This window comes from Anabas testudineus, chromosome 21 (assembly GCF_900324465.2).
Source record: "Anabas testudineus chromosome 21, fAnaTes1.2, whole genome shotgun sequence".
NCBI lineage: Eukaryota > Metazoa > Chordata > Actinopteri > Anabantiformes > Anabantidae > Anabas > Anabas testudineus.
Genome location: NC_046629.1, coordinates 5,729,828 through 5,799,229, shown reverse-complemented (window position 1 = coordinate 5,799,229; position 69,402 = coordinate 5,729,828). Strand labels below are relative to the sequence as shown.

The 69,402-nt window shown below is 40.5% G+C and overlaps 7 protein-coding genes across 11 annotated transcripts; 2 read left to right on the top strand and 5 right to left on the bottom strand.

Moving 5' to 3' along the window:
- Positions 1-11,176: 11,176 nt before the first annotated feature.
- LOC113173836 lies at positions 11,177-16,291 on the bottom strand. Its single transcript, XM_026377420.1, has 2 exons — positions 16,055-16,291; positions 11,177-15,098 (listed from the first exon to the last, which is right to left on the bottom strand). Exons 1-2 carry the CDS (start codon positions 16,230-16,232, stop codon positions 13,795-13,797), a joined length of 1,482 nt encoding a protein of 493 aa, XP_026233205.1. The 5' UTR covers positions 16,233-16,291; the 3' UTR covers positions 11,177-13,794.
- Positions 16,292-17,360: 1,069 nt separating this feature from the next.
- Positions 17,361-22,845, bottom strand: ska3 (spindle and kinetochore associated complex subunit 3). 2 transcript variants are annotated; one of them, XM_026375814.1, is made up of 11 exons: positions 22,615-22,845; positions 22,467-22,528; positions 21,892-22,054; positions 20,944-21,388; positions 20,748-20,809; positions 19,830-20,026; positions 19,502-19,708; positions 19,164-19,352; positions 18,826-18,902; positions 18,509-18,639; positions 17,361-17,795 (listed from the first exon to the last, which is right to left on the bottom strand). In XM_026375814.1, exons 1-11 carry the CDS (start codon positions 22,727-22,729, stop codon positions 17,638-17,640), a joined length of 1,806 nt encoding a protein of 601 aa, XP_026231599.1. In that variant the 5' UTR covers positions 22,730-22,845; the 3' UTR covers positions 17,361-17,637. The 2 variants fall into 2 exon arrangements, with proteins under 2 accessions (XP_026231599.1, XP_026231600.1); XM_026375815.1 differs by having other exon boundaries at positions 18,509-18,640; positions 18,827-18,902; positions 19,830-20,023.
- Positions 22,846-39,419: 16,574 nt separating this feature from the next.
- On the bottom strand, positions 39,420-40,500 carry hcn5 (hyperpolarization activated cyclic nucleotide-gated potassium channel 5). Its single transcript, XM_026377208.1, has 2 exons — positions 40,422-40,500; positions 39,420-39,784 (listed from the first exon to the last, which is right to left on the bottom strand). The coding sequence occupies exons 1-2, from the start codon at positions 40,471-40,473 to the stop codon at positions 39,612-39,614; spliced, it is 225 nt and encodes a 74-aa protein (XP_026232993.1). The 5' UTR covers positions 40,474-40,500; the 3' UTR covers positions 39,420-39,611.
- Positions 40,501-48,779: 8,279 nt separating this feature from the next.
- On the top strand, positions 48,780-50,788 carry LOC113172779 (cytochrome c oxidase copper chaperone). The gene is made up of 4 exons (XM_026375804.1): positions 48,780-48,863; positions 49,628-49,753; positions 49,842-49,959; positions 50,568-50,788. The coding sequence occupies exons 2-3, from the start codon at positions 49,635-49,637 to the stop codon at positions 49,924-49,926; spliced, it is 204 nt and encodes a 67-aa protein (XP_026231589.1). The 5' UTR covers positions 48,780-48,863; positions 49,628-49,634; the 3' UTR covers positions 49,927-49,959; positions 50,568-50,788.
- A 1,806-nt stretch (positions 50,789-52,594) lies between these two features.
- Positions 52,595-58,534, top strand: popdc2 (popeye domain containing 2). Of its 3 annotated transcripts, none has more exons than XM_026375772.1 (4): positions 52,595-53,499; positions 55,322-55,430; positions 55,731-56,313; positions 57,633-58,534. In XM_026375772.1, exons 1-3 carry the CDS (start codon positions 53,006-53,008, stop codon positions 56,262-56,264), a joined length of 1,137 nt encoding a protein of 378 aa, XP_026231557.1. In that variant the 5' UTR covers positions 52,595-53,005; the 3' UTR covers positions 56,265-56,313; positions 57,633-58,534. The 3 variants fall into 3 exon arrangements, with proteins under 3 accessions (XP_026231557.1, XP_026231558.1, XP_026231559.1); XM_026375773.1 differs by having other exon boundaries at positions 57,613-57,676; XM_026375774.1 differs by having other exon boundaries at positions 52,596-53,499; positions 55,731-56,172.
- Positions 58,535-58,785: 251 nt separating this feature from the next.
- pla1a (phospholipase A1 member A) lies at positions 58,786-65,755 on the bottom strand. 2 transcript variants are annotated; one of them, XM_026377348.1, is made up of 11 exons: positions 65,372-65,529; positions 64,802-65,018; positions 63,959-64,136; positions 63,725-63,833; positions 62,927-63,028; positions 62,160-62,252; positions 61,813-61,995; positions 61,453-61,542; positions 60,599-60,704; positions 59,974-60,129; positions 58,786-59,264 (listed from the first exon to the last, which is right to left on the bottom strand). In XM_026377348.1, exons 1-11 carry the CDS (start codon positions 65,436-65,438, stop codon positions 59,177-59,179), a joined length of 1,389 nt encoding a protein of 462 aa, XP_026233133.1. In that variant the 5' UTR covers positions 65,439-65,529; the 3' UTR covers positions 58,786-59,176. The 2 variants fall into 2 exon arrangements, with proteins under 2 accessions (XP_026233133.1, XP_026233132.1); XM_026377347.1 differs by having other exon boundaries at positions 58,787-59,264; positions 61,813-61,977; positions 65,372-65,755.
- Positions 65,756-66,353: 598 nt separating this feature from the next.
- hsd3b1 (hydroxy-delta-5-steroid dehydrogenase, 3 beta- and steroid delta-isomerase 1) lies at positions 66,354-68,734 on the bottom strand. Its single transcript, XM_026377349.1, has 3 exons — positions 68,297-68,734; positions 67,879-68,043; positions 66,354-67,642 (listed from the first exon to the last, which is right to left on the bottom strand). Exons 1-3 carry the CDS (start codon positions 68,445-68,447, stop codon positions 66,834-66,836), a joined length of 1,125 nt encoding a protein of 374 aa, XP_026233134.1. The 5' UTR covers positions 68,448-68,734; the 3' UTR covers positions 66,354-66,833.
- Between the last annotated feature and the right edge of the window lie 668 nt (positions 68,735-69,402).

Sequence of the window (69,402 nt, the reverse complement as noted above, 5' to 3'; positions counted from 1 at the left end):
GCTTTTAATTTCACTATAGTGCAGATGATGTGAATGATCATTCACCATTACACTACTGAAATAGATTATGTTAGGATGATTGAGAAATAATAATCAAAATAAAGACATAATCAGCAGATTAATCAATAATGAAAACATCTGGAGTTTTTTTTATTTTTTATTGTCTCTTTGACCCAATTCTGAAACACAGTCCCTGCAAATCAAAGCCACATGGAGGAGGACGCTGCAGATGCAGCGATTGAAGTTCATGCAGCTTTTCTACACAAACTGCTTCCTCACTCCTCTTATTCATTCATAGTAAACACTACCAAAGGTTACACCTTCACGATTGTAATGCAATTACAATTCATTACAGTGAGTTAAATAAGGAAAGGCAACATTTTAAGCACAAATACCAACATAAACACTGCGTCTAAGGCTTCATTACAGGCGAAGGCCTTAAATACTTAGTGCTAGTGCACCAAATTCCAGTTTGTCCTGCACATACAGTAGAAGGCTGAGAAGTTTAAGGAAGGAAAACGCTGAATGCACCCCCTTCCCTTCGTTCCTTTCTTTCCTTGTCATCTCAATGCGTGGCATGCAACTACCCCCACCCTCGCTCCCCCTCCAAAACATTTCCTCCTTTAAAAAAGAAAAGAAAAAGTGATTATGTAACGAGCCACATTGCTCTGTAATTTGCAGCTGGAGAAGACAGGAGAGACAAAGAAGTGCAAGATGAGGCTGACTGATAAGAATTTGACTGAGACAAATTGCGCTGCCTAAGAAAAGGCGAAGGTCAAATTAGGGGAGAGGTTGGCTATCAACAGCATTATCACAGCTCTGAAAAATGAAAAAGAAAAGCTCAGTGGCCCTAAATGACTAAATGGTTAGTCAAGAATCCATTGTGAATATATCCAGAGCACCAACATTAGCACAGCCAAGTGTGTGTACTGGTGGTAAAGGACACTGTAGTCCATATTAAACAACTATTTAGGGCATCTGAGAAAGAACGAGAAGAGAGAGCTCTCTGAGTGGCTGTTAGACGACACAATCTGTGATTTCAAGATTCACTCTTCTTAGTATTGCTCTGCCACCTTTCCCCTGCTTCTGCATAAACTAAATATCAGCAAAGTAAAGGAAAAGGCCTTAAGAGGCAGTTTTATCAGAAACACTTCAGAATTGGTCAGAAATCAGTATGTGCTAAACTGAACTCCCTAGAGTATATGCTTTGTGCTATATACAAGTACACTTTTAAAGATTCAGAGGGTGAAATCATTTCATTTAGTTGGCAAAAGAGCTAGAAGGAAGAGGTATTTCATTTCCTGACCCAGTCCAATAAAAGCTGATAAAAATCATAAACACTTGCTTCACTCACTGTATTTAAACAATGAATTTAAAATTCACTTCTCTTGTCAGAATGAAACACACACAGGTTTAGAGAGATTGTTCTTTCTCACAGATGAATTGGAGACAGAGGTGGAGGAGAGAGGCGACATGCTGGGTGGCGACTAGACAGCAGCAGAAGGAACTGTCCCACCCTGTCGCCATTGAATGTTCACTTCCTGTTTGTATCGACGCTGCTCTGGTCAATTCACAGTGGTGACAGCAACTAGCTGGTACTGAAGCCGAGGAAATGCTGCTGACGCATGTTTCATCGCGTTTGACAAATTGATACCACTGAAATTGACGTAAGTTTGTGTCTAAATGAATATTATGATGAACTGATTGGATAGATGATTCATCAACACATCATATTATGTCACAAGAATCCATAAGTTTCTGTGTAATAATCTGATGTTTTTCTTTGTTTTTATCATTTTAGACTGAACATCTGTGTTTAAGGCTGTTTGGTGGACACAGCCACACTGTCAGTAAATATCCCTTGTGTCCCAAGCAATAGTTTGCTTCTGTTAGATTAGGTTGAAAAGCAGGCCCCAAAGTAGACACCACATCACACAACAGCTGTGATTAACTGGTGAGTCTGATTGCATGAACCTGTGGCACACAGTTTACTCAGTTTTGGTCTAATTTGACTCTGCTGTCTTTGAACATTTCACCATTTTTGTAACCTTGTAGTGAAAGACAAAAGTGATTACGACAAAAGTGATTACGACAAAAGTGATTGCAAAACACAGTGGAGATTACTATAATAAATGACACTATGGATGCAAGTTTGTACCCAAATTGCAAAAGAATATTGGCGGAGAAGACATTTTCCCACATGACCACCATAAAAAACACACTGCAATTTGTAAGTTAGACAGGGAACTGGCAACACGTGTCTCTGAAAGAATTAATGAAATAATCAAGTGTAATTCACCAAACTGTATGTGAGTACTTACTTTAGTAAATATGCTTACGTCCAACTCCTGCAACCAAGATGTTACATTTAGGTTTCTAGATAAGATTTAGAAACATGGCATACATATTAAAATTAGATCATTTTAAAGAAAGAACAGGGCAGAATGTCCTGCTATCAGAAAACAACCAACAGCGTGCCTTTGGCCATGATAAGTAAAAATCGATTTGGCTTCTCCCTGCAGGGGCAGCCTCATAACTCCACTGTAGCGGGGAGGTTTTTTTTTTTTTGTGGAGCTGTGCATGGGCTTGAGCAGAGCATTCTTCACATGCCGAGCTCCATCACTTTAACCACTGATGTACCAAATCCAAACTGGACCAGTTTTATTTTGTGATGACAAGCAGTGATTTATTAGGATGAGTTGCTCCTACAAAACTGCCCCATGCTAGTTCACACAGAGAACATATTGAACACAAATAATTATGAAGAAAATGTTGTTTCGAGCTGCTGGTTAAACAAACATCAGTTACTGTCTCCATACACAAACATCCAAATGACGCTTTAACTCTGACTTAAAGCAGGACCTCACTTCCTATAGAGACCCTCTCCCTCCTTACTATTCTCTGGAGACATCTGATAGTGCACTTGCATTCCTCAAGCTGGACAGATGGCATAAACACCCCACAGCCCATTAGGAAACCCACCTGATATTTCAACATTTCCAAGCTCTGGCCCGTGTTACGTAACCACAGCACTGTTCTCCTGGCAGGCAACACTTGTATTGTATTGCATCTTAGAGCATATGGCACCCCTGACTGCTTTCATTAAGAATTCCTGACTGAAGGAGGCAGAGTGACTATAAACATGTGAGTGAAATGGCTCTTACAGCAACCCTCTTACTGTACTGTACTTCTCCCTCAGTACAACACATCCTCTGTTGCTCTGCTTCTTGTGAATGTGTCACAAATGACGCAATTTAAAAAAATCGATGACAACAGTAACCAAATCTGTCTTAGTTTCTAAATATTGCAAAATTTTTGTTGATTGATTTTCATTCATGATCACTAAAAGCTTTCTATAAATCTTTTGCACAACTTTGCAGCTGTGAAGAAAGTTTCAAATGGGATTCTGTGGCGAACTTGGGTGTTTGGGTCAAGAAAGCCCATTAAGTTTAGTGTTTTAGTTCTTTATCCTTTTGAGCCATAGGACAGCACCACGCACTCCTACAACAAACTGCCATGACACAAACCCATACATTGCCAGACGTGCACACTCAACACTGTCATCCTCTCTCTCTCACTGGCTCACCTGGTCACAGCCGGCATTGACCAAATCCTGCAGCATCTGTCGGTTCACCTCCCCAGTTCCTGCAGGGTGCCCTGACCCGGAGGATGGACCCCACTCAAAGGGCACGAGGGACTTGCGGATTTCCCGCAGAGCATTCTGGTAGTTGTTGAATTTCTGTGGGGGTCGGAGCTGCTGCTGTCGGCTGGCTGTGTCTTTCCCACTCTTGGAGTCAGCCCCTCGGACACATTCGTTGCGGGAGCTGCCTCCATGGAAAGCCTGGCTCACCAGCTTGGCTGGCTGCTTGAGGCCCTCCTTGATCTCCTGAAGCCTCTGGCGAGTGTTACCCACATACGGGGCAGCCGGAAAAGTCTTTGGCCTCATGGCCTCAGTGCCTTGGACAGGCACCTACTCTATAAGGGGAACCCCACACACACAGACAAACACAAACTGCTTACTCACTCCCCTGCACCCTCTAAAGATCCCTTTCAAGCTGTCTGACCAATATAGATAAAGATTCTCCAGCAGAAGATTAGAGGCACAGATTTAGGAGTCCTCCTCGGGTCTCCTATTTGTTTGTTTCTCTCTTTGTGTTTCTAATTCCTGCTGATTCTGGTGGGTTGGGTGAAGGTGATGTTGGGATACTACAGGCATTCCATGGTGTAGTTTTCAAGGCTCAGGTTCCAGCTTATTCAGGAAATGCAGCCAGTCACGAGGGCACAGCAGAGCCAAACCATAATGCTGCCAATCTGCGCCTGTGGAGAAAGAGATGGAGTTAGAGCATGGAGACTGGAGTCATACATGGTGCTCATATTTCTCCTATTTTATCTCAGACATTCTCCTGTAATAGAAGATCAATGCATCAGATTTTTAAAATACAGTATGTTGGAAATAATAACTTGACTCAGCTTACATGTGATGCTACCAGTGAATTACATTACCACGTTGCAACAGGTTTAAATTTACTTGAAAGAATAAAAAAAAACAGGCATTTTTAGGACAACTAATTATTATTTTGAAACGTGGCAAATATTTTCTCATTAATCAAAACATTTGGGACTATAAAATCTCATATAATAGAGAGTCAGCTTCAGTAGTACATAAACAGTAGTGGTGAATAGCTAATGTACAATTCAGGAATGGTCATAAAACACCACCTGCCCCCTCTGCACTTCATCAATGCATAGCTGCGGTTGCACGAGTCAGCCTTTTTGCTGCATACTTCTGCTACGTGGTCATCGGTAAACACCCCTGTGAGAGCGCTGAGCTCCAATGTAGGGTCAGGAGAAGTCAGCAGGCCTCCCCTGCGTCAGCCCCCCTCTGCCTGTGATGCACTCCTGCGATCAGACATTTAACACCATTTGACAGTCTTATCTGGAGAAACTACTCCACATTCTGCCACAGCAGCGCTACTCCTCCAGGGCAGATGGGATTGACGTGTGGAATTAACGCACATGTTCCTGTCAGGGGCTTCACGTGAGGGTCAGCAATCCATCGTGAAACACTTACAGCACATCTGGGGTGACACTACGAGCTGTGGGGTTTTTGGAAGGTTTTGCTGCATTGAATGGAAAGAATGAGAAGACGGGGAGCAACAAGATTGAGGATAATAAGCACAAAATGTGCAATGAACCCCAACAGGCACAAGTTTGTGTTTGGCTATAACTACGATTCCAAAGCTCGTGGTTGTTATTCTCCAAGGTTAACCATTTTAACACTTGGAAAATCACAGAATATTCTGCATTTTCCACAGAGGTTTACTCTTGTCTGGATAAAAAAAGTCACTGTGAAAGGCTCTCAATATTTTAACGGCAGCTGGATAAAAGCAAACTGATGATGTATTCACCTTATTGTGGAAAAACAGATTTTGCCTGGACCTTTGCAGGTAGAGCAAATCACAGTTTTCCACTGGCTGAACTGAAAGATCAACAAAAGAATAATTCATCTACATGTGCGTCTTAATTCTGAAGGATAGGCCTATTCACTTAGTGAAATATGGTATCAGCTGGCAGATGAAGCTACCAGATCAATAAAAAAAACACTCAAGGCTCTGAAACATCTGCTGCTAGTAGCACCATTAGTACTACAGCTAAAGTGGGACTGTTTAATGCCCTGCAGGGGTCTAACAGTTCAGAGCCAAAACCACAACACAAACATCCAAAGTCTCACCTCACATCCACCCCACCAAATGACCAACCCACTACCAAATGACAAAACGGTGATGATATTTGTATTACTAGCCAGGTAACCTCCTAAAAAGACCCTAAAATAGACTAAAAGTTCTTTTACAGCCCAACTGAGCTGCTCTAAATATCTTTAGTGCTTTATTTCTGTTTGGCTTGTAGGTGATATCTGGTCTCCAAACACTGATCTGGTCTTTTACCAACAAATACAAAATGCCAGAGACAATCCCAGTCTGGCAGGTTTCAACATGGTGGAGTTTAAAAGTCTTATCTGTTATTCCAACTATTTTGTTAAGCAATCAATCTTTAATTGATGTGGTTGTTTTTCTGGAGGTCTAACAGGTAGATTAGTAGAACACATTCACCTGATAATCTGAGTCATAATTATCCTGACACATGAACATAATTAATGAGCCGAAGGCATTCCCTCCACTTAAGTCTATTCTTTATTTTTTGATACCAGGACACCTTTTGTTGGTTACACCCACTCAACACAGGCACAGAGTGAGGATCTGTTCAGTCATTAAAAAACGGTTTGTGGTCACTTTAACTCTTGGCGACGGCTGTTTCACAAGCGTGCGTTAGCTAAACTGCAGCTTCAACTGCAGACTTGGACTGTGCAACATAGACAAAATAATCATACTGAGATTTTTTTAATGAATACTAAATTTGTGATTTTATTGGCAATTTTGGCTATTGTTCTTGTTTTTGTTTTTTCAAACATGCTGCATTCTAAATGTATTCAGTGCACAAGAACATGCGCACGCGAACATTGCAGAAATCAGTATCAAAATATTTTAAAATTAATAAATGAAATTGCAGCGTTATGCAGTTTAGGAATCCAATGTGCTTGAATCGCGATTCTTTCTTCAATTATCTCAGGATTCACACATTTGAGGAGCAGGTCAAACGGCCCCACAACAATAAACATGTATGTTTATGCAGAATATGGTATAAATACCAGTAAACAGAAACTTTACATTAACTTTCATTTACTGTGAGTAAAACAAAAATACTACACATTAGACACGAGCAGCACTTTACTACAAAGAACACTGATTTATCACACATCAACATGTGCTTATATTCTCCCAAACAATATGCTCTGAACTTCAGTCAAAAGTCACGTGGCTGTTTTTCAGCAAATGCAGCAAAACTCTGGGATTGTGACATTCACACCAAAGCACCCCCACCCGCCTCCTCCCTGGCAGTCTCCATCCCTCTGGGCCATTTCTAGGAAGGACACAGCACTCACTGTTTGCTCAGATAAAACTTTGTATAGCCAAAAACAAGTTTTTACATATTGGTGGGAGGCCGTGTAGGGCAGGGCCAAGCTGCATAAACGTTGCCCCATCTCTGGGATGTCTTGCCACCCTTTCTGTGATGCTTTAGGCGCCATGTCCGACCAACAAGCATGCCATTCCACAAGTAACTACAAGTAAACTCATACCACATGGGACAGTCTAAGCTGCCCAAAACAAACTGAAAAACCAGATCTGACCTCTGTCTGGAAATAGGCTTTAGGAGGCTGTCGAGGCAGGTCCACACTTACACATTTACTAGAAACGACAACAAAAAGAAAAACATGCAAAAGTATTTCTCTGCTGAAAACCGCAACTCGTAGACGCTGCATCCTTCACTCTACCACATACCTGAGTCTTATCTCATCTAAATGGACCACATTCAACCTGAAAATGGACATAGCATTAAGTTTTTTAACACTAATCACAACCACGGCTAAAAATTGAAGGTGAATCCGGTGTTCAAATCTTAATTCTGTACAAGGATTAAATAGATATTTCCTAAAACACTAAGCATATTGAAATCAACCTCTAAATTAAAGTATGCATAAGAATCCGGTAATATATCTCTTATGAGAAAACGGAGCCAAAGTGAATCACTCTACCCAGCAGTTTCTCTAACGTCCACTAGATGATGACACCAGCTGCACTGAAGTGAAGGAAAAAATGTATCTGGAATTTAAAAGCTTATTTTCCAAGATCTCTGGCTTTGAGTAGCAAAAAGAATCACACTGAGTTCTTATTGAGACAAGCTTAAAAGAGATGCATGCTGTATATTCGTGCACAGCTCTCTGAACTACGATTTGCCAACATGTACTGTAGTTCTGTTTTGTTTTGTTAGTTATTCCTCCTAGTCCCCATTTGTTCCTACAGCTTGGGAAGAAACGAGTTCTGAAATATTTTATTCAGCACAGGATAAGGTAAAATGAGAAGCTCGCAGATTAGAATCGGTGCCTTCCCAGCTGCTGCCACAGTTTTTAAACGCTGCCCAGATAATATCGAGCTGGACGGTAAAGTCTCTGCTCAAATCAGCAAATTATGGTTGAGGAGAAAAAGAACAGATCTTCTTCCCCATCTTCCAAGATGTACAGACAAAGTGGACAGCTGTGGGGAATTTACTGAAGCCGACAGTATAAATCTGTATAAGATGGTCTGGAGAGCATAATTTACACAGAAATGTAGAAACTGTTATCACAAAAGATGGAAATCCTAAATCTGCAGAGAGTGGCTGTCTTATCCCAAGCTTCAAAGCTCTTTCGCTACTCAGCCACCTAGTTTACTGCTTTATTTTCAGAGCAGTGTTCAGCACAAACACACAACACAGCTTAAATGACCACAGTCAGCATCTGTTTGTCGTCCAGTGGTGATTTCCCACTGCAGTCATCCCTATGGTTCGTCCTTGACAGATGCCTCTGCACAGAATTAGATCCAGCTGTGCTCCGATACCTGACAACACGGTTGCGCCACCATAACCTGCGCATAAAAGGCCTACTTGTTTAAAAAGTAATGTGACCTCCTGCCTCAGGACACAGGCTGCAGAAGAACATAAAAATATCAAAAATAAAACTCTTGTGTTATCTGGTTTGAGTAACTCAGAGCGGCTCTCAGCATGCGGAGGAGTCGGTTGGCACTGCAAGCAAAGTTCTTCACAAAGAAAACACCTGTATAATGTCAAAACTTGCAGCTGGTGATTAAATATAGGAAATGTGTGTCAGACAGAAAGAGAGGTTGTTTGAGTGTAGTAGTAGTAGCAGCAGCACACCTGAATGAAACACATGGTTGCATCAGTGCCAAACTATGCAGGCCTTTAGGCTTTAAAGAGTGAAAACAGCACATTGAAAACACATGATCTACAATTTTTTTTATACTCATAATATTTCTGTCAGTGTGATATCTGTGAAAAAACACACATGATCCTTAAATTTTAGGGTTAATTTTGTGAACGTTTAACCACGTGCCAAAGCTGTTGTTGGGTAGAGCGTGCAGAAACTCAAAGAAACAACTGAAAAAGTCTTAGCTGGTGAACTCCTGATTAATAATACAACATTAAATACAATCCTATAGTTTTTGGGTTTGTTCATTCACATTTAAACTACAATTTTAAGACTTCTGTGTGCAGAAAACACTGAAATATATGCCAGTTACTGTCATGCACCACATTTAGAATGAATATTGTACATATTTGTGAAAAATCAAATGTGATCCAAATCATTTTAGGGCTAGTTTTGATCACTTTAAAACAAAAAAACACTGAAAAGAGTGCAGGATGTCCTAACACACAACATTACAAAGCTGGGTAGCTCCTAATCCCCTTTACTGTAGCTGTTCTCCCAACATTAGGTAGGGGCCCCTTAGTTTGAGGGTCCCCAGCAAAGAAATGTCCAACATCTGCAATTACTTGAAAATTAAAAATACTGAGTGTGAATGAGGCACAATACAGACTATTTTACTCAGAAGCTGATTCTCCACATCTGTGCCAAAGCTTTAAAATCGCAACAAAATGGTGTCTGGTGCAGTCTTTGCGTTGGGGCCCCTGGACATGAAACTGTTTGGAAACCGTCCTGGGGACTTCTCCTCTGTAGCAAGCCTGAGGCTGGAAGGGGGGGTTGGTGCACAAAGACTCGCTTAATAAGCTCAAACTAAGAGGAAAAACATTTTTCTGTACACCAGTAACGGAGCGTTTTCGTTTTTCCTCGGCAACAAGTCGTGGAAATAAATTCCAGCACCACTCCCCTCCCCAGAAAAAGGAGCTCTCAACTTACCATGTGAGAGAAGCAGCAGGAATAACTCAGACTGGAGAGCGAATCCCGTTAAAGTGCGACTTTCCAAAGTCCGGTTCTCGGCTGCGGGGTGCGTGGATCGACCCGTGGGGCTCAGTGAAGACGGAGGAACAGGGAACATATGATGAAATGAGCCTCCATTTTCTCCCCAGACTCCAGCAGGATCAGAAATGCAGCACAAAGTTGGACACTCGCTGCATTGTTCACATTCCTCAGGTCACGTGACGCACCGACGCACGTCAGCACGGAGCCGAAGATCGTCTATGGCGCAGCGCTCACTCGTTTGGACTACAACTGCCCAACAGCTGCTTATTCCATTTAGATATTCTCTAACACAGTTTACTACAAGTAGAAGTACATTTTTTAATTATTTGCTCAGGTGAAGGCTTAAAAAAGAAGTTTAAGTAAAGGAGTGTTTTATAAACACTGTTGAACTTCTGAATGTGCCTTCAAATTAAGGTTTCTGCAGAAATCTAAAATATTCAAGCCTTAGTAAGTTTATTTTATGCACAAAGTCAGTGAGAAGACTACTTCAAAAGCCTTATTTCTACCAATTTAATTGGAAAACTTTTATTTAGTTTCTTCTATTGGGAAATGTTCAATTAATTTAAGTGTAAAAGCACAAATGCTGATTGACATGTTACCTGCTAACAAACTTTCAGTTCAACAAAAACCTTTTAAGTTCAAGATATACTACTAGATATAAATTCTGTATTCACGTATAAACATAATTAGTGCTGAGCTAATTCTCACCACTTTATGTACTTAGCACGTTTATTATTTGATTATATTTAACATTAATATTGTGTAATTTTTGTATCTACAAACTCAAATAGAAGGGCAAAGAGTATACATTTTTTATTTGCTATTTCCATTTATACTATAACACAGGTAAAACTAAATAAAATGGAGAACCGTATATGTATTGTAACTCAAAACAATACTTGAGTAAATGTACTACGATTCTAATTAAGTTAAATCTATAACAACATCCATGGGATATTTAAAACCACCAATTCCACAGTAACTGCAATAAGCAGCAGAGTGAGTGGTCTTGTCATTTCCTCCTCTCTGACCGCACATATTCTAGGCAGGGCTTCCTCCAAAGCATTTCTGTTTGATAAATAAAAATCAGTACATTACTCAGTCACTCCTCTCTGGCCTTGGTAGGAATCTTTACCAAATGAGCCAAAGGTCATGAATCAGTGTGGAAGCAAATAAAAAGACCTATTCTCCATTATCAGTTATCACAGATGTCAAACACTTGGACAAAAGCAGGGGCTGAGATGCACGGTGAAACTTAAATACCTGTAGACACACACATATAGACACGGTAGGAAATTCCTCAGTTGCATTTCCCAAACTTTAATGTTTCAGTCACAGAGGCAATAATGAAGGAAAACAGAGGAAATCGAACGTTTACACTTCATGGAAGCACATGCATCCATAACAGTGTGAGATAAACAGCTTGGGAAAAAAATATTACAAAAACAGAGACATAAACCAGTTTATCAGTTTAGCAGCCTGTAACTAATAAACACTGCAGCTCAGTGCTGGGAGTTAATAACTTTTTAAAGGAAGCATGTTTGTTCATAAAGTTTTTTAATCTAATTTTTGTATTACATATAGTTTTTGGTTACTTTGGAGTAAACACGACTGTTTGCAGTGATAACCATCACAATCTAAAAAAAAAAGAAAAGCCTGCAAAAGAAGACATCTCAGGTAGAGAGAAAATCAGTTTGATGTGCTTTAGGAACCTTAAGAACCAAAAGATGACCATAAGAAAAACTGTCCAGGAAAGACACAGCTAAACAATTAAAGAAGAGCACACCCAGGGGCCAGAAAACAGAAGGCACATTCCACTTTGAGCTACCATAGCATCCCTATCTGCACCCAGAGCTCCTTATGAACCTAAACCTTTAAAAGCTCTGCACTAGAACTGAGCCGGTTTAATCTGTTGTTGTAAAAACCTTTTCCCAGTTAATTTTGTACCCAAGCTGGAGCAAAAGAACAGATGCTGTAACGTTTCATCCATCAAAACCTCCTTCTTACAGCTAAATTATCTTCTATTTATGATTACTTGACATCATTAGTAGTTTATGCACATCAACATCAGGAGGGGGAATAATATAAAATACAAACTAACAGGAACGTTTCTGACTGTACACACAGAGCTAAGTGAGTAATGGAGAGCTTACACTTGACTGATGATAAGCTCAGTAACCAAAGAAACATCTGTAGAAACATCTGTAGGAAACTGAGTTGTAAAAGCAGTACCAGGTTTACAAACTAAGGCACCAGCAATGCAGAACGGAAGAAACATTTCAATTAGCAAGGACTTCATTTATGCAGCTAGTTCAGAAATCACAACGACATGTTTTCTTAAGATAAACTGTACATCAAAAGTGATTCATCACTATACGCACATCCATATTTTTACGTATTTTGAGGAATGTATGCATCAGTGCACTTCAACAGCTGGTAATCTTTCTTCTTCTCTGCTTCTGTACTCATGCTTCCAAACTATAACAATCAATTACAACTTTCAGGACTTTAACATAGCTGATGAAAATTAATCAGTCACAAATGAAACATGCTGAAGGGGACATGCTTTGCTGAACCAAGTTTTAATTAAACCTCAGAAACAACACTACAGTGTCAGAATGAACACCGGCTGCTCACATTAAAGCATCTCTTTCAAACAAAGATAATGTTACTGATGCAATACGACTGTAAAGCATGTCTGCTACTGACGTTCTGTCTCTGTAAACCTTAATGAGTTTTCGTTCCTCACAAACTCAAAAAAAACATCTTTAAGAAACCTCAAATTTTGTATTAAACATAAAGGTTTAACCGACTTTTAAAAAAAGTTTAAATATTACCAGCACAAATGTTGTTGAACAGTAGCACGTGTGGTAAATATTGACATCATGGTTAATTATTCGGTCCAACTTGGAACCACTGAGTGCTGTAATATAGTAAATCCTCACCTGTGATAAAAACCAAAAGTTTTTAGTTTTTGGTGCATTATTAGTTCTTTTATGAGCTAACTGCTTCTGCAGGGAGCTGCATTTTGTGTAAAATCATCTGCCATTCCAACATGTGCAGTTAACCACAAAGAGATTGTCAAAACCTCTGGAAATGAGCCATGTTTCAAAGCCAGAGAAAACATCATATACATAACAACAGGCTCTGGCCATTTGATAGTAAACTGGTGGTTATGTGTGTCTGTGCTAACAGGTAGCTTATCACCCCAAACTGATGAAAACACATGAAAACGCCAATTAAGTTACACCCAGTAATACATCAAAACCCTTGTTAATCATGTTTCTATTCCTGCATCGAAGCAGGAGAAACTCTCAAAATCCATGAGGTGCATTACTATGCATGTCTTATTTTGTTTTGTATCCATGTATTGTGTGTATGGATCTTGATTTAAAAGCGGGTATGCAACAAAAAAGCTGGTTCAACCAACAACAGAGGGAGGAAGTAATCCGTGCAGTCAACTGCTCTAGTGTTGTATATTAAAAAACGTGCAGACTCTTGCATGGCACATGGCTGGCATAGTGAGCTCACTGTCTGCACTGCCAAACCAGTTCATACACCTCAGTATGTACAAATGGCTAATGACAATTATTTTAAAGGTATACTTTACTCACACAGGTGTCCTTTTGCAGGTGTCTGCGATTCTTTGTCAGTTGAGTTGCATAACTTAATGACATCACCCTTTAGCAACGCGGCTTTTGGATTTGGGAGGAGTGGTTCTATTTCCAAATATAAATTAACCCAATGCAGATAGCAGGGAGTCACATACAGTCAAAAGTGAATATATAAATCAGTTTAATGTGGTAATCATGTAATGTTGACACACGACTACAGTGGGAGAACATGGAATAAGGTCCAAAGCGGTAAAGGGAATTTAAATGCCTGACTAGTATTAAGGAGCACTAGGTATGAAGCTATACGAGTCACTCTAGTGGAGCAGCAGAGATGCACAGGTTGTTTAAGGCACAGGCAACTTGCACAATCTTATCAAAGGTTGAGAGGTTTGACGTGCGCTCACAGGCTGCGGTGAAGGGGCTCTCGACAGGGCCTGTGAGCATGGCGTACCTCTGTTTTACCATGGAGATCACCCTCTCCACGTGCCTCTGCACACTCACTGTCTCTGAGGAAGTATCAGCCAGTGGTGAGCACTCTGAGTTCCCCACAAATTTAAACAGTGCGCCGCGCGCTGCCACGGAGCCGCCAATGTCGAGATCACGACTTGCCAGCACAATGTCGCCTGGGAGAAGCTTGCACAGAAATCCACATCCCTCAGCCAGGCTCTTATCACTAACGTTTCCCAGCACGCCCCTGGAAACAAATGTGACAACGCCTTGCGGAGCTACACCAATCAGATACTTTAACACATTATTACTTATCCCCATCTCATGCTGTTGCTGGTTGCCCTGGGAGACCGGCTCCTCAAAAGGCACAGTGAAACAGTCTATGATGACAGCGCAGTCGGGGTAGGAGGTGCGCAGAGCTGCAGGCAGATTTTTCCTGAGCTCCGCTCTAGAGGGCCAGAAGACGGCTGTCGGTACCAGAGTGGAGGACATGATGTTGACCATGCGGTGCACTGTTCTGATTACGGTGCTGACTTTCACACCGAAGCGGTAGGCCAGGTCTTGATTGCGTAGGTCCAAACGAAGTCGCATTAGTGTCAGCAGCAGTTGCTGGAACTTGGAAAGCTTCACGTTCTTCATCCCGTCCATGTGAGGTGCCAGCAGCCACATGACCGTCTCTAAGACAAAGTAGTTGGGTAAACCAGTGTAAAACTTTACTTTCTCTGCATCGTTCCTCAAGGAGTTCTCAGACAGGGACATTTTCTCCACAGACTCCCTGAGGGCCTGGTTTTCCTTCTTTAGGGCTTTCAGGATGTCCTCAAAGTTAACTGGTACATCAGATGTCTGCGCATACTTTCCTTTCTTGCTGTCACTCACTGATTCATCAGAATCTTCATCATCCTCATCTGAGCTGAGGGAAGAGGAAGCACTTTCATCCACAATGGCCTCCTGCTCCCTGTCTTCAGGATGCTCTTCCTGGCCTTGCTCCCCTGCCACAGACCTGCCCTGACCTTGCAGGAACAACAAGGCATTGGCTGCCTCCACACGTGCTTCCTGCTTGTCCAGGATCTCTAAGGCACCTGGCTCCTTCATCTCTGGGGATAAGGGAGCTGTTGTGAAGACAGAAGGAACATAATCTGGCGAACGTGGATTCTTCACCTGTTTACCTGATTGTGGAAAGAGGGGATGTAGTAAATAGGGATACAGTGAAAAACAAACAAAAACAATCTCTTTACAGCACTTCCTCTAATAATTCAAACTCTACTTTTGTCAGTAGAGTTTGAGGAAACAAATAGAAGTGGGCAAGTAGCCATGTTTCTCCCCCTGCCCGCCTAAGCTGATACACTGTCCCACCCAAAAAGAGCAAAGTGAGCAGTTTGATGACAGCTGAAAGAGCAGCATATTTCAGTGCTGGGTTTTGGAATAATCTAATGAGGTTTCTTGTGGATGATCTCAGAGCAAATTCTAGCTGCTGTTATGAGCATTAATATGAACAGTACATTAATCAAACAAGTAGTAGTGTGACTCTGAGCTGATCATAACTGAACCAAAACTTTCATTTTACAGTGAGTTTTCTCACTCTTATTATTTATGTTTAGGGCTAATAAACCATTATTGTCATTCACTTGGTTTATTTTTAAGTGATTTTTTTTTTAACATGTTAAATATCTTCGGGTTCCCAGCTTTAGACTATTCAATAAAAGGTCTGTTGTACAATTAGTCTAAATAAAGAAAAAAGGTACAGCACTAATGTTTTGTAATTGGTTTTGTAGGAATGCACCTTTTAAACCATTATGAACTGCTAATGCATTTGGTTTTCAAAAAGGAAATTTGAAACTAAGTGTTTAAACGCTTTTAATTAGCAGTTAAGATATTAAGAGGTTCTGAAAATCCACTAGGTTTTAATGACTTCTGTATATTTAACTATCGGCTAAACAAATGTTGATCTACCGTTCAATGTAATTAGCTTAGCCCAAATGTGGAACTGTCCCGCTAAATGTGATCATATCAGACATCTTTAGAAATAACAATACATGCATTTGGCCCTGTGTTGAAATAAAGCATTACTAATCTGACCTGAAACAAACCCACAGTGTGGTACTTTTCTGTTTCAGACTCACACCTGAGATGAAGTGAGTACTACACAGCCGACTGCCGTCGTTCGGCACCCATCCGTCTCTGTTCACAGCAGCTATCCAGCGCTGCTTCCTTTCGGGGTCCCGGGGGAAACGGTAGAAAGATAAGGTGGTGCCCGGTGTCCTTCTGTTCCTACAGCCTGCCACCACACATGTGTGAACCATAGTAAGACCACGGAGAAGCGTGGAGGTGAGCGCTGCTGTTTGTTGGGTGTTTTGACTCCCAAAATGGCGGCTGACGTGAGGGTGGGGACAAAATGCTGGCAACGTCACCGACGGTCGTTTGCATCCGCCGATCTGATTGGACCCCCCGAGGTCTACGTCACTGAAATGCGATCTTTACGTACGCCGTGTCGTAACGTCAAAATAACAACAACACACAGCTGGGTGCAAATATCGTGGAAATAATTAGATTTATTCAATTATAAATGTGATTTCAGCGGAATAAGACAAAATAAAGCTAGCTGTTAGCTAAATGGATAGATTGTATGCTTTGTGCATTCATATGGTTATCTCCACATTTAGATAAGCGTTAGCAAAAGTGTTAGCTTGTGTACAATGTAAGTGTATAGAATAAATAAATGATGATCCATCCTGGAGTATTATCATTAGCACATTATCTGGCTTCCATTCACGAGAGACAATTATTACTGAGCAAACTATGAATAAGTGTAATACTTAAATAAATAAGACCTAATAAGCAATCCAAACATTTTTAGATTTCTGCAGAAATGTTATGAGGCAAATTAGTCAATTTGTTGGATTGATGCTCAGGAATAGTTTGTTATTGGAACCTTTGTACCTAAAGTGAATCTTAACCATGTAATGTAGAGCCAGGTGGCATTATCCACAATAATGCATCATAATCTTTTTTTTATGAGAATCTTCATCTGCAAAGGTCTTAAAGCTGGAGTCAGGCAAAAAAGTGCAATATATTTATCTGAATTGTTGCAGCGTAGAAACATTATTGCTGTGTATATATACTGTGAAGCAGTATTTCAAACTGCAGGCTGACTTACCATTTAGTTTCACTTCATTGATCATGCTGAACAAACTGGACAGGTGAACTGGTGTAGTCTGAAATACTTACACGTTTATGTGACAGTGGGTCCCCGATGGTCTTTGTGAGTAGCCAGTACCACAGAAGGGGAACTGGGCTTTCTTTTTTTTTTTAATGAATTATTAATAATGCAGACTTGGGTCCTTCATCCACCTTTAGTCTAACTCTTAAAATGTTTCATATCTTAAAGTTTCTATTACAATACATCATTATTTCCCATATTATGTGCAGAAATGTGTTATTTTATTATTTACAAGTCATTTTTATCCAGAATAAAGTCACACAAGTTCAAAGTATCAACTAGCCATGCATAAGAACTCTTGAAAAAGATAAAGTATGCTGCTTTCTTTGACAACGTTAAATAGTTAGGATTCCTTTCATAATGTTATATGCATTGATAACAGGATAAGAGAAACCCTTCCCTATAACTAAAAGGTGAATGTACAAGCAGGTTTTTTTTAGGATGTGTCTAGATTTGTGCTTTCAGTCTTGTAGTGCATCCAGAAACCTTTAGCTTTTTGTGCATAGTTTATACAGAGATGTGTTACTCGTTCCTCCCACGTGCTTCAGCCTCTTGAGTTCAGTTAAACAAAGAATGTATACAGGAGTCTTGGTTCCAACGTTGGTAATCTTCCTCAGCTCCTCCATCTGAAGCTCTGTCCGTTCTCCTGCAGAGGGGATCACAGAGCAGCAATTAGCCGGATGGCGGCATAATCTCAGTGGGTGCCATTAATGTTTACCCCCAGCATTTATTCTCCATATGATGGATATGAAATGAACTGCTAGAATAAAACCAACAAATTCCAACTATAGTATATCTGTAAGATCTTGTCATCTGTTCTGTGCAAATGTTGAAGGCATTTTGGTTGTTTGTTCTGCAGCCAGAGCAATTCAGTTTTGAGCCTATGTAAGTAACAATTACGTTACAAAAATTCTAATTGTTTAAAGAAATCTATAGCACAATAATGAATAAACAAGATATAAAAAAAGTTTACAACTGTTCATTGTTAGTTCTAACCAGAGTTCCCATATAAATAAACATAGAATAATCATTAATCTGCAATAGGAACATGTTAATTAATCAAAAAGCAAGTTCAAACTGTTGTCAGTTTCTGTAGTCATCCTTATTTAATCAAGTCATGAAAAACTACAGCCATGAAAGTGGATAAATATGAGTAATGTATTTTTGAAAAAGAGGTAACTCTAGCTCATCATTTTAATTCAACAAGCTATATATGACTTTCTGCCCACATAATTATAAACTTGTAATAACAAGTTTATAATTTCAACATCAGACTCTTTCTATGACACATTAATACATCATCAAACTTGTCAAACATTTTATACATAACTAGGATCATAAGTGTACTGTAGCACTGACCATGATGTTCTTCTGTGAATTTATTAATGTTGTGAACTGCCTGGTTGAGGCTGTGCAGAGTCATCTGCTTTAGGTAGCTGGGTAAACTCTGGAACTCAGGCTCTGATACTACAGACAAACACAGAGTTCTGGAGAGAGATTGTTACAAGTAAAATCATAGAAATAGACAACACAACATTTCACACATATTAAAAATATTCAAATACCATAACTTTAATAATGTTACAGAACAATAAAACGTGTTAGTGAAGGCATTTCCAGCCTCATTTAAAGCATTCCTAATAGTAAACCAAATCCCAGTTTCTGAGTTACTTTACCTTTTCTCTTTTTCTGGCCTCATATGTGGGTGCACAACTGCCATGGAAGTCTTTTTTGACTGAGCCTGAGACACCAGCTACAAAATATTAAGAAGAAGTTTGAATTTTGGATACTTATACTGTTGATTTTGTGGATAATATGTCAAAATCAATCAAATTTAAAGTTTGTTCAAGTTGTTTTTTCCTCCCCCTTCAGATCACATTGGAATGAAAATACAAAAATAAAAGTTCCTTGGAAGGTAGGAAAATCACAAATCAGCACAATGTCTGCAGCTTAACACTAAATTTCTGCCCTTTTCAGTTGCAACATGTCATATTAATGGGAGTAAACAACCTACTTTACAGATATCCTGTGTAACGGAGCTGAGGTCAGGCATCTCTGGTGTGCTTGGTTCCTGGTAGTCCATCCTAATGCGAGGTGTCCCCAGGCTAAACTCCTGGGTGGGTCCATCCAGCTCCAGGCTGACAGTGGGCTCCTTGGACGTCTTTTCAAACTCACTAGCCTTCTTTAGGATTTTCGCATTTTTCTGGAGGTAAACATGGATGGTTAAAAAGCAGACGAATATAAAGAAGAGGATCAACTTGCTTTTCTAAGATGCTGTTGCATGTGTCAGACCATGTTACTGTTTTAACCAAGTGGTTTACAAACTTTTTATAAAAGATAAATTGGTCTTACACTTTGTAAGGAATTCCCCAAAACAGACTCCAGGCTGGGCATCTCTGGTATCTGCCTGTCCTCCACACCCATGAGTGACAGCTCTGGCACATTGTACTCCCAGGTGCGTTTGGAGGCAGTTGTTCCCTTTTGAGGTGGTGTTGAAAGTTCGAAGGTGTCGCTGTCATCATCAGCTTTTACGTTGATAGGCCCAGTCTGCCGTGCACTCTGTAAACATGAAAAAACACTCAAACACTGAATTAGAAAAAAAAGACATTTTAATTACATTGCTATTAGCTGTAAATGATTATAAGTTATAAGGGTAAAAGAGATTAAAATACACACACACCTTTTTGGAGCTGACCAGTCGATTCACATACGGGGTTTGAAATGCTGGTACCTCAGGGGTGGTAGGCAGGATTGCAGGAAAACCAGGGGATTCTGGCTCACCAGTGCCTCGTGGAGGTGAGCAATGACCATTTGTCTTTTTGATTTTGAACCCGGGAGTGCAAAACACAGGCGGCTCCGGGGACTCAAAGTCATCTGCTTAACACAAAAGAAAACAATGTTACATGCAGGAACTGTAAAATGTGTTTTCAGTGCTTCAAGTTATTTTTGCTAGCAAGGTTGAGTTAATTGTTAAACAGCATTATGTAGTTTAATTCCCTAAATGTGTTTTCTGAAAACATCTTTACCTAGAATTCAATAATTCTCTGGAAGTCTCTCTTAGTATTGTAATGTTTTAGATACTAAATACACAGTTCCTGTTTACATATTTCTAACTGCTTTAATTTACTACAATGACTTATGATGGGGTAGGAAGGGTATTTATAAAAACAAACAGTAAAACTCAAACTCTTAGTTAAGCAGAATTCCAAGCACAGAAATATGGAGCCATGGGGGATTGGAATGTGTCAGTTTTTAATTTAGAGAAAGTTGTTGCAGCAATTTTAAATTTAGTTTTTGTTTTTTAATCAAACACACTATTTAGCTAAAAACAGGAATATGTCTTACTGTGATGTTCAAAAAGAAAACACTCATCATGCATTATTGGCACTAATACGAAACAATTACAAACAACTTCCAACCATTTAGAGAAATAAAAGAGTTATTGAACAGAAAATGCTTGATCACAAATCAGATTTCAATAAAACTGAATATAAGAAACCAAAATAGGAAAGAAAGAAATTCTGTGAATACGTCCTGACTTAAGTCAGCCTGAGTTAGGCTGATACAGGAGAGGAGGAAGCTCTAAACAGATTCATACCTTTTCTCTGTAAACCTTCTGTCACAGAGTTCACAGGTGGTTCAGGTATGTCCTGAGACGGCCTGTTAAAGAAGAAAACACTCATAAGCAGTGAATATGGACTCCTGTACGACCTCCAATAGTCCTACTGGGAATCCAGTCAGTGAGAATAAGTGTCATTTACTCTGTGCATTCATTAATGCTAATTATGCTCTACCTTTGGGGCTTTTCAATGTTTTTCTGGAACAGATTCATAGTGAAATCGTTGTTCAGGCACATTGTGTGCTCTGTGATGCCAAAGTCGTGCATCTGAGGTGTCTGTAACTCATCATCATCCATCCGCAGGGCACATTTGGGGGTTATGGGCATGGGTGGCGGTGCAGGAGTATTAAGTGCTGGGTGTGGAAGGTTCATTTCAGGCATAGGAGGCACTTCAGAGCACCACTCCGTCCCAGCCAGAGTTCTCTTCAGCTGCATCTCAGACAGACCAAAGTCGGAGAGCTGCGGGGTTCGAAGCATATCAGTGAAGGGCGGTGGTCCTAACTGAGGAGGAGTTGAGGAGCAATTACCACCGGCCTCCTCTTGGCTCCCCTCTCCTTCTCCTGTTGACTTAGTTTCATCCTCATCTGCTACTTCAACTTCTGGATCCTGACTTTTGGTTTCTGTGTAGGAGAAAGTTACAATAAAAGAACATTTCTATGTATCTTGTTTAATATCTGCAGACATGACATTGCATTGGAGCACATTTTTACATTCTAAATTTTGGACCCCTTCGCAGTTTGCCTATAGAACCAATAGGGGAGTGCAGGATGACACCATAACACTCCTTAACTACACCTATAAACACCTGAAGAGGAGAGGATATCATGCAAAACTGTTGTTTGTGGATTTCTTTTCAGCAATTAACACCATCCAGCCCCACATGATGGTGGGTGGGACTCAGACTCAGAGAGTGAGAGTGAACGGACACTTCTCAGACCAGACCACGGTATCAACTGGTTTACAACAGGACTGTGTTCTCCCTACTCTTTCATTCAGTTTATACACAAATGACTGTATCAGCAGGTTTGAAAATCATCATATGTTGAAATTTACAATTTTACTAAAAATAATTGTTATATGCAGTCCTACTCTGTAAGTAAATCTATGTAAAGTCTTCACTTACGGTTTGGTCTCTGAGGAGCTTGGTATCCATATTTTTGCCAGTGTGTCCTCAGCACCTGGATGTCCTCAGTGATTCTCTTCTCCATCAGTCTGCCGGCATTAATGATGCTGCTGACCTCATTCACCTGAGCTTTCTGCTGAGCCAGATGCCCCTGGACCTGCCCCTGTACGAGCACAGGCCAGAGTTGAAAAAGTAACAGATTCATAGAACTACTACAAACTTTAATGCTATATTACATACAACTATAAGGGACCTAAACTTACTTTGAGTTTCTGCTATTCTGGAGAATTACTCTAGTGTTTATTTCCACATTTCAGAGGGAAACATTTCTCCATGTTATTTATCTGATAGATATGGCTAATAATACAATTTAAATTTTCAACATAAAAAACAGACATGAGTGTGGAGAAGAATAGACATTGTTAAATATAAAATGATTAACTTCCAATCACTTTCACAGCCTAGCATCTCAAGTTCACTTGGCTCTACAACGCTCCTCTTAAAACACCAGATTTCTGAATGGAGTTTGGTGTACAGCTCCCATCCATCCAGTGACATCACCTAGCTAACGTTACCTTTAGGTCCCCGACTTCGCAGTTCAGTTCGTGGTATGCTCGCATCGCTCTCGCAGTGGTGTCTGAAATAAGGAGGAATTCGTATTGATCAATAATAAGCGAGCTTTTAATGGATTAAACACAGTTTTGCTCCTCGGTCGTCGCTCACCGCTGTCATCGTCGTTGTTACGATTCTCAAAAGCTTGTTGGAGTTTAGCCGTTTCTGACTCTAGAGTCATCGCCAGCCTTCTCAGCTTTGTAAAGAACTGTCTCGTCGGGTCCATTTTTCAAATAAGATTCAAAATCATGCAGAAGATGCACAACACGATAGAACTAGTTGTTTGTTTACCTTATTTACTGTGACAGGAAAAAAAACTTTTGGATTTTGGCGCCTCGGCCTTTTCCGGAGTTAATCGGAAGCTTCTCTTCTTCTTCTTCTTCGGTTTTAATCGCTCAATGACTAATGGCGCCCCCTATCGTACGTGTTGTTAAACAACAACAAACACATTTCATGTTCTTTAACTTCTTTTAATTTGAGATATTTTAATATTTTATTTAACCCGTTATAATCTAACCACACTGACGGTGTCTTTTCTAATTACACAGTGTTGTTGACTTACTGTGTTTACTGTCATGTGAAGCACTTTGCAGTGGTTTTTTGTTGAGTGCTGTAGTGAAACGTGACCAGAAAATGAATATAATCAAATAGGCCTATTCTATTTAAGTACAAAGTTCAGTTATTATACTTGTTATTATACAGTTGATTGTTAGCCAAACTTTGGTTGTAACTATTCAAGAAACTATTTCCTGCTTTTCCTTAAAATTGATTTAATGCAGGCTATTTTACTTTATTTTGTTGTTTTAGAAGCAGGTCTCATTGATCTAACTTTTTATGAAGTTTTGCAAACTAAATAATTATTTGTTTGCTTTTTTTATAACAGGCCTAGTTTAAAAATTAGCTCTAGAATTTGAGTCGTCAATGGATTTTTTTTTTACTGCTACTTTATAATTGAGTAATTTTACAGTTTAAAAGCCTGTGGTATAGGAGGGAGCTCAGTAATTGGCTAATCTAAATTGCAATTACCATTTTGTGTTCAGTTGAAATTAAAGGAAGCATCTAAGAATATTGTGATAGATAAAAAAATGAGGTCTGGCTGCCAGAAGATGGAGCTGTGTCATAACAACTGAGCCACAGATTTTCTGCACTGTCCCTAGACTCACTGAGAAACAGCACCATGACCATGAAGTGTGACAAAGTGAAACAAATGGGAAACAGATTGGGATCTTCAATTCAGATTTTTCCAAAGACACAGTTTTATGTGCAATAGTCTCATGGATGTGCAGCCAACGAAGCTCCCTTACAGGTTCATAATGCAAATATACTTCATGTCACCAAACATCTGGAGGAGTTACTTCACTCCATTCTACGTCAATCATCCTGCTAAGTTCAGAGAGAACTGTGATGTAGGTGGGGAAACGTTATCAGATATCGTGATAGTTAAGGAGAGTGTATAAATATTGGACAAACTGTGAAGGTCAGTGTGAACCTGCACACAGAACGACTGAGGTGAGAAGTTTTTCAGCACTGGTACCTGTTTGGTAAATGGGATCAGAACCATGAACAGATTTTCACTTTCACTTTCTCAACACTTTGTCAGAACAGAGCTCTGGAGATGGCGATGTTTGGAAGGGTTTTGGAGCCAGTGGGGTACATGCAGACAGTGAGGTGAGCCCCCACACCCCACACCTCCCCAAACAGCAGCTTGAAGAGCAGGATGAAATCTCCATCATCGTGTTTAAAGTGAATCAGGAGTGTGTGTGTGTGTGTGTGTGTGTGTGTGTGTGTGTGTGTTGCTCAGGGTCCTGGTCCAAGGCGTCTGCTCGTATTTGGGTGGTGATGCCACAGCAGAGGAGACTGAGCTGGCCAAGAAGAACCTGGACCACATTGATCAGGAGCTTGGAAGATCCGGTCACGGCCTGCTGGAGGATCAGGAGGTTCACCGGCTGGAGGACGACCTGGCAGTGGTCTACTACCAGCTGGGCACAGCGGTGAGAAACCTGGATCTCACTGATGCAGCTAATACTAGTACTCTTACTAGTTAGCTTATTAAGTGTGAGGATTGGAAGTTGTCTACTTGGGTCTAGAAGTACGAAGGAACCTTAAGAGAAGAAAGGCACAACTGGAAAAAAGAATAAAAAGATTATCTTGCATGTTGAAACCTTGGTTTTAAGATAAGATATAACAGGTAATTAACTGCATATTATTGACAATGAACAAATAACAGGGAACACTATTATTTGTAATTATGGGGTACTGAGTGCAGGTTGATGAGAACAAAAATGAATCTGAATGTTTTCTGAATGCTCTGTAAACACCATAAAGAGCTCCTAAGGTGCAACTGACATTGAAGAGTAACAAGCACTCTGTTTTCCTAAAATTATGTGCGGCTGAACTCATCACGCTGAGTGGCTTATGTAAACGTATGATTGAAGCATCTGTTTTATTCTACCAGGAACAGCATTAACAGGCTTATGTTTTTTTTTTAATTATCTGTAAAGATCTCTAAAAAGGATGAAGTACAGCAGCCATTAACCTTTCATATATATATATATATATATATATATATATATATATATATATATATATATATATATATATATATATATATATATATACATATAGGTATTTAAAGTCAGTTTAGCTGAATTAAGTGAACTAAGGTCACTTCTGATGAGTACAAAGACAAACTTTAACTCAGATTTCATCCACCAGTGAAACAGTCAGTGCATCAGCTACTAAGTGTTAGTATGAGTATAATAATAAAGTAAAGTTACTGCATTGTGGTAGTATTTTACATTCATGACCATGGGACAGAGAAGAGGTCACAGTGACACCAAGCTTGACCATGAACCACTCACTCTTGAGTTCAAATTCAAAATTGAAATCACTCTTTCCTGAGATGTTTGATCTTTAAAATGTAATCAATCATTTTCTTCAAGTGGACACTTGAGCAAAGTTTGATTGAATTCCCTCGAGACGTTTTAGATCTCTTGTGTTTATATGAATAAGCTGGACTAATGGACAAACTGAAAAGATATAAAACATGCAAAACAGCTAGAAAGAGACTCTAAAATACATCAGAGGGATAAAAAATAGTGCAAAATAATCAGTGTTGTAAAACAAGACATGGTTGGTTTCTCCTTGTGTCTCAGTGTAGGAGGGGTGGGGGGTCTTTACATGCCTGCCCATGTGTATTTGGATTCACAAATATCCTTTTAATTTATTTGTATATGAATTTATTATATAGTTTTATTATCATTTTAATGTTTCTGCTTCTACCCGTTACCATTTTCTGCTAAAGGGATTTTCATCCCTCCTTGTTTCAGGTGAGGGCCCAGTCAGACTTCACCAAGAAGGAGACGGAGGTGTTCCTGCAGTATGTGCAGGACTACCGGCTGGAGAGGCAGCTGACGGCGCTTTATAACCGTATGATGGGAGTGTCGGCTCTGACCGACCAGCCCACGCTGCTGGAGGAGCTCATACTGTCCCGCAAGCCTAAACGCTGGGAGCTGAAGGAGTTCTGCGTCAAGGTTGGTGAAAGTGCACAGCACAATGTGGAGGGGTTGGAGGGGAGTCTGTGTGTCAGTTCATCTTCCTAGAGGGGTCATTAAAGTTTAATTTAGTCTTATTTTACAAGTCATTATACAGAAGCACGCACTCCTGCTTAACTACAGCAGTTGGACGCCTCAGGTGACACAGCAGTCTGTCATCCTCCAAAGGCAAGAAGACAAATGACGGGAGATAAAGGACACAAACAACCTTTCAAACCAGACCTCATCTGCGTTCATTCATTCATTCATTCATTCATTCATTCATTCATTCAGCATGTGTTCTTCATTACATCACATTCACATCAGCTCATTCAGGCATTTCTTTAAACTGATGGAAACATCTCGATCCCTCTGTGCACGAATTTACACGGAAAAAAAGGCACAGCGAAGCGCAGCTGTACAGGATTAAATATTCAGTTTCCAGACCAAAAAGATAAATGTGACAGACAAATATAGAGGTCTCGTGGGGAATAAAGCATGCTGCATTTATCTTCTTGGTATGAAAATAAACTGAATATTTAATTCAGCTGAGCTGTGACCTGCTGTTGTCTTTCTTGTGAGCTGAGCTGGCAAATTCCCTTTTGCAGGAACAGACAATTTTCCTTTTTCCACAAAAAATAAGTAAAAAGTGCTGCATTGTGATGGAGTCGAGCATTTCTGGCGTTGAAATTAAAACATTAATTAAGTTTGGATGCAGGTTTGAGCAGTAAAAACAGTTTGTGCGTTGAGTTGTCTCTCCCATTTCATACATATGACTTAATAGTACATGTGCTTTATTAAACAGAAAGTCACCGTCTGTCCTTTAGTCCATCTGTCATGTTGTTGCCCCTGAGCTGGACACACAGAACCAGCCCGCTACATAATGAATGTCCACTTTGAGAGGAAACTGACCTTAGACGTTAGAGCAGTGACGCACTTATTTGTTATATAAAAGTTCCTGTGTCATTAGCTTGGACCTGTGGGCTGTGTTTGACCAGCATTTAACCTTTTCTTAAGTTCATTTCGAGGGCAGCTTCAGAACTATACGAATTTTATTTATCCATTCAAAACAGTTGCTGTAAAGTCAGAGCTTTCATCCTAGAAACTCAAATCAGAGTCCAGAGTCCCCTTATCTGGGGGCTTAAGGGTATAAAGGAGGCAGCCTCGGTGGATTAGCCTTAATGCTGAAGCAATTTCTACTTGACATTGGTGGTGAACGACTGGTTTGCTCATGCACTGCTCTTTTCAAGGACTTGTTTGCTCTACGACCTGATTTACATAAAAGCTTCTATAAGCCTATAGCTTTTACTGATGCACAAAGAATTGCTAAATATGCCGTCAAGCTGCAGTCTAACAAGTTCACTATCAAACAATAAACTGCAAACCTAACTTTAGACTTTATTTAAAGGAAAGTGAAGCAAGAGTTGAACGGTAGAAATCAAAGTTAGTGCTGCAAATCCTGTGACCAGAGTGGAGAACCTGACCTTGTAAAACAAAGGAACCACAGTAGAGTTTCTGTAACCTTGAAGAACTTATCGTATGTAAACATGTTGTAAGTGATAACTTTATATGTCATGCTTGGTTTCCTCTTTTGTTGGCATAAGAACAAAGAACATTTTCATGCAAAGTCAACACAAAACCAGCATCAATTAAGATGAAAAACACAAAACTAAAATAGCTGCATTCTATTTAATGGTCTGTAACGTCCCCAATAAACCTGCAGACACTGTCACGCTTCCTGTGTACTGTGTCTTTCTCAGTTTATGACACTGGCAAGGTTTATTTTGAGGGAAGAGCAGGGCCAAGCGTTCACTTCAGTTTAAGGGAATGAGCCAAAAACAGTCATAACCACCCTCTGTTCTGTAATAATGATGAGATTTGGAAACACTTTTAAGGTCAGTGTAGATGACAAAAAAACCCAGATGGACTTTGGTGTCCTGTTAAATACAATGCAGACGAATAAACAAACCCACAAATCTCATGGTTTTATTATAAATTACAGTGGCCAGAATTAGATAGTGGAGAATGAAACATTCTCACTGACTCAGACGATAGAAATTATCAAATGAATGTTCTGGTGTCAGACACAGCCACGGTCCACAGGAAGTGAAATTAAACTCTCTGGTTTTCTCTTTCTTCAACAGATCAACTTTGTCCTGGGCACTGGTCTGCTGTGTCTCTTCACGCAGGCCTCTCTGACGGGCAGAGATCAGGCTCTGCTGATGAAGACCTGGTCCGACCGCATGGGTGCCCTCTACAGGAAGATGAAGAACACAGGCGGCCGCTGCTTGGGCTACTTTCTGGAGCAGGCAGAAGAGGACATTCGGCAACAGATCAACGAGGCCGTGCAGAACCGTGCAGCTCCTGATGAGGCGGCAGACAGCATCCTGAAGACCCTGGAGAAGAACTACGATTGGCTGCGCTGGGCAGTGATGCTCCATCCTGCTGTGGGACCCATGGAGGACGTGGAGGAGGAGACGCAGGAAGAGAATGAAGATGTGTCAGCAGAACAGCAACTCAACAATTTTCTGTCTGTGGCATCTGAACCTCCAATCCCCCATGTGGTGGCGTGCTACCGTGACACACCCACCTCCCTGGACAAGAGCCGTATCCACCAGCTCATCGTCGACCTGGAGTGGAAGATCCCCAACCCTCCACCTGAGGTGTATTCCTCCATCGAGGAGGATCCAGGCAGAGCTCGGCGCTACCTGGCCTCACGCATGCTGAAGAAGCTGCAGGAGGGGTTAGGGTCCGGGGTGGCCGTCCACGTGGTGCCAGGCAGGATGGAGATGAAGTGCAACTTCCCTCCAGCCTCCTACTACCTCTACGAATACAAACACCGTCTGGCCTCAGGCACCGTGTGCGTGTTTGGATGAAAGAGAAACAACCTGCTGTTCTCATAATCATATCACAGTATCTGATTTATTTTCGTTGATTCCACAGTGGTATTAACATGTCCGGTGTAATATTGCTGCCAAATAAATGTCCTTTTAGAGAAAAAGACAAAAATGACATACAGAGTTTTTTTTTCTTTCCTTTAAAGCTAAATTCCAGTTTTTTAGTGTTCATGTTGGTCTCCTGCTTCAGTCCACAACTAATGTGGGATCTATTGACATTTTATACAGACATTCATTTTCTACAGATGATTAATTGTAATGACTTTGGTGATTACATTCCTTTTTAATCAGGCGCAATTATGAACTAAGTTTTACATTGCATTTCTTTGCTAAGATGAAAATGAGAATCGTTATAGTTGCTAAACATCAACTTATTAACACTGACCCTGTCAATGTGTTAGCGCCTAGCTAGATTAAAGCACTTCAGAGTAATTGCTGAGATTTGGGACACGAATCAACCACATCTAATTTACCATTCATGGTTAAATTAAGGTGAGAGCAGTTGATCTGCTGCAAAGGAAAACTATGTAGTACTACGTTATTAAATCACTACACTGCCTGGACAGATAAAGTCGACTCAATAAACGTATGATTGAAGCATCTGTTTTATTTCTACCAGGAACAGCATAACAGGCTTATGTTTTTTTTTTAATTATCTGTAAAGATCTCTAAAAAGGATGAAGTACAGCAGCCATTAACCTTCATATTTCATATATATAATATATATATATAGATATATATATATATATATATATATATAGATATATATATATATATATAGTATATATATATATATATAACAGGTATTTAAAGTCAGTTTAGCTGAATTAAGTGAACAAGGTCACTTCTGATGAGTACAAAGACAAACTTTAACTCAGATTTCATCCACCAGTGAAACAGTCAGTGCATCGCTACAAGTGTAGTATGAGTATATAATAGTAAAGTTACTGCATTGTGGTAGAATTCCATTCAGGACCTGGGCCGGAAGAGGTCACAGTGACACCAAGCTGACCATGAATCAAACCACTCACCTTGAGTTCAAATTCAAAATTGAAATCACCTTTCCTGAGATGTTTGATCTTTAAATTGTAATCATCTTTTCTTCAAGTGGACATTGAGCAAAGTTTGATTGAATTCCCTCGAGCGTTTTGATCTCTTGTGTTTATGAATAAGCTGGCTAATGGACACTAAAGATATCATGCAAACCTAAAAGAGACTCTAATTCGGGGATAAAAAATGTGCAAATAATCAGTGTTGTAAAACAAGACGGGTGGGTTCTCCTTTGTTTCAGTGTGGAGGGGTGGGGGGTCTTTACATGCCTGCCCATGTGTATTTGGATTCACAAATATCCTTTTAATTTTTGTATATGATTTTATATAGTTTTTTTCTTTTTATGTTTCGGCTTCACCCGTTCCTTTTCTGCTAAGGGTTTTCTCCCTCCTTGTTTCAGGTGGGGGCCCAGTCAGACTTCCCCAGAGGACGGAGGTGTTCCTGCGTGTGCGGACTACCGGCTGGAGAGCAGCTGACGGCGCTTTATAACCGTATGATGGGAGTGTCGGCTCTGACCGACCAGCCCACGCTGCTGGAGGAGCTCATACTGTCCCGCAAGCCTAAACGCGGGGAGCTGAAGGAGTTCCTGTCAAGGTTGGTGAAAGTGCACAGCACAATGTGGAGGGGTTGGAGGGGAGTCTGTGTGTCAGTTCACTTCCTAGAGGGGTCATTAAGTTTAATTTATCTTATTTTACAAGTCAATACAGAAGCACGCACTCCTGCTTAACTACAGCAGTTGGACGCCTCAGGTGACACAGCAGTCTGTCATCCCCAAGGCAAGAAGACAAGACGGGAGATAAAGGACACAAACAACCTTTTCAAACCAGACCTCATCTGCGTTCATTCATTCATTCATTCATTCATTCATTCATCATCAGCATGTTTCTTCATTACATCACATTCACATCAGCTCATTCAGGCATTTCTTTAAACTGATGGAAACATCTCGATCCTCTGTGCACGAATTTACACGGAAAAAAAGGCACAGCGAAGCGCAGCTGTACAGGATTAAATATCAGTTTCCAGACCAAAAAGATAAATGTGACAGACAAATATAGAGGTTCGTGGGGAATAAGATGCTGCTGCATTTATCTTCTGGTATGAAATAAACTGAATATTTAATTCAGCTGAGCTGTGACCTGCTTTGTCTTTCTTGTGGCGCTGAGTTGGCAAATTCCCTTTTGCAGGAACAGACAATTTTCCTTTTTCCACAAAAAATAAGTAAAAAGTGCTGCATTGTGATGGAGTCGAGCATTTCTGGGCGTTGAAATTAAAACATTAATTAAGTTTGGATGCAGGTTTGAGCAGTAAAAACAGTTTGTGCTTGAGTTGTTCTCCCATTTCATACATATGACTTAATAGTACATGTGCTTTATTAAACAGAAGTCACCGTCTGTCCTTAGTCCATCTGTCATGTTGTTGCCCCTGAGCTGGACACACAGAACCAGCCCGCTACATAATGAATGTCCACTTTGAGAGGAAACGGACTAGACGTTAGAGCAGTGACGCACTTATTTGTTTATAAAAGTTCCTGTGTCATTAGCTTGGACTGTGGGTCCAGTGACATCACCTAGCTAACGTTACCTTTAGTTCCCCGACTTCGGCAGTATTCAGTTCGTTGTATGCTCGCATCGCTCTCGCAGTGTGTCCTGAAATAAGGAGGAATTCGTATTGATCAATAATAAGCGAGCTTTTAATGGATTAAACACAGTTTTGCTCCTCGGTCGTCGCTCACCGCTGTCATCGTCGTTGTTACGATTCTCAAAAGCTTGTTGGAGTTTAGCCGTTTCTGACTCTAGAGTCATCGCCAGCCTTCTCAGCTTTGTAAAGAACTGTCTCGTCGGGTCCATTTTTCAAATAAGATTCAAAATCATGCAGAAGATGCACAACACGATAGAACTAGTTGTTTGTTTACCTTATTTACTGTGACAGGAAAAAAAACTTTTGGATTTTGGCGCCTCGGCCTTTTCCGGAGTTAATCGGAAGCTTCTCTTCTTCTTCTTCTTCGGTTTTAATCGCTCAATGACTAATGGCGCCCCCTATCGTACGTGTTGTTAAACAACAACAAACACATTTCATGTTCTTTAACTTCTTTTAATTTGAGATATTTTAATATTTTATTTAACCCGTTATAATCTAACCACACTGACGGTGTCTTTTCTAATTACACAGTGTTGTTGACTTACTGTGTTTACTGTCATGTGAAGCACTTTGCAGTGGTTTTTTGTTGAGTGCTGTAGTGAAACGTGACCAGAAAATGAATATAATCAAATAGGCCTATTCTATTTAAGTACAAAGTTCAGTTATTATACTTGTTATTATACAGTTGATTGTTAGCCAAACTTTGGTTGTAACTATTCAAGAAACTATTTCCTGCTTTTCCTTAAAATTGATTTAATGCAGGCTATTTTACTTTATTTTGTTGTTTTAGAAGCAGGTCTCATTGATCTAACTTTTTATGAAGTTTTGCAAACTAAATAATTATTTGTTTGCTTTTTTTATAACAGGCCTAGTTTAAAAATTAGCTCTAGAATTTGAGTCGTCAATGGATTTTTTTTTACTGCTACTTTATAATTGAGTAATTGTACAGTTTAAAAGCCTGTGGTATAGGAGGGAGCTCAGTAATTGGCTAATCTAAATTGCAATTACCATTTTGTGTTCAGTTGAAATTAAAGGAAGCATCTAAGAATATTGTGATAGATAAAAAAATGAGGTCTGGCTGCCAGAAGATGGAGCTGTGTCATAACAACTGAGCCACAGATTTTCTACACTGTCCCTAGACTCACTGAGAAACAGCACCATGACCATGAAGTGTGACAAAGTGAAACAAATGGGAAACAGATTGGGATCTTCAATTCAGATTTTTCCAAAGACACAGTTTTATGTGCAATAGCCTCATGGATTTGCAGCCAACGAAGCTCCCTTACAGGTTCATAATGCAAATATACTTCATGTCACCAAACATCTGGAGGAGTTACTTCACTCCATTCTACGTCAATCATCCTGCTAAGTTCAGAGAGAACTGTGATGTAGGTGGGGAAACGTTATCAGATATCGTGATAGTTAAGGAGAGTGTATAAATATTGGACAAACTGTGAAGGTCAGTGTGAACCTGCACACAGAACGACTGAGGTGAGAAGTTTTTCAGCACTGGTACCTGTTTGGCAAATGGGATCAGAACCATGAACAGATTTACACTTTCACTTTCTCAACACTTTGTCAGAACAGAGCTCTGGAGATGGCGATGTTTGGAAGGGTTTTAGAGCCAGTGGGGTACATGCAGACAGTGAGGTGAGCCCCCACACCCCACACCTCCCCAAACAGCAGCTTGAAGAGCAGGATGAAATCTCCATCATCGTGTTTAAAGTGAATCAGGAGTGTGTGTGTGTGTGTGTGTGTGTGTGTGTGTGTGTGTGTGTGTGTGTGTGTTGCTCAGGGTCCTGGTCCAAGGCGTCTGCTCGTATTTGGGTGGTGATGCCACAGCAGAGGAGACTGAGCTGGCCAAGAAGAACCTGGACCACATTGATCAGGAGCTTGGAAGATCCGGTCACGGCCTGCTGGAGGATCAGGAGGTTCACCGGCTGGAGGACGACCTGGCAGTGGTCTACTACCAGCTGGGCACAGCGGTGAGAAACCTGGATCTCACTGATGCAGCTAATACTAGTACTCTTACTAGTTAGCTTATTAAGTGTGAGGATTGGAAGTTGTCTACTTGGGTCTAGAAGTACGAAGGAACCTTAAGAGAAGAAAGGCACAACTGGAAAAAAGAATAAAAAGATTATCTTGCATGTTGAAACCTTGGTTTTAAGATAAGATATAACAGGTAATTAACTGCATATTATTGACAATGAACAAATAACAGGGAACACTATTATTTGTAATTATGGGGTACTGAGTGCAGGTTGATGAGAACAAAAATGAATCTGAATGTTTTCTGAATGCTCTGTAAACACCATAAAGAGCTCCTAAGGTGCAACTGACATTGAAGAGTAACAAGCACTCTGTTTTCCTAAAATTATGTGCGGCTGAACTCATCACGCTGAGTGGCTTATGTAAACGTATGATTGAAGCATCTGTTTTATTCTACCAGGAACAGCATTAACAGGCTTATGTTTTTTTTTAATTATCTGTAAAGATCTCTAAAAAGGATGAAGTACAGCAGCCATTAACCTTTCATATATATATATATATATATATATATATATATATATATATATATTATATATATATATATATATATATATATATATAGGTATTTAAAGTCAGTTTAGCTGAATTAAGTGAACTAAGGTCACTTCTGATGAGTACAAAGACAAACTTTAACTCAGATTTCATCCACCAGTGAAACAGTCAGTGCATCAGCTACTAAGTGTTAGTATGAGTATAATAATAAAGTAAAGTTACTGCATTGTGGTAGTATTTTACATTCATGACCATGGGACAGAGAAGAGGTCACAGTGACACCAAGCTTGACCATGAAAATCGAAACCACTCACTCTTGAGTTCAAATTCAAAATTGAAATCACTCTTTCCTGAGATGTTTGATCTTTAAAATTGTAATCAATCATTTTCTTCAAGTGGACACTTGAGCAAAGTTTGATTGAATTCCCTCGAGACGTTTTAGATCTCTTGTGTTTATATGAATAAGCTGGACTAATGGACAAACTCAAAAAGATATAAAACATGCAAAACAGCTAGAAAGAGACTCTAAAATACATCAGAGGGATAAAAAATAGTGCAAAATAATCAGTGTTGTAAAACAAGACATGGTTGGTTTCTCCTTGTGTTTCAGTGTAGGAGGGGTGGGGGGTCTTTACATGCCTGTCCATGTGTATTTGGATTCACAAATATCCTTTTAATTTATTTGTATATGAATTTATTATATAGTTTTATTATCATTTTAATGTTTCTGCTTCTACCCGTTACCATTTTCTGCTAAAGGGATTTTCATCCCTCCTTGTTTCAGGTGAGGGCCCAGTCAGACTTCACCAAGAAGGAGACGGAGGTGTTCCTGCAGTATGTGCAGGACTACCGGCTGGAGAGGCAGCTGACGGCGCTTTATAACCGTATGATGGGAGTGTCGGCTCTGACCGACCAGCCCACGCTGCTGGAGGAGCTCATACTGTCCCGCAAGCCTAAACGCTGGGAGCTGAAGGAGTTCTGCGTCAAGGTTGGTGAAAGTGCACAGCACAATGTGGAGGGGTTGGAGGGGAGTCTGTGTGTCAGTTCATCTTCCTAGAGGGGTCATTAAAGTTTAATTTAGTCTTATTTTACAAGTCATTATACAGAAGCACGCACTCCTGCTTAACTACAGCAGTTGGACGCCTCAGGTGACACAGCAGTCTGTCATCCTCCAAAGGCAAGAAGACAAATGACGGGAGATAAAGGACACAAACAACCTTTTAAACCAGACCTCATCTGCGTTCATTCATTCATTCATTCATTCATTCATTCATTCATTCAGCATGTGTTCTTCATTACATCACATTCACATCAGCTCATTCAGGCATTTCTTTAAACTGATGGAAACATCTCGATCCCTCTGTGCACGAATTTACACGGAAAAAAAGGCACAGCGAAGCGCAGCTGTACAGGATTAAATATTCAGTTTCCAGACCAAAAAGATAAATGTGACAGACAAATATAGAGGTCTCGTGGGGAATAAAGCATGCTGCATTTATCTTCTTGGTATGAAAATAAACTGAATATTTAATTCAGCTGAGCTGTGACCTGCTGTTGTCTTTCTTGTGAGCTGAGTTGGCAAATTCCCTTTTGCAGGAACAGACAATTTTCCTTTTTCCACAAAAAATAAGTAAAAAGTGCTGCATTGTGATGGAGTCGAGCATTTCTGGCGTTGAAATTAAAACATTAGTTAAGTTTGGATGCAGGTTTGAGCAGTAAAAACAGTTTGTGCATTGAGTTGTCTCTCCCATTTCATACATATGACTTAATAGTACATGTGCTTTATTAAACAGAAAGTCACCGTCTGTCCTTTAGTCCATCTGTCATGTTGTTGCCCCTGAGCTGGACACACAGAACCAGCCCGCTACATAATGAATGTCCACTTTGAGAGGAAACTGACCTTAGACGTTAGAGCAGTGACGCACTTATTTGTTATATAAAAGTTCCTGTGTCATTAGCTTGGACCTGTGGGCTGTGTTTGACCAGCATTTAACCTTTTCTTAAGTTCATTTCGAGGGCAGCTTCAGAACTATACGAATTTTATTTATCCATTCAAAACAGTTGCTGTAAAGTCAGAGCTTTCATCCTAGAAACTCAAATCAGAGTCCAGAGTCCCCTTATCTGGGGGCTTAAGGGTATAAAGGAGGCAGCCTCGGTGGATTAGCCTTAATGCTGAAGCAATTTCTACTTGACATTGGTGGTGAACGACTGGTTTGCTCATGCACTGCTCTTTTCAAGGACTTGTTTGCTCTACGACCTGATTTACATAAAAGCTTCTATAAGCCTATAGCTTTCACTGATGCGCAAAGAATTGCTAAATATGCCGTCAAGCTGCAGTCTAACAAGTTCACTATCAAACAATAAACTGCAAACCTAACTTTAGACTTTATTTAAAGGAAAGTGAAGCAAGAGTTGAACGGTAGAAATCAAAGTTAGTGCTGCAAATCCTGTGACCAGAGTGGAGAACCTGACCTTGTAAAACAAAGGAACCACAGTAGAGTTTCTGTAACCTTGAAGAACTTATCGTATGTAAACATGTTGTAAGTGATAACTTTATATGTCATGCTTGGTTTCCTCTTTTGTTGGCATAAGAACAAAGAACATTTTCATGCAAAGTCAACACAAAACCAGCATCAATTAAGATGAAAAACACAAAACTAAAATAGCTGCATTCTATTTAATGGTCTGTAACGTCCCCAATAAACCTGCAGACACTGTCACGCTTCCTGTGTACTGTGTCTTTCTCAGTTTATGACACTGGCAAGGTTTATTTTGAGGGAAGAGCAGGGCCAAGCGTTCACTTCAGTTTAAGGGAATGAGCCAAAAACAGTCATAACCACCCTCTGTTCTGTAATAATGATGAGATTTGGAAACACTTTTAAGGTCAGTGTAGATGACAAAAAAATCCCAGATGGACTTTGGTGTCCTGTTAAATACAATGCAGACGAATAAACAAACCCACAAATCTCATGGTTTTATTATAAATTACACTGGTCAGAATTAGATAGTGGAGAATGAAACAATCTCACTGACTCAGACGATAGAAATTATCAAATGAATGTTCTGGTGTCAGACACAGCCACGGTCCACAGGAAGTGAAATTAAACTCTCTGGTTTTCTCTTTCTTCAACAGATCAACTTTGTCCTGGGCACTGGTCTGCTGTGTCTCTTCACGCAGGCCTCTCTGACGGGCAGAGATCAGGCTCTGCTGATGAAGACCTGGTCCGACCGCATGGGTGCCCTCTACAGGAAGATGAAGAACACAGGCGGCCGCTGCTTGGGCTACTTTCTGGAGCAGGCAGAAGAGGACATTCGGCAACAGATCAACGAGGCCGTGCAGAACCGTGCAGCTCCTGATGAGGCGGCAGACAGCATCCTGAAGACCCTGGAGAAGAACTACGATTGGCTGCGCTGGGCAGTGATGCTCCATCCTGCTGTGGGACCCATGGAGGACGTGGAGGAGGAGACGCAGGAAGAGAATGAAGATGTGTCAGCAGAACAGCAACTCAACAATTTTCTGTCTGTGGCATCTGAACCTCCAATCCCCCATGTGGTGGCGTGCTACCGTGACACACCCACCTCCCTGGACAAGAGCCGTATCCACCAGCTCATCGTCGACCTGGAGTGGAAGATCCCCAACCCTCCACCTGAGGTGTATTCCTCCATCGAGGAGGATCCAGGCAGAGCTCGGCGCTACCTGGCCTCACGCATGCTGAAGAAGCTGCAGGAGGGGTTAGGGTCCGGGGTGGCCGTCCACGTGGTGCCAGGCAGGATGGAGATGAAGTGCAACTTCCCTCCAGCCTCCTACTACCTCTACGAATACAAACACCGTCTGGCCTCAGGCACCGTGTGCGTGTTTGGATGAAAGAGAAACAACCTGCTGTTCTCATAATCATATCACAGTATCTGATTTATTTTCGTTGATTCCACAGTGGTATTAACATGTCCGGTGTAATATTGCTGCCAAATAAATGTCCTTTTAGAGAAAAAGACAAAAATGACATACAAGAGTTTTTTTTTTCTTTCCTTTAAAGCTAAATTCCAGTTTTTTAGTGTTCATGTTGGTCTCCTGCTTCAGTCCACAACTAATGTGGGATCTATTGACATTTTATACAGACATTCATTTTCTACAGATGATTAATTGTAATGACTTTGGTGATTACATTCCTTTTTATCAGGCGCAATTATGAACTAAGTTTTACATTGCATTTCTTTGCTAAAGATGAAAATGAGAATCGTTATAGTTGCTAAAACATCAACTTATTAACACTGACCCTGTCAATGTGTTAGCGCCTAGCTAGATTAAAGCACTTCAGAGTAATTGCTGAGATTTGGGAACACGAATCAACCACATCTAATTTACCATTCATGGTTAAATTAAAGGTGAGAGCAGTTGATCTGCTGCAAAGGAAAACTATGTAGTACTACGTTAGCATTAAATCACACACTGCCTGGACAGATAAAGTCGACTCAACTCTTGAACCACTCTTACACAGTCTGAACTTGATGAATCCTGGTATTGTCATGTTGGAATATGCTTGTTTCGTGCATATCAGAGAATATAAACCATATTAACCACTGCAGTAATTGTGCAGCGGAAAGTTTTCACCTATTTGCTGTGAAATGCATGTGGTGACTTTTTTTTTTTTTGGCCAGGCAGTGTAGTGATCTGGAGGTCAGTCTAAACTTTGCTTGAACAGTAATTTTAACAACTTTATTGTTTGCCTTTGTTAAAATAGGTTTAAGTAACATAGTTTACAACCTGAGGAGCCTATGTAGCCTCTTAAGGGGAGTTCATTTTCTGCTACTTTTGCAGGATCTTAAAATAATTTTCTTTTCAGAAACAGCTGTGGTTCAGTTCAGGTATAAGCTGCAACACTGCAGTTTGGGGAAACACTGCAGAGAGATTACAGCAGAAAGGAGACGTGATCATCAAGTTGCATGATCAACCATCGCAAACTAATGTCAGCAGTGGAACTACAGTAGCAGCAACAACACGTGGCTCAGACTCAAACATGAGCTCCATAAAAACCTGCGATTGTTGTCTGATTGTTGATGTTTCCTTTTAGCACTGTTGTTCCCAGATCTCAGCTGAGTACAAAGATATTTATGTTGAGAATTGTTGTCTGAAACCAGAATATTTGTTTTTAATCTTGTGTGTCTATTCTTTGCATTGATCTTCCAAACATTAGTTCTTAGTTTACAAGGAAGCAGAGATCGAACCTCTGACCCATCTTCACTGTTGAGGTCTTTGTTTATTGCTGATAACTGATAGAGCAGAAGACAGAATAATTCTCAGTCAGCATAAAAGTGCTCTACAACTGTCCATCTCCTCAATTCATCCACATGAAATCATGTCTGTGTTCACATAAAATGTCCTGGAAATATCCGTACCGAGGCTTCTGTCCTTTTTACATAGTAAAAAGTCCAAGGACTGCTTTTGCTCTTACACAAGTCCGTCATCAGAGTCGAGCTGAACCGTTTTTTCTAAGTCCTTCTTGACATCTGGGAAGCCCTCCAGCACCTGCTTAAAGTCATCGCAGGACAGAGAGAAGCACTGGCAGTCGGTCAGCGCCTTCACTGTGGCCAGATGTTTGCCTTTGGTCAGCACGCATGTCTCTGTTTTACACACAGAAGGAACCACAAGAGCGTGGTTAATAAGCAAGTAAACCCTAATGACAGGGATGAGATCTGACAATTAATCCTAAATGAAATAACCAGCCTTAGCTGAGTTGTTTTGGGAATCCTGCTTAACCCTGAACATTGTTAAGGTTTGCTGCCAAAAAAAGATTGGGACCCGCTCCCATTTAAAGCCTGAGAATTAAATAAATCCCACAAATTGGAAAAGATAGATTTGTTTCTTTTGGTTTGACAGTAACCTCTCCAAAATATTCTTGCATAAATGAATGTATGTGTGGTGGAAGCACTGAAATCTTTTACCAGAATTAATACAAATTTTCAGAATAATGTATAAGACGTTCACATAAAAAACAATAGCAGCAGCATCTTTTCCTAGACATGGTCTCTGTTCCTGTGTAGCTGTGTAGTCAGCTGTTTATGCAGCGATTGTTAGTTCAAATAGTTCAGAATTGACAGATTTTTAAAGGAAGTTTGGTTAAATTAATTTAAGCCACTTATCCTGACTTCTGTTAGCTAAATAGATTCAGTTTTTGGTTTTAGTTATTATCTGGTTATCACTTTTCAAATCACTAACTTATGTTGAAGACATTCAATAATCAGATTAACTCCAACCCACCTCCAAAAAAGTCTCCATCACACAGTTCCCTCTCGTAGGAGTCGGTCTCCATGAGGACCTGGCCGTGGTCAATGAAGAACATGCGGTCCCCGGGGACGTTCTGTCTGATAATCCAGTCCCCTTCCTGGAAAACTTCATACCTCAGTTTGAGGAGGACAACATTGATGAAGTTTTCATCTTTGTCCTGAAACAACGGGACGTTCCTCAGCAGCCGGCTGCACATCACTGTCAGGATTTGCTGGAAAAGAAATAAAGACTCAGATAAACCTAATTTCTGGGAATAACTTGATTTCACTTAAATGCGAGGAAACAAGCTAGCAGCGCTAATCCAGGGCATTAAGTTTGACTTCCAAGCTGCACCTCTTTAAGTGCTGAAGACACGGTGTTCATGATGTCCTTCTCGTCAAACCACTTCCCTCCATAGCGGGCCTGGTAGTAGTTGTTGATACGAAGCTGCAGCTCTGGTGGGAGCTTCATGAAAGCCATGTAGTGCTCCAAATGACTCATCTGTGTGTCACAGTGTTTTTTAGACAGGAATCACACGACACATGACAAACAGAAATAACAGGACACTTGCAGCAGCTCTGTAGGGCCTGGTGGTCACTCTAAGATAAGTCAACATAACTTCACTGTTTAATTAACGAACAGTAATAACGTGTGTACTTCTTTACTAGTGAGCTGCATTTTCTGGTGAAGTCTAGATAAAACGTCTTTGTAGGGTCAAGTATCACCACCTCTCCATCTCTGAGTTGTACCATCCACTTACACAGCCTTGCCTTTAATTGCTATTTGATGACACCCAGTTGCAGAGTGACATGTTCATTTACTGCAGTCGTTTCTGAACTCCTCATCTCTTATCATGACTACTCGCTCTACTGACAGAAGTACCAAACATTTCCAGATGTTTGTAAATGCAGGAGCATGTCTCTTATTTGCTCAGTTATAAAGGACACATCACTGCACTGTTCACGTCTCTGCACCTTGCTCTTGTACTCCTTGGCTGCTGGGTCAACATTGGCAATCATGGCTGTAGCGTTGGCCACTAGGACGGTGTACATCAGACAGCCAGATACCATGCTGACCATGACGATCCACATTTCAACATAATCTGGGGAAGAAGACACCGAAACATGAGCTTGTTCAGTTTCAAATAGCAGGTATTTATATCCAAGAGAGAATGTGATACATCTGTTAGTGCTGGAGAAAGAATAATCTATACTTCTCACTTGTTGGAGCATCCATGGAGCCATAGGAGAGAGCAATCATCTGGGAGAGAGCCCGAAAGACGCCCCAGGAGTACTTCACAATCACTGTGGCATTCTGGAAGAAACTTTAAATGTTTACAACAACAACGCATTTTTATACAAATTTAAAATGTTAGACAGATTTTTAAAGAACCTCTTAGCGTTTGTGGAGAACAATTCATTCTGTTCTAGCTGCATTTCTCAGAACATCACAAGGTGTGTTTAGTGAAATGAGTTTTACCATCAGGTTTTCTTTCCTGACCCAGCAGTCAGTGGGGAACTCCTCCAGCATGGGGACAAAGTACTGGATGCAGCCGTTCCAGTGACACAACAGGAAGATCATCATGAACAGAGACAAGACGCGGAAGAACAGACGGACCACCTCCAAGTTTGCATTGGAAACCTGTGATGAAGAGACAGAATCACACCCTAATTTCCAGTTGTTATGCATGACAACAAGTGCTTGAGAAGTAAACTTATAATAATGTATTATGAGATGAGTCCACTATAATGGCTGGACGACAGTATGTGAGTCGGACGGAGGCAGATTGTGATTTGATCCCAAAGCGTGGCTGAGATGGAGCGACAGAGGAAAGCCTGTAAGACTAAAAGACCTGGCACAGATCTGTGATGGATGAGGAAGCCAGGATGAACTTAACTAAGGAAGAGGCTCAACATTTTGCCAAAGGCAGGAAATGATGCTGGGACCCTGCTGTGGCCTTATGTCCCACAGGAGACCAAGTCAATGAAGTCGGGAAATGGTTATTTGTGTGAAATATGTATTATCATAATTATTGTTATTATTATTATTATTATTAGTAGTAGTAGTAGTAAGATTATGAGTATTATTGTTAATATATATTATTTTATTCTGCAAAGATGCAGATTGAACGACGTGTCTACTTTTCTGCACCAGAGACCATTTCCTTTGCCAGGAGCAGATTAAAGGCTTGAGGTTACACACAAATTCATGTATTATTCAGTGTCAAGATAACATCCAGGCTATATTGTGTTTTTTATTATGAGACAACCATGAACATAAACTAAATAAATGTGAGCTGTTCTACCTGTTAACTTTCCCCAGGTCTCTATTGTTTGAGCTTAAAGTTTGTATGATTCGAAAATAGGAAACTTTGTTTGTTTGTGTTGACGTTGAGCCCGGCGCCAGCTATCGCTCCATTAATGACGTAAGCTGTAAGTGGCCAAAGTTGGATCTGTCATCTGATCTGTGTCTATTACAGAGTCTGCAGATAGGAGAAAGGGTGATTGAGTTTCTGAGGTGAGCTTTGAAGGCTGACTGGCGTTTGAACTTACTTTCTCCACTTCGTTGAAGAACCTGACCAGTCTGGACACTCGAGCCAGTCGGATCAAGCTCAGGATCCTCACGAACATCAATATCCTCATCACCTTGTTGGTCTTGGACGGGTTGTCATCACTGTGGTATTCCAAGTCCTGGGATAGAATAATTAAAAACATACTGTATATTACATTTTTGTTAAATCATGAATTTTTATTTTATTAATTACATTTTCCTTATCGTGTGTGAAGAAAGTTGCTGCACAACATGTATTTGACAGCTGTACTTACTAATTACTTCTTTTCAAATTAGAAAGCATAACTTGGGAAGTCTCTTAATTTATTAATTGTTAGTTGTTAAACAAAGGGGAAAAGGGAGAAATTACTACAAACTCACATTGTTAAAAGCCTTTTGCTCTTTCTTTTCTCACGAATCATCTAACAACCCCTTAGATTTCTCTGGTGACTCCACTGACTCCCCCCAGGTTGGGAACCCCTAGACTTTACTGTTTTCAACTGTTTGTGCTCCTTTTAATCATCTTGATGTTTCTTTTCTCTTAGAGACCAGTTTGATTTTCTTCAGGGTCACTTTGCACTTTTTTTTGAAGCCCTTTAACTTTAAAATAAGAATTATAAACACACTTCAGGCGGAGGCTCTGGTTAAGAGGTTCCTTGACCTCAGCTCAGTAATACATCGAGTATAAATGAGTTAGAAAGTAGTGAAACAATGATTACTCAAGACAATCTGATAAGCTTTTAGAATGAACTACAGGGGTGTACTTGTACTCTGTATACTTTAAACACTCTTTGGAGTATTTTGAAACTGTGGTGTTTGTACTTTTACTTAGTAAAAGTACTTCTTCCACCACTGCAGCACACTGTTGTTTTTTTGCTGCAACAGTCTGCTCATTATTACCGCGAACAGCAGGATGTAGCCGATTGGGAAAGCTGCGATGACATCCGGTATGAACCATGTCCTCAGGTAACTGACTCGTATCTGCTTGAGATCCAGAACAGCTTCCTGTGAAAGAGAGCAGAGCAGCAGATTGAGCAGATGGATGAAGACACCGCCATCAGATGTGTGTTTTAACTCTTATGTCTGAGATGTCTGATTAGATTAGCAGTGTGTTCACACAGAAAAACCAGCATTCATCTGACCACATTGTTGAATTGTTGCTGAAGCACATGCATGAATGTGAACCCTAAACCAACTGTGAATAAATCTGCCAAAACCAGATGCTTGTGTATTCCAGAGTAAACACCACAGATGGGCCATTTGTGATTGGCAAGATAGAACTTTTAAAGCATGAGCAGATGAAAACAAACAGGATATAGTCTGCATAATTGGAAATGTTATACTCATTTAACCAATACGTCATAATCCCTGTTATAAAATCAAACAGCAGGTGCCAATTTTACCCATGTCCAGGAGCGGCGGGAGGGGAGGTTTGTTAATCTAGTCTTTCGTGTATTGAGTAGATTACAGATGGGGCGGAGATGGATTGTATGTGCTTGTGTGTGCAGGGATTATAGTCTTCCAGATTGTGTCTGAAAATAGAGTCCTGCCGCTCTCACCTCGCCGTCCTCTGTTATGATGCCCATCCGGAAATTCAGGGCCACATCTATCAGGAACAGAGTGTCTGAAAACACATTAAAGCCTTCCCATGCCAGCCCGCTGTTTTCATCCAGAAATGCTATCTCCATGGGAATGCCAATCAGGTTCAGAAATGTGATGGCCATCATGCACATGATGTAATAACTCCTAAAGGGAAAAGATAAAGAAAATAAATAAAACTAAAACATATATTGAGCATGTGTGTCTTCTGAGTAAACCTCAAATCATGGGTTCTATGTAGACTATGTACTTGAAACTCTCAGGTCTTTTTGCCAGTAGCACTAATTACACAGTCAAGCTGCAGCCGGTAATGCAAGCTGATTTATGCACACAAAACACTCTGATACTGTAACTGCACATCTTCTCAGCCAGGGTCCGATTGCCAGGCTCAAATAACTCTGCTCTCTGATCTCAGTTGTTTCATTCCCTCTCTTTTTTCACCTCATATGATCACATTACAAACTAATAATAACAATACTGTGTGGATAATTCAAAACCAGCCGCCTGTGACAACATGTTCCTTAAAGAAGCCATTTGATCCGTCTGATATGGCCTTCTAATCAAATTTTTAATTTTAATTGATTATGAAAGTTTAATTATTTGTTACCGACTTTGCTTTAATGTTTACCTGCTCTTTAGATTTTAAATTCACATTTCCATGAGGTTTTCTGACGTTTTCAGGTACAACACTAATCATGATCATGAATTGCATTGTTGAATAAAGTTTAATACTAATTAGCAACATCCATTACACCATTTTCAGTGGGCAACTATTAATTAATCTTAATTATTTTCCTTTCTTAATTACCTGATTGCTCATCCTTTAAAATTTACACTGAGCACAACAGACATGGTTCTGATTTTCCTTAAACATTTTAAAACTTAGAAATCTGTAGAAAATGCACACAACAAATCTGTGACATTGTTGATCGATAATCAAAAGGAGCTAACCCTGCTGTAATGACAGTAAAACTTAACTTCAGTCTCCATCAGATGTATTAAATACCTCATGAGGCTGAAGGGGTGAATGACAAAGACTCCGCTCTCCAGCTGACGGAGGCACTCCTTCTCCACGGCCACCTCGCTGCCGTACACGTACAGCGACTGTCTGTTCAGCTGAGGGAGAAGCAGGGCTCTCCATCCACAGGTGGCCATGGTGCATCCCACGGCGGGACCTTTTAGTTTCTCCATAGGCCACGGTCGGTCCCCTGTGATCAGCTGAATGCACAGGTCATCCTCCCTCTGCTTCTGCTGCTGCTTCTTCTTCTTCTCAGGATGAGAGGAGTCTAACTCGACCAGTCCTGACCTCCCCTCTTGGTCACAAGGTAATTTTCCATCAGGGCTCCAAACCTCAGGGCTTATTGAAGCTGTGTGGAGCCTGGTGAGTGGATACCCGCCTTTCTGCTCACTTGCTCCCTCCCTCCCTCTCTCTCTCTCTCTCTCTCTCTCTCTCTATTTTTGCCCCCACCTCACCTCTCCACTTCTTTTCTTTTTCTCCCAGCTCATCAACTATTCAGGATCCACGTCTCATCGCCACATGAATCAAGCCATGTCAAGAGAGTAAGGTCGAGCTCACAGTAATACTGAGGACAATGGCGTGTGTGTGTGTGTGTGTGTGTGTGTGTGTGGAGTGGATCACACCCATTGTTATGTGCGCTTCACGTCTGGTAGTGTGTGCAGAGACAAGTTTAGTGTCTCTGCCAGGGATGTAATTAAACACTGTACTGTGTTACCTGATGCTGTACATGTGCTTGCAGCTCCGAGTCAGCTCTTCTCTTGTTTGTTTGCTCATTTTAGCAGCAAAACAACAAACAGAAGATGAAATATTTCATTTTGAGGATTACAAAATAGAAGATCTGGATTTTAACCCACTGGATTTTCCTGGAAAGTCCCTGCAAAGCAAAGTTGGAAAGACAAAAATGATATTAGAGGATGTGGCAGCATGGGATTAACTGAGGTTTCATGTCAGTGGGTGAGGTGAGGTACTGGCAGCTTAGTGAATAAGATGTGTCTAATAATGTGAGGGATATTTCATGGGTTACAGTTTTTTCTTTAAAATCTCTCCAGCATTAGATTATTTGAAGCAGAGAGGAAACACCAGCAGTAGCTATGTGGAAGAAAAAATCACTTTTTCCACTTATAAACTAACATCTTCATACAAAATATGTTTTTAATGAAGTGGATGGTATGTGATGACACAGTGTGATGCAGTTTTCTGTGATATCCATGAACAACCAGTTTTAACGTTCAAGGTTTTGTTTATAGAGCCTGGGAAACTGACAGTGGGCCTCCCACATAAGACTTATTGTGGCATGTCATGCTACCTTAATCTTGTCTTCCATCATTAGTGGCACGGCCACCAGGAGGAAAATTAATGCACACAGACTTTTAGTGTTTGAACAAACGATTCTTGTTCTAACCATTGTTTTTTTATAATTATTGTACTTGTTCAGACTCAGAACCGACCCTCTTTAAAGGGTTAGAACGTGATCTAGTGACTGTTTGGTGTTTTGTCTGGAGCTCTCTCTTCTGCTGGTCTGTTGGTTTGTGAAAAATGACATTAAAATATACAGTATGTGGGAGAATGGACAGACAAACGCTGCTTACACTACTGCTTTTCTAGACAGGAAGAGGAGCTAGTTGAAAGACTGTGGCTTTAAACTTCCGCTCTGCAGGGGACACCAAAACAAAGAGAGACGTCAGCTAAAACTGGGAGCGAATTGAAGCCACATTTTTTCTTTTCATTATTAAGATGCCACGCTGTGGATGCTATATTCTATAGAAAGCACATATAGGTGCATATCTATCACACAGTACAGCAAACGAACAATCTGCTTACTTTGCTTTACATTTATCTAGCACACAGCTGGCCCTCAAACTAGAATAAGTGACTCAGTGTTTTTGCTTACGCAATGGTTTGCTGTGCTGACGCACTGTACACCCAGAAGACATGTGAAAACACACAAATCTTCAGTACTGTAGGACAGAAAATGAACTTCTTTCATATCATAAAAGTCCCACACCACCTTAGTTTATATTGCATCCATCAACTACTGTACTTTAACAGACTGTAATACTGCATCTGTGTACTGTACATATGCTGTGACTGTGCAGAACCGGTATGATTTCTCATTTTATTCACAGAGATCTTGATGTAATACCCAGAGGAAATATGAACATCAGTGTCCTTGAAAATAACAGGTCTAAATGCTCAGTGTTATATAATAATACTATGTTCCACAGTAGCATTATTAAAGTGACATTAGCAAGTGGTTACTTTCAGAAATAATGTTGTGACTCGTTATAATCATTGTAGAAATAAGGAAGAGTTAACATGTTGTTATGTTCTGACAGGTTTGGTTGCTCTACATACAAGTGGTTGAACTCAATACTTAAGAAAAAGTGCAGTAAAGAATGCACATCACTACAAGTAGAGGTACCACTACTATCTAAAATTTAGTACAAAGGTACTCGCTAGTACTGTGTAAGTAGGTAACCCCACTGTGAGTCTGATTTCTCTGGAGCAGCAGTTAAACTGTGTCACTAATCAAAACAAAGTATTTTAAATACTGTTGAATATGATTCTGCTGACAACATGTGGAACAAATCTAGTCCAGATTTCCTGATAATTTCAAATGAAGACTAATATATTATTTTATATATTATAAATCCAGCATATGTTTCATTTATTTGGTTCAGAAATGTAACTTTTAATTACTAATAAAAATACTGGGAGATATTCACCATTAATATTGTGGCTGACATCGATAATAAATCAGTCACTTTAAATGTCTTGATGATGATAGTTAATGTTACTGTGAAACATTAATTAAAGTGAATAATGCAGCAGTGACCTAATAATTTTTTAGCAGCACAATAATACATTTTACATGTATTCATTTTTAATACATTGGATAATTTGTGACTGGCTGTTAAATATTAAAATATTATATAATATAAATATTTAATGTAAATCAAGGGTGACTGTTACCACTTACATTTGTAATTGAAATTACCTTTTAGTTAAGCTGCAACTAATATTTTTAATGTAATTAATTAGTGTTATGTTTTATGTTAATAAAGCCCATTTTTATACTTTTTTAGCTACTTTTTATATTTAGAAACAAAAGTTTTATGTAGTTTTAATTTCTTTTTTACAGAGTACTACATTTCCCAGAAGCCCCTGTTGGCCCTCTGAGTCACGTGACTTTGTATAAAAACGCAGTGACGTGAGTTCGTTCTCCTCGTGTTACTTGAAGGTGAAGCTGTTAACAAGTCTCCGAACAGGTAAGTTTAACAACACAGCTTGAGTTCATGCGCAAGTTACCTGTTGTTTTGAAAGTGTTGAATCTGTTTAACTAACTAACCGTAGTTTGTGTGAACGTTTTCGTGAGTAACGTTGTCAACATGTTAGCCGCTGTTAGCTAACTTCATGTTAGCTAGCCACAGCGTTATGCAATGTTTCCCAGCAGCTAAAGCTAAGTTGGTAAACACGGAAACCGACTTGATGGTTGTGTTTGGGTTTTATCTTCACTTTCACCAGACTCAGTTACTTTAAATAAAACTATTCTCGTCCAGTCAGTGACCTGTGCAGGCTGCAGTGAGCATGGTGTTTGTGCTGTCATGTAGTCTGATGTTGCATCACTTCACCTTCCTCCAATGTCACATTGTGGATATAAGTAGATCTGCAGCATGATTATTTTATCATTATATCTGAATGTTAATAAAGATACTCGTTTGATAACACATGAGCAGTGACTCCTGCTCAGCCACATGTACACACCTTAAGTTTTCCCTCATTTTAACCTCTAAGTTATGACAGTGCTGCTTCCTATTATTATTTTGTAATCTGAGTATTTTGAGGTTTGCTGCTATAAATGTTTGAGCATGTTCAGTTTTCTCACTTTCCTTTGGGTCAAATGCATTTGACAATAAGCAGCAGTTTTCTGTAATGCACTTCTCAGGTGTTTCAACAAGTCATGATAATGTGAGTTGCAGCATATACAGTACAATACTTCAAGTGAAGTCACCTTCTCATGTCTCCTCTTCAGCCAGAAGATGTCGACCCTGTCTGCTGCCAGCGTGGAGCCTGCTGCTGTGACTGACAAGACAGAGCAGCACAAGCCACTGAAACCATGCTGCGCTTGTCCAGAAACAAAAAAAGTCAGGGATGCTTGGTAAGTGTCAAATCTGACAGACTGACTTGTTTCTTCCTTGTTACTGCTGAACATATATATTAATACCATGTTTCTGTTTTACCCTCAGCATTATTGAAAAGGGAGAGGAGAACTGCTCAGCTCTTATTGAGGCACATAAAGATTGCATGAGGGCGCTGGGATTCAAGATTTAACTCCTACATTTTGTATCTGTGTGTATGTGTGTGGTAAGTAGCAGAATCGTTACAAACAAGACCCGCTCGTGTTATCCTAATTTCTGTTGTCATCAGTTTTCTTACAGTTAGTTTCCTCATTGTGGGTTTTTTTTCTATCTCTCAACTTTTTAAAAGTTAGTTTTTCTACAATTTCACACACCTTTTAAAAATTGTATGCATTTTACTAGGTGTAAAATAAAGCATTTGTGTTTGAGTATATTTCATTGGTTGCCTACTAATTTAAAACTGGAAACTAGAAACCTGAATGTTCATTTTGCTCACATGTGGTGGTGCTGAGTTTACGATCTCTTGCCAAATGTGCTTTGACAAGTTAAATCCAGCTTGAATAGATTCAGTCTGGCGTGTAAATGTGCTCCTGCCCTCTGCAAACCACAAATGACTAGCGTCATGTAATTTAACTGCAGCTGACAATGAGCTTTTTTTTTTTTTTTTTTTTTTTTTTTTTGTATGAAATGTGGAAGATAAAAATGCTCAGTACTGTTATGTTTGGTTTTGAGTCTCGTGCTACTACTGGTTTAAATTGCAAAAAAAAAAAAAAAATGTCAACAATCAGAACAGTTGCAGATTATTGCATGAAACTTTTGTGTCTTCTCTTGCAGTATGTTGCTGCCTGCGTTGAAGAGGATCCTGGATATTTCTTTCTTTCTTCACCCCCTTATTTATACCTCCACTGGAAGGGAATCTGGATAAGTGCACTTGGACTGATGGGCTGATGTCTTTTTGTGAATTTTTTTTTTTTTTTTTTATAAAGTCTTTGAAATTTGAGAATTGTGTGAATCTGTCTAAATGCTGTCTGAAAATAAAGTCCTATGCAATAAGACTGTTTGTTTATCATAGGTTGGTTAATATTTAATGACAAAGTCCTGTAGTAAAGGTTTGTTCTTCTAGTGAAAACTGTTGCTCGACACAGTTGCTGTCCCTGGTATGCACTTAGGCTTAAAAATAACTCCTGCCCTGTGAAGTCAATACTTGGCATATCTGCATTCTTTCTCCATAGTGTGACACTGTTGGTGAAGCATGCCTGGCAGTGGGCGACTGCTCTCAACACATTCACAAAACCTGCAGAAAATGTTAAGCTACTGCAATCCCACCGTAGGTCCTTAATGCGTTAACTGGTCTACAAAATATTAAAAAGAAATGGGCTTTAGGCTCAATATGAGATTATTCGGTATTACTGTCTCCGTCTGAGGTTGCAAGGAATAAATAGAGCTGTGTCCCAGTGCATAACCTTCATGAAAGTATTTCAATGCTATAAGTCAATAGAACGGTGATTAAAATAAGGTCTTTATACAAACTTAAATCTGCAACAAGTGGTGTGGATGTACTTGCATAAAAATACTCCAAGTAAAAGTTAATTGTACATTTGAAATCTAAAAATAAAATATATTTATATATATATATATTAAAATTAAAAAGTGCATAAAATATAATGTACAAAAATATGTATACTTATGTATTGCCCCATTTTAGAATGATGCATTAACATCAATGTTGCAGCAGGTAAAGGCAGAACTAATTTTGTCTGCTGTACGTACTGATTAGCACATCATTTATTATGTAAATTAAGGTAAAATGAATATACTGAAGCAAATTTCCTGATAGTTGTACCTATTGTACAGCTGCTAGACAGATGTTTCCATGGATGTTTGTACAAATCCCTCTTAGCCCTTGGTGGATGACTTAACGAGTCACTTTAAAAGAAAGAAGCACCTATACCTCACCAGGCTAACACCTGATGGCAGTACAGTGGATGTGTGAAATAAAAATGAATATGAATCTTTGTGTCCATATTGAGGCACAATGAGCACGAAATTACCGCCAACAATGTTTATACCTTTTATTATATGTTACTAATACATACAAATATGTACAGTCAACATGGATTACTAGCAGTTTACTTTAAAAGTACACTTTTCCTTGTAAAACAGTTAAAACAATCTATACACATGAACGTATCACCATAAAAACTTACTGTATTGCTCATATTACAGATGAAAGTGTGTGTTACTTTCTTTCCCTCCCACATCATGCATCACACTATCTATTTTTTTAATTTGTGTAATTACACATCTTTGGCTTCTGCACGGAGCCATAATTTCACAATAAATCCTTTTACCTCCTTAGTTGTTTTTGTTATTTTGACAGTATGTATTTTAATCTTTTATTGTCTGCTTATTGTCTTACACCAATAAAAAAGGAAACATAAAGCAGAGGAGATAAATGTCTAATGGATAGAGACTCAGATGGACTTCACCACACTCCCTACGAGTGGCTGAGGCGACAGCCGGTGGTGTCGGGTGTTTATACATGAAATCTGACCTCTGTAGTCGTCCTACTCATTTCAGTGTCTCTAAATATGCACCAGCAGAGCCACTCGTTCTGGGACCAAAGTGGACTCATGGAGTTTGGATGAAGTTTTACTTTTTTATTTTATTTTTTTTAACTTGATGACACTCTGAGAGACATTAGTTATAGCCCCTCTCCTCCTCCCTCCTGTTTCCTGTCTCTTTCTCTCTCTCTTTCTGTTATGTTAAGTAGCAGGCCTGCTTTCTGTCCACCACTCTCTCCTCCTTGGGTTTCAATTCCAAACATGGTTATCCTTCTAGGGCTCTATCAACGCCCACCCTCCCTTATCCCTTCTCTTCCAGCTGTTGGCTCTACAGTGCAGGCTGATGGGTGAGAGACATAGACTGAAAAGCACAGCAAGAGACATAAGAAGGGGTGAGAAGCCAGAGAAGAGAGGAAGGGACAGATATTGAGAGGAGGAGGAGAAGAAGCACATTCCAGCTGTGTTTCTACAACAAATAAAACCGTGAGAACTTCTTCACATTGAAGAATTTTCCACTGCACGCCAACAGAACAAACATTTACTTCTGACATTTTCCGTCAGTAGCTTCTGTTTATTTTTTATCTATCAATAGCGTCTTGCTGAAGCTGGACAGAAATAGCCCTGAGTTTCATTGGGTAAGACGTCCTTTTGGTTCCGTTTGTTTGTTTTGTGCATCAAAAGCCACTTGTCAATTGAAGAGCTTCAAACATGAGTGCAGAAAACTCGTCTCTGCTGGACAGCTTGTTCTTTGCCCCTCTCTGCGATGGCTGGAGCAACAACACAGAGGGAGCCATTTACCATTTGGGCAACACCATCTTGTTCTTGGGTTACATGGGGGGAAGCGGGGCCTACGGCTGCCTCTTCATCTTTGGCTTCCTGGTTCCCGCCTTCCTGTGCCTGACCCTGTGGGGCTGGATGACGATGTGCGGCCTGGACGTCTTCACCTGGAACCTGCTCCTACTGCTCGCCTGCGTTGCTCAAATCTGCCACCTCCTTTACCGGCTGCATCAGGAGGGCATTCGCAGTGAAGAGCTGACCTCCCTCTACCAGGCGGTCTACCTGCCGCTGGGCGTGCCCGTGCAGGTGTTCAAGGACGTAGCAAGTGCTTTTGAGAATAAGGTGGTGGAGCTGAAAGCAGGAGAGACATACGCTGTGGAGGGCAAGACGCCCATCGACCAGCTCTCCTTTCTGCTGTCTGGGAGGTGGGGAGAGTGTGTTTATGTGCATTTGGGCATGTGTGTGTGCATATACACACATGTACAGTATCTTCACTGTGTAGAACCAGAGGTTAGTTCAATGGCTGCTCAGTGAATTCACTGTACGTCTGATATTCATGTTTTTGCTCTGTTTTTGGTCGCCACCAGCTCCTGTTTATTCTGTTTGATGCTGAGCAGGTAGTTGAGCTGAGGAAATGTTTTCAGTTTCTCTGAGTAACTAGTTTCACTTAACATGTAGGTATTAGATCAGTGTGTTCTGACACCTGTTGATCACAAACAGCATCACATTTTCTCCCATCATGACCCCTGTTCTACACATTATGACATACAATGCAGCAGTACAATAATACTGGATTATCATTGACCTGGACACTTAAAGATGCAGCTAATTTTACTTACGTCACACACATACAAGGGACAAACCAAACATCCCAAACTCTGTAAATGTGTTGTTTTATTCACCCGTGTGTTCACAGCTCCTGTGTTACAGTAAAGATTAATGATAAACTAGTTCTGACATCACAACTATATGTTGTTGTTGTACCACGTGTGCTGCACACAGTACGTTGCCCATTTTAACTGGCTATTCCACAACCAGATTGCTATTTTTTAATCCCCCACTGCTGTTGGCAGCGTGTAATCGTCACAGGAAATGTATCCTCTTGGTCCAAACATCCTGAAAATAGAGCTGCATTAGATCTCACAGTCCTGGAGTCTACACAAGAAAATTGTTGTAAACAGAATATTTTTGTCTGTGACTCACGACTGTGTCGTCCCGCTCCTCAGCGCCAGCTGGTTAAGTGATATCTTTGTACTTGGACATGAGAGCAGACGCTCCTCTTACCTTAAATTAAATGTTGGCCACGCCGTCGACAGCTCTGAGTGTACGAGCTAAACTTAGAACCACAAACAAATGAACAAAGGGCTGATAACTATTTTGTCACATTTCTAAAACCTTTATCTCCTTTTATGTTCTTGTTCTTTAAAGATTAAATCTGAAGTATTATTACTGTGTAATACACATCCGTTGTTTCTAACCTAATTCCATTAATCAAGATTTCCTGTGCCGTGTCTAACGACACTAAAACTATGTGGACACCTAGGTGGGAACTGGCTGCACCTCCCAAAGACAACACAATATCCACAGGAGCCAGAGGGTGGAGCGTCACAAAAGATAAACTGAGCAGTTAAGATCATTTTAGTCATGATAAGTTATATCTAGGGTCAAATTCTTCCAGAGGTGAGAGGTGGTGCCATCAGATGTCAGTTTGTAGTGAGTTTAAATCAAACGTCATAGTTTATGCTTTTGTAAATGAACTATATAAATAATTCCCACTCAGACATACAAACCCATGGATGAACTACTTCCTGTTACATTTGTTTCTGTAGAAGTCAGACAACGGAAACAAAGCAGATCGTCTCCAGCACTGATCTCACATCAAAATGAGGATAAACTAAACAAACTTTGGCAGAACGTTTGACTTCCAGTGACGTGTTAATGTTGAGAGTGCTCACCCTGTGGAAGTTATTCTTTCTAATAAAGCTTTCCTACGAAGAACGAATGTCCTGATGTCTTGAAATATAGTTTATGTGTGATGAAAGGCAGAGGAAGAAACTGAACATGTTCTTATACAGTACAATATGTACAGTTCAGTCTCTGACATACTGTAGATATTTATGCTAATATTTACCTCCAGCCTCCTGTTTTATTCCTGCAAAGTCACCTCCAGCTCTTTCTCTGCTTTCATTATCACTTCTGAAACCCTGCCTTTATTTTTAACCTTGTATCTCTCTCTGTCTCTTCTAGGATCAACGTATCTCTGGAGGGCCAGTTCCTGCATTACATCCACCGCCACCAGTTCCTCGACTCTCCAGAGTGGGAGTCCCTCAGACCAAACGAAGAAGGAAACTTCCAGGTGGGGTTCGTTTCAGGAGACGCACATAGTTTGTTAATGTCACGTTTAAAGTGACTAAAACCAGATGTCAAGTGACTCGTGTAGAGTGTTGGACTCTGATTGCTTTTGCCCTCCGCTCTGTGCTGTCCCTGAATGCCACACACACACACACACACAGAGTATGCTCACACTGTGTCATTCATTCAATATGGACACCGTGTTAAAATAATAATATCAGATTAGTGCACAAAGACAAACGTAAGTGAAATGTTCAATTTGCTCTCCAGCTTGATGTTCAGGTGTTTGATTCTTTCTCCTCAGGTGACCTTGACAGCGGAGGAGGACTCCCGCTTCATCTCATGGCGTCGCCGCCGCCTCTACATGCTGATTTCGAAGGACAGATACATTGCTCGTCTCTTCTCAGTCATGCTGGGCTACGATATCGCAGAGAAGCTCTACAACCTCAACAACAAGCTCTACATTAAGAGTGGCGTGCTGCTGGACATCCGCCTGCCGAGCCTCTACCACGTCCTGGCCCCATCCTCGCAGGGCAGCGAGGGCGGCAGCGGCAGCGACAGGGAGCAGCACCTGGACCAGCAGGGTGAAGACCAAGCACCAGCTTACGAGAAATGCGACCCAGCACAGTCTCAGGATCTCCAGCCGCACCTGCAGGGACCAAAGAAGACCCACCTGGATGAGCCCCGGAGACTCCAGCATGACCGCTATGAGCACCCCTGGGCGAAAGACCCGGAGCTGCCCTCTGGTGAGGACTCCACCAGCCTGGTCCTGGAGGACTTTGCTGATGTGGCAGGCTCCTTAATGGATTATGGCAGTGAGAGGGATTATTTGAGGTAGAGGGGCAGGGTGCTGGAGCTAACACACTGGGTCACCACTTAAGCTACATGTAAGTACTTCACCGGGGTGGAGAGAGGCGTTGGGGCCGTGTGTGCATGGACGGCTTGTGGTGCACAGTTCTTACTAACCTGGCTTTGTATGGACACATGGGGCTGGGCGATAATCAGTCCAGGATTAACAGAACTATTTTCCAATTTATAGATTTATAACAATATTGAAGTTGGTTTTTGCTTTTAAAAGTAACCACACATATTTTTACAATAAATTACGCAGAGTTCAGAGTTCTTTGCTGCCTTTTTGGCATATCTGTGTAATTATTTTATCTTCCTAAACTAAGATTAAGATTAAGATTAAGATTAAGATTAAGATGCCCTCCCAGGCCGGCTGCTTTGCATCAGTCTTTGCTTTGACTCTTTGCTTGTTGGGGTTTCTACGCTGTGTCTGTTGACCGAGCAGCGGTGAGATCAGCCAGACAGCAGATGTGTCTTATCTGAAGGATTAGAGCTCTGAAATTTCGGGAATGTCCAAAAAAAAAAATAAAAAATTCTGTGCCATGCTATTAATCCAGTGTTCCCACCCTTTGGCAATCTGTTTGCCTCTGTGCTACTACGCAGAAAGCAGCACTCATCCAGTCACAGGTGGGGGATCACATTTCATAGCTGGATTATGTGGTCAGGGTTCGGGCTACAGTATGTCTGTGATGCTTTGGGTCAAACGTATCAGGCCATGAAACCAATGACTCAGATCTAGTTGACAAGCAAACATAAACAAAGTGCGTGGATGAGATTCTGCCTCAAAGAAATCAACTGAACTGCAGCAGAAATATGTTTTGTGCAGGAAATGAGAGTGTTTGAATATTAACACTGCAGCTTCGTGGAGGCTCATTATATTTACTTCAGGTGGATTCCAGACATGTCACAATCAATCATGTCACAGGGATTTTTGAAGGCAGATAAAATTAAGCACGCTCTTTTACTACAGTATATCTTTAGAAACTGTTGGACACTCGTGTACGGTATAAATAACACGACCACAGTCACAGTAATTAAAGCAGTCTGGATTCCCCCGACTGCAACTTAAAGAAACATTAAAGGGTCTGAATACTTTTCTAAATGAGAGATTTCCTTTGTTTATTTTTAATTTATTTGCGAAATGTTCTTCAATCTTGCTTTCACTTGTAAGAAAATGTGGTTTCATCTGTTTCAAATTATATCTACATGATAAAGTGAGCAAAATGTGAAAGGGCTGAACAGTTTCTGAAGCTCTGAATATCTACAGTATGTTTGGCTGTTGCATTGTAATTTGGTTTTTATATTACTGTTACTCTTACTACTTTCTCTGACTGCAGCTTTGATGGTGTCTCTGCAGGAGGTGATAGTGACGGGAATCTACCACCTCGATTCCAGAGGGGCAGAGCTCCGCTGGCTCCCACCGACACTCCCAAGCTGTGAGAACAGTCTCTCCTGGAAATACTGCAGTACTCACAGTATTGCAGTACGAGTCTGTCAGTCCCTGTTCTCACCTCAGTTCACATCTTCAGCCTGACTACAGGGAACGTTTGCTCTTAGTGTTTAAATGATAAAAGTCAATATTCATGATTCTCTTTAACAGTATTTAGGACTGATGATTGTTACCACATTCACTTTTATATACTGTGTTTGTACTGCTCGTGTTTCTGCTGCTGTTGTCAGAGACAAACTTCTGCCCGGTGTTAAATCTGTATCTCTGTAACACATTGTAAACTAAATTGACTCATAATTAATAATAATCTTAATTGGCAATAAGAAAAGTAAGACTTAAAGAGCTGATGTGTCTACAAGTGCCTAAAAAAGTGAATATCTGCATTTAGTTTGTGGAAAACATTTCATTTACTTCAGTCTTGTGTAGAAACATCTTTGGTACAGTAACTTTTACCAGTTTCACTGTCATGTTTATATTTATGAAACCTAATTAATCTAAGAAACTTTTTCTTTGGATGCCTGTAGATTATATCTTTTTTGTAACTAATGAGTACTTAATACACACTTTAATATACTGTGAATTGTGTAGTTTGTGTGTGTCTGACTTCCAACGCTGAGAGATGGGACTAAAACATTTTTTTATGGGTCCAATAATTCACCATAAATCTCTGTGTGTGCAGTGAAAATATACAAGTTTGTTTTCTTTGACTGTCTGAAGTTCTTCTACACACAGCCAGCTACACATGATCTTGTACCACCCTGATTGTAAGCAGTCATTTGTGTGATTCACAACAAAACATTAAAAGCATAGTGGCTGCAAATCATAATAAATTAAATAATTACTTAACTCTACCTTTTTTTGGAGTTAATGCCCCGTTTCTCGTGACATTATTCACCCATCCTGTCCTAAAAATGGTTTGTTTCACATTGTTTTTTTTGCATTTTTCTTTTAATTAATTGATTTAACTTTCATCTTTCTCTCTGCTGTGTTTTACAAACATTATTTAACATCCGAACAGTTAAAACTAAAACACAAAGCACCAGTTGCTTCTTAGTTTATTGCTAGAATTCGCAAAACTGGAGCAGATGTTGGTCACATTCAACCAGATCGTAGGAAATGAAACACAGAGAGGCAAACATATAACAAAACACAGAATCTGTCAGTAAAACAGAAACATGGGAATCTTTTATTATTTCATGGTTTCATGATCGCAGCAGTTATGATGTTATGAAGATCAGTGGATTAACTAAATACCAATATGACTACACTGCATTTAAATCGGTGAGTAGTGGAGTAAATCCTGAATAAACGGTGGTTCTTTGGCTCCTGCCACTGAGATTTACCACATACATACACGTCTTTTTATTGTTAAACAGTGTGTAGAGGTGAAACAGTGCTGCCGACTCTGTCGATGCACCAGGTGAGTCTTTTGTTTTCCAGCATCTCGCCCTCTAGATGCCACACACCTGCACTAAGTCATGTGTCCACGGAGCTCCTCGTCTGATGTTGATGTTGTTCACACACAGCGGCTTCTCTCGCCTTAAACAGAAACACACGGCGTAAAACTCCGATTTAAAGATGAAACCTTTCAGCAGGAAATGGAAATAATCAGTTTAGACAAGCTCGGACAAAACGATCCAGGATTAAAATGGGGGCAGGTGGAGTGTTTTAATGGGTTCTTTTGTTTGAGTTCCCTTTGATGCTAACATCATTTTGACATTTCCACATTTGATTGATAATATAATAGAGACACAGTAAGAAAGGAGGAAGAGACGGAGGGAAGAGATGCAACAAGCCAGCGAGCACATACTGATCAAATACATGATTAACTGACAGAAAGTCATCTGTATGTGACTGGCTCTTTCATTTCCCCTGACATGTTTGCAGTGTTTGGTTCGTTCCCTCGTCTGTGCCCAGAGGCCAAAACTCTTTTCTTTTACTGTACGTTGGAGGATGTTTTGCTTGTGGACGTGCTGCATCCCTCAGCCAGCACATCCGGTCGAAGCCAACAGTTTCTGAAAAAGCTGGATTCAGCTGCTAAACTTAAACTAGTAGTTTAGTACGTTGATTTTATTTAATTTACTTATGAAGAGTTAATCATGTTGCAGGACGTTTTTTTTTGTATTAATCAAACTCTATTGTTCAAATTCTTTGATACGTGTTGAGAGATCAACTATCAGGAGAAGATGTGGGCTCTTGTGCGTCACAATACTGTATGTAAATGAATGTCATGTTCAGATAGTCGTACCTGAGCACGGGGAACTCAGTCAGACACACGGACTTGACGTGGACGTCTCCCTGCCTGTAGAACCGAGCTCCGGTGTTCTTCAGCTTGATGGAGTCGATTTCACACAGAGCCACGGGGTGAGCCAACACGGTCCTGTACACTGTCGTAGACGTCTGACTGAAATACACATTTGTAGGAACAAAAGCATCAACACAGTGAACTAACTGATGTGCTTTTAAAATAAAGCAAAAAAACAGGGTTAGACATGAAAACACAAAAGGTAAAAAGCATCTTCTTGAACTCGAGTGAACCTCCACACAGGCCCTTTTTTCTCTGCTCCCGTATCCTGCACCTGGCCGAGCCTTTACAGCAGCTCTCTTCTCAAAATAGAAGCTGCCCACTCACCTTTTTACAGTATCAGCTCTGACAGAGTCTGTGAACCAGAGCTGAACAAAGGACGTCTAGAAACTGAATCTGGTTCAACTTGGATTGTGGACTAAACAAGTAAAGCTGTCACATTTTTGACTGTTTGTGTTTATGTCCATTACTTCAATATGATGAATAACAGGACTTCTCACTTTTTCAAGTTTGCCTTCTGGAAGAATGTCATTGGATAAAATGTTGATGTTAGAGAAGGAGTACCTACAGTCTGAGCCTCTGTTGTGTTTCCATCTTCCCAGTCGTGAGTTTTACTTCCAACTCTGCGCTTTTATCCAGGGGAGAAACCTCCAGCTCCAGCAGGAGGTGATGAGCTGAGCAGAGGAACATCAGCACAGCAGGACACATTTTTAATTAGATTAATAATAATAATAATAATATAATAATTAATTGTGTGAAAAGTTGCATTTCACACACACACACAAATCTAAAAATATAAAATCCTTGTGAATTCTGTCATTAGAAAATAATCAGTGTTGGCACTTTAGCTGAAAAAATGAAACATCAGTAGAAATTGGAGTGAATATAATATAATAATATACAGTTAGACAGAGGATATGATCAATATGACCTCTTTACAGGGTTGACTCGGGATGGATTTAATTTAATTCTGTGTTATGGAAAGTTTTCTTTTAACCTATAGTTAATTAAAAAACAAAGTAAAATCTACCTTTTTGTCTTTTATAATATAAGTGAATTTGTAATTTAAAAAAATTACAAACTGTAATTTGTTACAGTTCCATAGTTTATCAGTTTTACCAGTGTTTCAAACACAACTCGTCTAATCTGTTTCATATTTTTAGGAAACAGTACCATGATCAGCACCTATATTCTGCTCTGCTTCCACTTTACCTATGTCGCTTTTCTCGTTTTTCTTAGAACCCTTAAGTGTTTTCTTTGGTTCTGTCCAAAGGAAAAGTCTGTTTTTGCTGTGGCTGTGTGGAATAAGAAGACTACTCTGGACGTCTGTGGACCATGATTTGTGATCTTATTGTGTCAGTGGTGCAGTGTCAGGTGTGAATTCTTCAGGTTATCTGTATCTGTAACAACAACAACACTCACCACAAAAAGGTGCCGAAGAGCTGGTGAGAAGAAATAACTTCTGCTCTTTGGGGATTGGAGACATTGTTATCCCACTGTTATCTGATAAACCTGAAACACACACACACACACACACACACACACACACACACACACACACACACACACACACACACACACACACACACACACAGTGCTCATACATTTGTATTAACTGTGTTTCTCCTATCAGAGTTTAAAACATTATATTGTATAATGTAATAAGTATTACATTAATTAGACACACTAGTTGTGTCTACTGTCCTTATATGAAATCAGTCTTTATACTTCAGAAAATAGAAAACTGAGCTTCATTAACAATAGAAACGTGTGTTTTCTCACCTATAGTTGGACACGCCCCCCTGAACATATCACAGGTCATACAGTTTCCCTTCATGAATTCCTCATAGTTGAAGCATGGGATCCCCTTCAGTGTGCACGAGCCGTTCAGCGCGCTCATGTAGACGTGCAGTGCCCTCATGTGGTCACACAGTACGTAGCTATACACTGGAAAGTAAACAAGAACTGACAACGACAGGAACACTGAGGGAGACACATGTCTGGAGACTTGGAAGTGAACTCTTTGTCATGTTGACTTATCAACGTGTATTTATTAACAGCCTGGACTCTACTTTAGATATTGTAGTGCTCAGCTCTACGCCTTGTGTTTTACTGAGGGCTGGACTTACTTGAATCAAACCTGGAGTGGACACATCCAGTCTGGTCTTTGCCTCCGTTCAGGAAGAAGTCCACGTGTCCAACAGGGATGGAGATACCAAAATCTGATGCAGGGGAAATATATTTAATACATCTAATAAATCAGCTCTTTACTTTTAAGGTTTAGAGGAAACCCCCCACTGTAAAGACAGCTGTGTACAGTTGTATTGTGTATGTATGTACGTTTGCACGTCTACCATCACATGCCATGTCTCCAACCACAATACGTTCAGTTAACAACCTGAGTGCACGCTCTTCTGGGTATTTACGTAACATTAGCTGGTGAACACAAGGACAGATTAAAGCAGGATTATATAACAGCCATAATTCAGGATAATTGCATGTTGGATTTCCCTCAGTTTCCTAAGATTTCCTTGAGTAACTTCCCCTATAGACTTTCTCTGCAGGCTTTTAAACCCCGCTGGAGAACTTAGTGAGTGAGTGGAGCACGACCATAACCGTGTCTGCTGGTGAGGTACATGTGGTTCATTTCTCGTTAGACTTTTGTAAAAAAAAATGTTGAAATTATTATCTGCGGTTTGGTAAAACGTTACACAAGCACAAGCAAAGGAAGTCACAACAATGACTCAGCAGTTAAACAGCAAACTCATGCCTCACGTTAGCCAAGTTTAGCTTTCATAAGCATAACAGTAAAACCACTAGATGTGCTGACACAGTTCATCGCTTATGAAGTGGACTAGTTAGTGTGTGTTATTGTGATAAGTTAAAGCTGCCTCACAGTCAGAGTCTGTGTGGATGGCATCGACAAACTGAGCGTCGGAGGGGTCCAACCGGTCAAAGGTGTCAGCTCCTTTAAACATGGGTCCAGCAGGGTCCAGGCCTGGACAGCAAACAGGGACAACTCAGTCAAAGGGAAACACTTCTTAGGGAACAAACTAAGAAACTGATGATCTGGGAGAATTCCCTTTCTATGCAACTAAACGTGAACTCTGTAAAGATTATTATTCACCTTTCGTGACCTCAAGTGTTGCTTGTGTCCTTTCATTTACCCTGTGCAAGTTCCTCAATGTCCTAAATGTTAAAATCCACTGGTAAACTTCTTTTAAAAAACATTTTTTAACACTCAGTTCTTTGTAATGTGTTTTGTGACTGAACTCTCTTTGAATAATGTATTTTTTTATGAATCCACTCGGCAGCTGTGGCCCCTCAGACTCACAGCAGAAGAATGGGGTATTGTTTGGGTGGTGTGTTCTGGGGACGGAAGGGGACTGTGCTTCAGAGTGGCTCTTATCAAAGTGCTGTTGTGCTTTGAAGAGCTGTGCTAACCCTCCAAGGCCACACTGACACTTTTCACAGTGAGAGTCTGTGTGAGAGACTCCTGAGCTGAATCAGCTCAGCTGTTGTTCTGTGTCTTTAGATGTAGATGAAGCTGCATCTGATATGATCTATTCATCATTTTATGTTGGCTTTTTGTCTCAAACTCAAGGTAAAAGTGCAGAGCTTCCATTTCAACGAGCAGTGATCGATCCTCAATATAAAAGCACCGAAGTGTCACGGGGAGTCGATCCAAACTCACCTGTGATTCTTCCTATCTTGCCCTCAAAAAGTGTCCCCACAAAACCAGCAACGTGCGCCCCGAGACTGACTCCGATAAAGTGGAAGGACTTAAGTGTGCATCCGTGCTTCTGTTGATATAGAAATGACAACATGTTATATTTGCATCACTAATCTGAAAATGCTGCATAAGACTCTGTTGTTATTGTTAAACAGTAAAAGCTCTGCTCAGTTCTTCCACCACTGTTTCTCTCACCTGTAGCTGGTTGATGAGGACAGAGATCTGCAAAGCCACCTCTTTGTAACACTCCACCACCAGGTTGTAGGCGTAGGAGGCGCCGTAGACCCAGTCCACCACCAGCACGTTCACATCCTGCGCCCTGAGGAGGGCCTGCACCAGCTCCTTCACCCAGGACGGCTTACTGCCCAGGGCTCTGTGGGGGTCGGGTCATGGACGGTGGAGTGAAGAGAGATGGAGTAGAGGAATGATGTAGGAAAGGGTGGAGGAACACGTTTCTGTGTGATGTGCCGTTACTTGTTAGAGCAAAGTCTTCCTCAGTATTAGTCTTTGTATTGTCTCCTCTTTAAATCCTTATTTCTAATCTTGTGTCATCTCTCTGAAGACTGAAGGGTTCAGCTGTGTGTCTTACTCTGTTGAAGCTGCAGCAAAAGCTGTAATTACAAGTGCAGTGCTTTCATTTTGTGGGGAGACAGTTTAAAAATAACTCCGAGTCCAGTTTTACATTTACTTTAAAAGTCGTTAAAACTTATTTTCAAGGTTTGTTTCCAACGAAACCAAAACTTCTGACGAACAGTTTCTGTTGCTGTTAAGGTGAAGCTGAAGTTACAGTAGAGAGGTGGATTCTTCTCCTCGCTCTTTATTTGCACCTTTTATTATCGTCAAAGACGCTGTGGGGATAAAAACAGTAAAATCTCTGGTGTTTATGTTTTTACAAATCTGTAACTGTGGCTATTTTCTCTGAGAATTTGGTAAATCTAGCCGTCCTGGTCCTGGTGTTTGGTCTGGACTTGTCCTGATGTGGTCTACATGGGGCTAATGCAGTAATTAAAATAAATGCTTTCAGGTCCTCTTTCTCACCTGTATCCATGGATGATGACCTTGGTTGGGAGGGAGACGTTGAAGAAGGTCGGCTGCTCGCTCAGAGACTCCTGGTTGAAGGTTTTTGCACAGTCAGCGTTTCTCCTCGTCAGCAGCAGGTACTGGACCTGCAGTTTGACTCTCTGCTGCCGGTAGCCCTGCCACGTGGTGTTGTTCAGGTCAGCACACTTGGTGTCTTGCTGCCTTTCCTCTACACCTGGATGATTAGAGGGACACCGTTCATTACGACTGTGAAGTGTTTGTCTCTGGTTTCATTAACCATCACTTATTAAATAAACATCTGAGACATAAAGAGAATCCTTTGTACACTGTATTTATGTGCATGTAATACTGCGTGTGTGATAAAATAAAGGTAAATAAATAAATCTCCTCTTCAATAAATGTTTCATTTGTAAACTATCAATTTGACAACTGAATCACTGACTGTACAGTTTTACTGAGACTCATAATGAAACTCAGCCTCTTCTTGTTTTACTTTCAATTTAAAGTATTACATGAATAAATAATAAAAAAGAGAGAAATAGAAAATCTTCTCAACTGTAAACTTACCCGCCACCAGTGATGTGATGTAGACCATCACAACACAGAGGACGATGGTTTTGTGTTCCCACAGCATGTCTGTAGCAGCCCAGGATCTTTCTTTAGTGCTTAACAGTTGAACCTCAGCCTGGGGGGGGGAATGGAGATCAGCTGCTGGCTGGAGGAAATCCCAGCTGGGTGCAGTTTAAATGTGGAGCTCTGCCTTCAGCTGGAAAACAGAGAAATCCCAAAGAGTCCAAAAACACACACACGTTTCTGATGCCTTGGTTTCTTTTCGTGTGCAGCTTCTTCTTTTTAAGCCTCGACGTATCCACAACAAACGTCCCCTCTCTTGTTCTCTTGTTATTTTTTGCACTGGGCCGGCTGATGTTTGAAACTCTCCACCCTGGTGGTAAATCTGTGACCTCATTGGTGGTCAATAGCTGTTTGTTCTAAAACCTGGACTCTGGCCTGGCTGCCCACTGGTCTCTGTGTGGAAGAGCTTGAACATGTTTGTGTGAGAGAGAGGAAAGTGTTGGAGAAGTGAGGAGAGGTCAGAGGGAAATCACTGATTGACTGATTCACTGTCAAAGCTCTTTGTAAATGTGCTGAATTAATTCCACAGCTCATGTTTCTGTGAGACATGAGACGTGTTCGGAGGACAAACACACGTATGGATCCACTTCTGTGAAACTAAATTCCTGCTAATTTGTTGGTAGGTAAACGTTTTATGATGAATTCATGATGCACTGTGTAGAAATACTTTCTCTACTCTTGTACATTTACAGAAACACAGCTCTTGTGGTCTCTGAGTGTTTCAGGCTCTTCTGCTGATTCTGCTTTTGTCTTTGTTGTTCTGTCCTCTCTTCACTCGTGGTTTTACAGGACTATCAGACCTTGAAGGGCTTCATTATGCTGGTCGTCTTTGTGCACGGTCATTATCAGTTTCTGTCCTTCTGGTCGATTTGACAACATAAATGAAAATGCAAAATACAAAAGAGTTTTTCTCCCATAAACTTTAATGACACACTCAGTATAATATAGTACAATGTCTAATATAGCAACTACAGGTGATGTTGAACATTCAACACAGGGTACAAGAGCTTCTACTGTGTCGTCCTCCCTCATTATGTATCAAAGCTAAAAGTGGAACTACTGGATGAATTAAACCTCCAGGTATCTGACTTCCACGAAGTCTTCAGTCTTTGTGGAAATAAATAAAAACGACAGTATCCTAAAATAACTAAAATAATCTGATGATGCTGAACCAACCGCAAAAAAAGAAATCCATACATAATGACTCTAAGAAAACACTGAACGTTGTGAAGGATGTTGAATAAACATCATATTTATTTGATGCATGAAACAAACAGACACATGAGTAGCTGGTGAACTGGTGCTGTGAACGTCTGCCCTGACGCTCGGAGATATTAGAGGTGATACATTTAATGCAAAGACACTTTGGACACTTTGAACTGACTTCGTGCATTAACTACTTTGCTGTTTTTCGCTCCCTCTCTTTTGGCAGCTCTGAGGCGAGCCAGTCAATGGTGCTCTTGCGTGCTTCCTCCCAGGTGTACCTCGGGTTGTATCCCAGGTCCCTCTGTGCTCTCTGATAGGAGAAGCTGAACGGTGTGTTCAGCATCGTGAGGAGCTGCCGGTTTAGAGGTGGGACGATGCGTATGAAAGGTTGAAGCATCTTACACAGCATCTCCACAAAGAAACACATGACGTAGAGGAGGTGGAGCGGCATTGGGAGTTTCTCTTGAATGCTGAAGCCCAGAGGTGACATCATGACATGGTTGAAGTCTGAGTAGCTCACAGGTGGGGTGTCATCGGAGATGAAGTAAAACCTCCCTCCTATAGCATTTCTTTTCTGTGGATCTTTGAGGCTGCGGGCTGCTTGGAGATGAGCCACGGCCACGTTACCCACATACACAGGATTCACACGGGCCTCCGGGAGAGACATCCGAAACAAAACGTTCCCGTTTCGTATCCCATCAGCCATGTGGCCCAGCAGGAAGCGGCAGCCCTCCCCGTAGATGTACATGGGTCTGAGGGCGCAGGTGGCCAGCCGGCCTCCGTTTTGAAGCACTTCTCCATGAGCCTGCAGGGTTCTCTGCTCCGCTTCCTTCTTCGTCTTGCTGTAGGAAAACTTCAGAGTGGATTCGTAGGTTGTGTCCTCGCTGCCGTTGACTATGGGTTCACCCCTCGGGTTTGGTCCCATCACCTCAATGGTGCTGGTGTAGATGAAGGACCCCACGTTCTCTTGAATACACGCCTCCAGAAGCAGCTGCGTCCCTGCAGAGAAGAAAAGAGCTGAAACAATCTGTGTTTTCTTATTGATTATTGATATTAAACACTGAACAAAGCTGTGAAACATCACTCATGACATGTTGAGCTTATTGAGATTAGAAGCATGGGAAGGAATTGATAGAATGAGAAGTCTTGTTCATGTCTGGTAATTGATTAACTTTATTTTAATCGTAGTTACTTGTTTTTTTTCTTTCTGTGGATTAAAGAGACTGAAACTTTACCTTTGACGTTGACCCCGTACACCTCACTGTACTCCAGTGATTCCTTAACATCTATGAGGGATGCAATGTGGAAGACGACTGATGCGCCGCGACAGGCTTTTCTCACAAAATCACTGTCCTGGATGTCCCCTTCAAAAACACTGAGCTTTGTGTCGCCTCGACAGTCTGACACAAAATAAAGGAAGAATAAAACTGTTGTCAGCTATAGCATGTTGTTTAGCTATATGAAACTCATAAAGTGAACTGATGTAGAATAACAAGTACATTAAATACAGATACTATTCTGTATCAGTTCTGTTTTCATCAAATGTGTTTACAAGACAAATTCTTCCTGTAGCTTTACTTCATTTAATATCTCATCAGAAAAATTCAGCTGGGTTGCAAAGAGTAGAATATTGTGTATTTAATCAGATTTTACCCTGGAGAGTCTGTAGAATCTGAGGCTGTACGTGCCTGTCGAGCAGTCGTATCTCGGTCATTTTCTCTTCCTCCAGCAGCAGCCTCACGAGCCTCTTTCCCAGGAATCCACAGGCTCCTGTCACCACACACACATCACCTCCCAGAGACATCACAGCGTAACTCTTCCTTGGTTTTAGGATTAAACCTGATCCTGCTAACGGCTCCTCTGTTGCTCCTTCTTCAGGGCCGTCTTGACAAACCTTCACAAAGGGATTTTGTTATCTTGGAGGTTTTGTGTTCAGTCTGTGGGAGGACGTGAGCACGTTTTGCTCTCACAGTCACAGCTTCTCCACTTTTTGTAAGAAAGTTACTAGAAAAAACAAATAGTTTCGCTCCAAGGTGGTGTGACAAATGGGATGGGCTCCGCTACCTCAGGGTGGAATTTGGTGCTTTCTGGAGCTTGATAAAATGGGGGATGGACACTCAGTTTATGCCAAGGACAGATACAGTCTAACCGAGTATTTCATTGGGAATAACACGATGCTACAAAGAGTTTCTGTCTGTGACAGAGAAAAACACGTCTTGACCTGAAGATTCAAGGCGTCATTTTATGTTTTTATGAAATAAAGATTTCTTAGTTGTGTCTGTTCACATTTGGCTGCAAAATATGATAAGTTGGTGATTATTTCTACATTTTCCAATGTTTACTTCTGTTAAACTACATTACAGAATGAAATTCAAACTCTTCGTGCCATGAGAATTATATTACAGCTTTTTCTGTACTAGTTACTTAGATTAAAACAGACAGAATAACTCATGTTAATAACAAGTGAGATGAGGTTTCTGGCCTGTTGCTGCTTTATGGGGTTTTCTTAGGGTAAAAAAAACACTTAATGCTAATTACATCTACCTCTATACATTCATATGTTTGTACATGAGTGGAGCAGGAAAAAATAAACTAATAAACTTAATGTTGAGTTTGAAGTATTGCACATGGTGGTTGTTGTTGTACGTGATATTTCACACAGTGAAGATCAGTGGCTGCAGAGGAGGAGGGTTCTTCCTGAAATCTATTATTATGTCTCCTATCTACATCATGTTTTGAACATTTCTGAGAACTCTTTA

What these genes read in the sequence shown, in the direction of transcription:
- LOC113173836 (XM_026377420.1), bottom strand. Translation starts at nt 16,232, where the DNA reads ATGGTTCACACATGTGTGGTGGCAGGCTGTAGGAACAGAAGGACACCG. An exon ending in TAGTACTCACTTCATCTCAG is followed by an intron (nt 15,099 to 16,054) that starts GTGTGAGTCTGA and finishes TTCCACAATCAG; the next exon opens with GTAAACAGGTGAAGAATCCA.
- ska3 (XM_026375814.1), bottom strand. Translation starts at nt 22,729, where the DNA reads ATGGACCCGACGAGACAGTTCTTTACAAAGCTGAGAAGGCTGGCGATG. An exon ending in GCGAAGTCGGGGACCTAAAG is followed by an intron (nt 22,055 to 22,466) that starts GTAACGTTAGCT and finishes GTGCTCGTACAG; the next exon opens with GGGCAGGTCCAGGGGCATCT. An exon ending in ATTCACAGAAGAACATCATG is followed by an intron (nt 17,796 to 18,508) that starts GTCAGTGCTACA and finishes TCCCCTCTGCAG; the next exon opens with GAGAACGGACAGAGCTTCAG.
- hcn5 (XM_026377208.1), bottom strand. Translation starts at nt 40,473, where the DNA reads ATGGAGACCGACTCCTACGAGAGGGAACTGTGTGATGGAGACTTTTTT. An exon ending in TGATGGAGACTTTTTTGGAG is followed by an intron (nt 39,785 to 40,421) that starts GTGGGTTGGAGT and finishes TGTGTAAAACAG; the next exon opens with AGACATGCGTGCTGACCAAA.
- LOC113172779 (XM_026375804.1), top strand. Translation starts at nt 49,635, where the DNA reads ATGTCGACCCTGTCTGCTGCCAGCGTGGAGCCTGCTGCTGTGACTGAC. An exon ending in AAAAAAGTCAGGGATGCTTG is followed by an intron (nt 49,754 to 49,841) that starts GTAAGTGTCAAA and finishes TTTTACCCTCAG; the next exon opens with CATTATTGAAAAGGGAGAGG.
- popdc2 (XM_026375772.1), top strand. Translation starts at nt 53,006, where the DNA reads ATGAGTGCAGAAAACTCGTCTCTGCTGGACAGCTTGTTCTTTGCCCCT. An exon ending in TCCTTTCTGCTGTCTGGGAG is followed by an intron (nt 53,500 to 55,321) that starts GTGGGGAGAGTG and finishes TGTCTCTTCTAG; the next exon opens with GATCAACGTATCTCTGGAGG. An exon ending in ACGAAGAAGGAAACTTCCAG is followed by an intron (nt 55,431 to 55,730) that starts GTGGGGTTCGTT and finishes CTTTCTCCTCAG; the next exon opens with GTGACCTTGACAGCGGAGGA.
- pla1a (XM_026377348.1), bottom strand. Translation starts at nt 65,438, where the DNA reads ATGCTGTGGGAACACAAAACCATCGTCCTCTGTGTTGTGATGGTCTAC. An exon ending in ACACAACAGAGGCTCAGACT is followed by an intron (nt 60,130 to 60,598) that starts GTAGGTACTCCT and finishes TGTGTATTTCAG; the next exon opens with TCAGACGTCTACGACAGTGT. An exon ending in ACTGAGTTCCCCGTGCTCAG is followed by an intron (nt 59,265 to 59,973) that starts GTACGACTATCT and finishes TTTCTGTTTAAG; the next exon opens with GCGAGAGAAGCCGCTGTGTG.
- hsd3b1 (XM_026377349.1), bottom strand. Translation starts at nt 68,447, where the DNA reads ATGTCTCTGGGAGGTGATGTGTGTGTGGTGACAGGAGCCTGTGGATTC. An exon ending in GATTCTACAGACTCTCCAGG is followed by an intron (nt 68,044 to 68,296) that starts GTAAAATCTGAT and finishes ATTTTGTGTCAG; the next exon opens with ACTGTCGAGGCGACACAAAG. An exon ending in GTACGGGGTCAACGTCAAAG is followed by an intron (nt 67,643 to 67,878) that starts GTAAAGTTTCAG and finishes TCTTCTCTGCAG; the next exon opens with GGACGCAGCTGCTTCTGGAG.